The sequence below is a fragment of the Meriones unguiculatus genome, chromosome 10, assembly GCF_030254825.1.
Source record: "Meriones unguiculatus strain TT.TT164.6M chromosome 10, Bangor_MerUng_6.1, whole genome shotgun sequence".
In the NCBI taxonomy this organism is placed as follows: domain Eukaryota; kingdom Metazoa; phylum Chordata; class Mammalia; order Rodentia; family Muridae; genus Meriones; species Meriones unguiculatus.
Window position 1 is genome coordinate 100,743,323 of NC_083358.1, and position 67,713 is coordinate 100,811,035.

At 44.1% G+C, this 67,713-nt stretch overlaps 1 protein-coding gene, 1 long non-coding RNA gene and 1 other non-coding gene across 5 annotated transcripts in view; 2 read left to right on the plus strand and 1 right to left on the minus strand.

Moving 5' to 3' along the window:
* Nucleotides 1-17,601, minus strand: part of Slc16a1 (solute carrier family 16 member 1) — a 22,609-nt gene extending 5,008 nt beyond the window's left edge. Inside the window, exons 1-3 of one of the 2 annotated variants that reach the window (XM_060392942.1) lie at nucleotides 17,363-17,601; nucleotides 4,453-4,719; nucleotides 1,256-1,399 (exon numbers count right to left, since the gene is read on the minus strand). In XM_060392942.1, the coding sequence (XP_060248925.1) occupies nucleotides 1,256-1,399; nucleotides 4,453-4,669 (361 nt within the window). In that variant the 5' untranslated portion in view covers nucleotides 4,670-4,719; nucleotides 17,363-17,601. The remainder of the gene's footprint in view (nucleotides 1-1,255; nucleotides 1,400-4,452; nucleotides 4,720-17,362) is intronic. The other variant, XM_021634209.2, reaches the window with a different exon arrangement.
* A 30,856-nt stretch (nucleotides 17,602-48,457) lies between these two features.
* Nucleotides 48,458-48,567, plus strand: LOC132646130 (U6 spliceosomal RNA). Its single transcript, XR_009584261.1, has one exon. It is a non-coding gene; the product is annotated as a U6 spliceosomal RNA (small nuclear RNA).
* Nucleotides 48,568-55,842: 7,275 nt separating this feature from the next.
* LOC132656940 (uncharacterized) lies at nucleotides 55,843-60,644 on the plus strand. 2 transcript variants are annotated; one of them, XR_009594771.1, is made up of 3 exons: nucleotides 55,843-56,172; nucleotides 56,444-56,887; nucleotides 57,198-60,644. It is a non-coding gene; the product is annotated as an uncharacterized LOC132656940 (long non-coding RNA). The 2 variants fall into 2 exon arrangements; XR_009594770.1 differs by lacking the exon at nucleotides 55,843-56,172 and having other exon boundaries at nucleotides 56,179-56,887.
* The last annotated feature ends 7,069 nt before the right edge of the window (nucleotides 60,645-67,713 follow it).

Genomic DNA, 67,713 nt, shown 5'->3' on the forward strand with positions numbered 1-67,713 from the left:
GTCCCTTGTTCCAGCTATATAGCATAAGCCCTGTCTTTATTCAGCTATGTATAATTAACCCTGCCTTATTCAACTGCATAGAGTAACCATGCTGAGCTTCCTAGAGTTGTCTATCTGACCTCAGCTTTGCTCTGTATATAATTGTCCCCTCTTCATTCCCTCACTGCCCCAATCAGATCAATCCCTGGAGCAGGGCTGGACATTACAAGCTTTGTTCTGTCTCAAATACTGGATGGCATTAAAAGCTGTTCATATGATTAACTGAAAGAAAATAATGACAAAATATACAAAATCCTTTTTGGTCTAAACAAGCAAACATTAAAGGGTTAGGCTTGTTCATTGGCCATGTTATAATATTCAACAGGTCATTTTCTTAATTTGATGACTAAATTGAAAAATGAGAAGGCTTATCAAGAGTACCCTTAAGAGCTGGGTGTGGTGATACACATCCTTATCCCTAGCACTCAGGAGGCAAAAGAAGGTGGCAAATTCTTGAGTTTGAGCCCAGCCTCATCTACACAGAAAAACTCTGTTCGGAAAAAACAGAGTACCCTTAACTTTCAGACATGTTATCTGGGTAGCACACTGTCCTATTCCTTGTAGGGAAAAGAGAAGGACAGAACAGCCAGTGACTAACCTTCCACAAATCACTGCGTAACTTTTATCTCACCTTGTCTATTCCTTTAACTGGTCTTCTCTGTGTAGTCCTGGCTGCCCTGGAACTCTGTAGACCAGGCTGGCCTCAAACTCCCAGAGAGCTGCCTGCCTCTGCCTCCCTACTGCCGGGATTAAAGGCGTGCACCACCTGCCTTGCTATCACTGTCTACTCTTAAAAGGAGGCAATCCTCTCTTCATTAAGCTAGGTTAGCAACGACTACGTGTTGTATGGCAGCACTTTATCCCCTTAACTCCAGCATGGGGAGGGCACACAGAGGCAGGGATGCTGAGCTTGAGGCCAGCCTGCTTTACACAGCAACTTTCAGGCCAGCCAAGGGTACACAGTCAACCCTATCCTGTAAATAAAACAATTTTGTGTGTGAGTGTGCACACAGACCATGGTGTGGAGGCTGCCCCTACTGGAGCCGTCTCCTTCCTTATACCACGTGGGTCCAGGGGAAGACTCCGGCTATCGCTTTAACCACTGAGCCATCTCACTAGTACTCACTAGCAGCTCCCTAAAATGACAAGGGCATCATCAAACAGCGACAATAAATAAATAAATAAATAAATAAGAAACGAGCCTGTAGCCACTCACCTCCAATAACACCAATGCACAAGTAAAGTTCCTGCACTGTGTTACAGAAAGAAGCTGCGATCAAACCACAACCAGACAAGCAGCCACCAGCAATCATTACTGGGCGGCTGCCATATTTATTCACCAGGATACTGCTGATAGGACCTAGGAGAGAATAAAAATGTGGTATAAATTCCCGTATCCATACAAGAAGAAACAAATGTGAAGGCAGGTCATTTCAACTAGAGGACTAACGGTGTCCATCACCCAGGGTTCGTAAGCCTGACAGTGCATACTGTTGGCCGCTGGGTGAGGCACGGTGCCCTCAAACTTTGCCTTGCTGGCTATGCTTTGCTTATCTTATGTAAACAATAACAAAAAGAAGAAAACTAACTCCTGTTGATTACAAAACCACATATTAAATTTCATTTATTTGTAATTATAATAAAACACCTGAGTTTCACACTTCATAGATATGGACTTAAGGAAAGAATGACAGTTTACCAGACATTGTAACCTGCCTGGTTACAGTAGATGACTGGAAATAAGCAAGGCTCTGGGTTTCATCTTCACATAGTAGGGTAAAATCAGGTAAAAATTCAACCCAAAAGCAAGAGCATTTACAAAGTGAATAAATTATAACTAATAAAAAATAAATTAAAAAAAAAAAAAGCAAGAGTATTGAGAGACAGGACCTGTAGGAAGTAACTGCTCAGAGCCTCATAAGTCTATCAGGTGTCTTTAAGAAAGAAGCCTAAGGGAGCAGATCTTTCCTTCTGCCACGTGAGGTGGCCTGGAAGGCTATAAAGAGCAGGCCCTCGCCAGAGGCCTAATGAACAAAAACCACCACTTCATAGGGTCACAGATCATTTGAAAACTTAAGTTTGGAGTCTGCATGGTGTCAAAGAACTGAACACTGACAGAATATCTGTACAATACTTTCATATGAATTATTCATGACATTTGATATAGCCAAAGTCCTAAAATAAATATTGCCCTGCTATTGTTCCATGAAGTTTAAGTTAGTTATCAATTTCATAATATCTGAAGTTCCCCCAAAAGGATAAAAACTAATCAAAAGCAACTAAAATCTTTCTTTGGCCACATGTGGTGCCTCACACCTTTAATTCCAGCCTTTAGAAGGCAGAGGCAGGAGGACTTCCATGACTCTGAGTTACAGGACAGCCAGGGCTTCATAGAGACCCTGCTTCAACGAGCAAACAAATAGGAAACAAGAGTGCCCAGGTTAAAGGACTGATAGTTGTAAACATGATGAAAATTCTTAGGGGTGTATTATTTAGAAAGAATGGTCCTGATTAACTATCATTAAAACAGAAAGGGGTAGTTAACAGGCCCACTGTCACATGAACTTAGAGATAACGTGCAGGTTAACTCATTAACTGGGTGAGAACAAAGGAGGAACCATCCCCAAAAGAAAGCACCATGTGCAGTGACTGCAACTGACTCTCCCCCAAGCTCTGGCAGCTAAATGAATGACACTCTGGCTTGCAGTCTACGTGAGCATGCAGAACACTGGTGTGGTTCTGGGTGTTTATACCGATTTCTTTTGGCTACCATAGTCAAAACCTGTTTACAGACATTCTGGCAAAATAAGAGTCCAAACCCTAAAGATTACTAGCCCTTGAAAACTGTAATGTCTGTGACTAGAGATGGCTCAGTGGTTATGAGCACTTGCTCCTCTTTTTAGAGGACCTCAGTTTGGTTCCTAGCACCCAAAATGAGCAGCTTACAACTGTCTACATCTCCAACTTCAAAAGGCCCATTGCCGTCTTCTGGCCTCTGTGCCACTACACTCACATCACAAAACCACAGAGAAAGTGACATATAATTTAGCCCTGAAAATTTATTTTAAAACATATTTATATAACCCAGAGACCTATGTTTAAAAATGTTAAAGACAATAGTGACACATGTCTTTAATCCCCAAGGCAGAGGCAAGCAGAAGTCTGAATTCCAAGATATCCAGGCCTACATAGTGAGAACTGTGCTTTTAAAAAACGAGGGAGAGACCAGGTGGTGGTGGCACATGCCTTTAATCCTAGCACTTGGGAGGCAGAGGCAGGTGGCTCTCTGTGAATGAGGCTAGTCTGTCTATTGAGCTAGTTCTAGGACAGTCAGGGAAACACAAAGAAACCCTGTCTCAAAAAAACCAGCCCCCGCCTCAGTTATGACTTCAAGTACACAGTGCTGTCCGTGGGCTTACATCAAAAAGAACAGCAGAATTAGTGTTCTCCCCCACAACAAGCAGCTCAGAGCTGCACGCGCTCCGGAGACCTCGTAAGGACTGCTGCTGGATCTGCCACCAGTTTAGCAGCCTAAGGCTAAGTTATTCACCATTGACAAGTAGGATCTTTCCTGTTAAACAGCTACACGTGAGTATAATCTGACAGTGAATTCCTAGCAAAAACTATCTTGTTAGATGTCCCACAAGACAGCATGGAACCCTGCCAACCCAGCTAAACAAAAACGATCTGCCCCAGAACTCCTACTAAACAACCGCAAGTTTTATGGCAGGTTTAACTTTCATGTTTAATTGTGGTTTGATGTCTCCAGGTAAAACAAACAGTGTTTTAAATAGGCAACTTATTTTCTACATAGCCTCCACACCATGCCAAAGAAAACAAAGGGGTCGGAGGAGACGGAATTCAAGTTTAAGTACAGCTGAAATGCTTTTAGAACCCATAACATCACAGGAACAAGGGAAGATCTTATTCAGCTTTTGTCGTTGGGTGTGTGTGCGTGCTTGTGCGGGCACTGGCCAAAGAGGTGCCAGCTGCCTTCACCGCTTCATGACTGAGGCACAAGCCCAGTCCCTAAAATTACAGATTTTACTTTGAACTATACATTATTCCAGACATTTGAATAGCTTTATAAAATCTTGTAACTCAGTTATTTTAAAATGTTTACTTTTCAAGCATTTGGCAGAGGGCAAGAAAAACCAGGTTTGCACACATCATTTTACAAGAGCTTTTAAAACACAGCTAATAAATCCTTGAGAGCTCCTCACACTTTCATTTCTGTTCCAAAAACCACAATGGAATGAAGGGAGTACGAGCTGCCAGTGTTATCAGGGACGACAAGCATGCTGCAATAGAAAACTTCAGGAAGTAACACTTCAAAGCGCCTCATTGAGGAAGACATTAAAATGCCCAGACTCTGGCTGCTCAGTGTAAGTTAAGAGAGTGGTGGGTACTTACCTCCAGCATACATGACGGCCAGCATGATGGATGAGATCCACGACACCTCACTGGTAGTTGCACTGAATATAACTTCAATTTCTTTAAAGAAGACAGTGATGGATTTGGGAAATGCGTAAGAGAAGCCGATGGAAATGAAAGCTCCAACCACCACTGCCCATCCCCAGCCTCCATCTGGCGGGGTATATCCGACCGGTCCTCCAATTGCAGGTGGCATTTTAAGTGTAGATGTATTCCAAAATGCAGTGCAAATCTGGTAACTGAAGGATATGAAATGGGAAAAAAATGTCAACAGAACAGCCCCCACAAATTCCTTTTCTGTAATAACATACATATTTGCTTGGCTTGATACGTGTCCATACTGAATGCCTTTTAACAATCAGAGTGACAAAGGAAATCTCTTGTTGGGGTATGTTTACTCAGGCCAGGGAAGGGTACATAGTAAGACCCTGTCTCCTAAAGGGAGGGGGAAAAGGTTTCTTTGAATTTTATTCTGTGATTTTTTTTTTTAAATGGTTCTCTGGTTATCAGTGTCGGGCAGTGACTCTTTGTGGAAAATAAGCACCAGTTACTCTAAAAATGGCCAGTTCTCGCAAGCACGTAAAACCGATTTCTGTCAATAAAATCCCAGCCAATTGAAAGCGATGTGCAGATACCTACTGTGTGACAACCATCCCAATTCTAACTTGGAAAACAGAAAAGAAAGAGTTTAACTGTACAGATGGGATAAGGTTAGTGACCGTTCCAAGAACTTTTTAAAACACTGGTTGTCCTGAGAATCTCATGCAGTCCAGGCTGCCTTCAAATTCTTATGTGGCTGAGGTTGTCCTCGAACTCCTGATTTTCCTTCTACAAGTGCTGGAAGTATATTTTTTTCTACACACCCAGTTTTGTTAATACTGTGTAAAATAATGAGTTTCACTGACATTTTCACATAATTTGCCCCATCGTCTTATCATCAGTCTGTCCCATTCTTCCCAAATCTCCATTCTGCCCTAAGATCTTATGACATATACAGGCGTGTTTAGAGTTCACCTAAGGCAGAAGGCACGACATCTCCCTTTTCTCACTTCGGTGTTCTACCCTAACCTCTTTTGATTTCTGGCACAAGGCTCTCCCTAGATCTACGCAGTCACAGGAAACATTTCTCTTCCTTTGAGAACCCAGATTTTTACTGTAAGGGACAGAGAACCAGTGAGACCCAGGATGAGTAAACCAAACCTTTCTTCAGTAATGTACGTGGGTCAAAATGACCCCGGGGACCTTTTCTTAAAAAAATACAGTTTTTACTTAAAAGTTCTTTCTAAATATAAGGATCTGGATGGTTCTTTTAAAAACATAGCCTGTGTGTGTGTGTGTGTAAATCTGTTGTAGAGACCAGATAAAAACATTTTTACAAGCTAAAGTTTCTTAAAAGTTGAACCTGACTGAATAATAAAAAGCTTAACACAGCCATGCTATTGGATTTAAATCTTTGAAGTACAAGTGCTCCAGGCACTGACTTTCTCTTCCCTTTATCTAACCATAAAGAGACTACTTAAAAATTTCCAGAACTACTGAAGAACTCAGGAGTATTTACATATACAGAATAACCCCTGCACACAGACAGTGCTGTCTAACACATCAAGCCCTGACTAGAACAGCAATACGTGCGGGACGTGATTAAACTCCGTGCTTAGCTGCCAGCTAGGATTTGTCCCAATTAAAAGACAGTTCTAATTTTTAGTCATGAAGACTTGCCTCATCAAGTTAAAGAACACCTTTTCTACAGAATCCAGATTTTCAACTTAAGTAACTTTAGAAAGATTCACAAGTAAGAGTTTCCAAAATATTTTGGGGGGCGGAGGGGAGGGGAAACAAACATTCAAAAACCCAGAAACAGATTCAATATAATTCTACCATCTGACAAATAATTGTTACAATTAACATAAAAATTCTAATTAGAAATCTCCATTTACCACCTCCCCCTGATGGGGGAGCAGCCTTACCAGGCCACAGAGGAAGACAATGCAGCTAGTCCTGATGAGACCTGATAGGCTAGGGTCAGATGGAAGGAGAGGAGGACCTCGCCTATCAGTGGACTGGGAGAAGAGCATGGAGGAGGTAAGGGAGGGATGGTGGGATTGGGAGGGGATGAGGAAGGTGGCTTCAGTGGAGATAAAGTGAATAAACTGTAAATAATAAAAGAAAGAAAGAGAAAAAAAGAAAAATCTCCATTTACACCAGTAGTTCTCTAATTTACACAGAAGGCCTCACCCCAAAAGTAAATCACAGGACTAGACTTCTGTCTGTAGTCCAGGAAAAGGGAACACATACAAACTTCACGTTAAAACTCAGGCTAAATGAACAGAAGTTTTAAAGGTTTTGATCTTACACTGTGCAGCAGTATTATTGCCTTAAAGTAACAGAGGGATTAAGCTAAGGGATGGAATGATGAGAAAATGTGCCTTCTAAGAAGCCAAGCATGGTGGGGCATGCCAGAAATGCCAGCACTCAGGGCAGGAGACTTAGCTTAGGCAGGTACATGACTATAAAGCAACACCACAAGGGAGTAGGGCAGGAAACAGACGCTAGGAAATAAGCTCCACATCACTCTTTCACTGGAAATGACAGTAGAAACAAAAGCTTTTGTTTGTTTTGTTTTGTAGCTTTGGCTGTCCTGGAACTCACTCTGTAGACCAGGCTAACCTGGAACTCACCTGCCTCCTGAGTGCTGGGATTAAAGGTGTGCACCACCACAGTCCAGCATCTTATTGTTTATATTTTTGTTGTTTTTATTTTTCCTCAAACTCACTATGTAGCCCTGACTGTCCAGGAAGGAGCTCATTATGTACGCCAGACTGGTCCTGAACTCTGAGATTCAGCTGCCTAACTGTTTGGGAATTGTTTCAAACCATTAATCCCAGCACTTGGGAGGCAGAGGCAGGAGGATCTCTGTGAGTTATGAGGCCAGTTTGGTCTGCATGGTGAGTTCCAAAACAGCCAGATCTACATAGTGGGACCCTGTCCTCCCAACTTCCCCATCCCCCAAAAAAGCTCCCCCCCATTATACTAGTGGGTTGGAGACATGGCTCAGAGGTTAAGAACACATACTGCTCTTGCAAAGGGCCTGAGTTCAGTTGCCAACAGTCACGGTGGGTGCTTCATGTAAGCCCCAGGCTATCCAACCCTGAGGCACACACAACCACATGATCATTCTCCCACAGATGGGGGGGGGGGGGTTAGAGGATATGAATGCAAACAAACCCAACCACCATTTTCTAAGGGGAAAACAGCCAACTTGTGAATATAAAAGATATAGAATGTATCTAAAGCTCCTTATACATTACTAAGCATAAACTACTAGTGTTAGGCTTCAAAGTCTGACAATCAGGTCCATAAGGCTTATTTAACTTCCCATTTAACTGTTTTGACCTAGCTCTCTGTCCTCTAGAATAGCTCCAAGTTAACTTTACTAGGAAGTCTGTTCTTTTGTCTTTTTTTGTACATTAAATTGAATACAATCACACACACACACACACACACACACAGAGAGAGAGAGAGAGAGAGAGAGAGAGAGAGAAGAGAGAGAGAGGAGGGAAGGAGAGATTATGAAGGAATTAGGAAGTGTATCTCAGTGGCAGAATGTATACATAACATGAACAGGCCCCTAGGTTTAGTCCCCAGCAGTTAGTTACTGCCTCCCCTAACCTCCACCCCCACCCCAAAGAGGAAAAAAAAAAGAAAAAGCATCTATGAAAAAGCAGAATTCTGAATACTGGATCTGACTCACAAAACACTCGTCAATTATAGCATGTTTAGTTTCTCATCATACTATATAAAGACACAAAGTGTAATCTTGCCTCTACAAACTTCTTGCCTTTGCCTTCAAAATATCGCAATTAAAAACATGCACCATCTTGCTCAGCTGACACTGTTGATAAGACACCACACTATTTGGCTAGTATAAAAAACAAACTCCAAAGCTGCCCTCTCTTCCACATAAATGCTGTGGCACATAGGCTAGCATATACACAGCATGAACACAGCCATCCAAATAATTTAAAAATGTCATCAGTCAAGACATAAAAGCAGCGCCTGGAGAGATGGCTCAGTGGTTAAGAGCACTGTCTGCTCTTCCAAAGGAGAGGGGTTCAATTCCCAGCACCCATATGGGAGCTCACAACCGTCTGCAATGCCCAGTCCAAGGATCTCACACCTTCACATTAATGCACATAAAAAATAAATTATAAAAAAAGACAAAAGCAACCTTGTCCATCAATGGTACCCCATGCAATGGAGTATTAAAAAGCCCAAATTAAAAAAAAAAAATCATTTGTGACAACATGGATGGACCCCAAGAACATTTGCTGAATAAAAGAAACCAGATTCAGAAAGATAAATACTGTAGTTTTGTGTCAGTTCAAGTGTGATACTCTTCTACCTTATGAGTGGCTTTTCATAAAAGACTTACTGCTAAATACACTGAACACCAACCAGGCAAGCATCCAACCACTGAACCATATACCCAGCCTTTAAACAGCCTTCCAATTGCTGATGACACAAACCTTACACTATGTTGTCATTAAAATAATTACTAGGTTTTTATGAGAAATATACAATTTCCAAATGAGTATTTGATTTTTCTCATTAGAGTAATTATTAAATGACTTGCTTCCCTTCTACTCATCTGAGATTTCTAGGTGACAGAGTGCTAATAAAGTACTAATATAATCACAAGAGGCTGTTTCTAATCTGTGTTCTAATCTGCAAGGATTTCAAACCTGAGGTTCAATGACCTCTTTAGAGTCTTCCAACTGAGCTGTTGAAGAGAAGGTTTGAATGAATTTGAAATATATTTGCTGATGTAAACCTACTGGAAACAGGGCCAGAAAACCCAAGTCAAATTAAGATACCCAAATTAAGATAATTGGTGGCACATACACTTTCTAATTAAAGTACTCTGTCTGCATTTGTGAAAAATCACTCTACGTGGCCAAAGAATCTACTTATTAACCTGTGACATCATGATTACACAATCCTATGAGGACAAGATCTCTGCTGTGTAGCACCACGATAGGCTCTGCTAGCCTCACTCTCACGCAGGAACAGCAATAACCCTTTCCCTAAGGGCTGTCAGGTTCCTGTGGCAGTTGCGGTAAAAACTGCACACTTTTAAGCTGGGAATGGCAGGGCACACCTGTAATCCCAGGAGGCTGAAGGAGGAGGAAGGTAGCCACAAGTCTGAGGTCGGTGTAATCTGCAAAGTGAATTTAAGACCAGCCTATGCTACAAAGTGAGCCCTGTCCTTAAAATATAAAGAAAAACAAACCCCCCCCCCAAAAAAAAACAAGAACAAAACAGATGCATAAAGTAAAACTCAAAAGTAGAACTAAGAACATTTTTTAATTGGACATTGTAAAGTACTAGTATAATAACCACGCAATGTTGAAATGGTGACAAGTCTAACAACTGATAAAGCTAACACAAGAAGCCTACAACCACAGTTGAAACTCCAACAAATGTACAAACTCTTATGAACTCCACACATCTTGGAGATTATCCTGAAGACTGTGAGTTTAAAAACCTATGATAGGACAGGGGGTAGAGACCCCCTCCTACAGGAAAACAGAAAAGAAAATTAGGTAAAAACATTGCTTTGGTCCTCAAATCTCAGTAACTGGGCTGATAAGATGACTCAGCAGGTAAGGCACCTGCCATTAAGCCTTACAATCTTAGTCTGATCCCAGGGACACACATGGTTAGGAATCAACTCTTGCAAGTTGTCCTGTCCTCCATAGGAACTACCCAAAACACACACACAGTCGCTCTCAAGAAATGTAACATTAAAAGAAAACAAAAGCCTAGCAGGGTGGTGGTGGGGTTGGGGAGAAGCAGGGGCAGACAGATCTTTGAGTTGAGGACAGCCTAGTCTGTAGAATGAGATTCAGGACAGCCTGGGGTACACAAAGAAACCTTGTCTCAATAAATCAATGAATAGATGAATGGATGGATGAATGAGAGAGAGAGAGAGAGAGAGAGAGAGCTAACTCCAATAACCAAGTTAAAAAACCCTACTCCTCCAGACAGTTTACAAACACAAGTGTGATTATGCTTTCTTTTTAAATCTTTAATTTATTTAAAAAGAAAGAATGTACCTGTGCGAAGGTATGGACACCACTCCCTCGGAGGTCAGAGGAAAACTGTCCAGGGTTGGGCTCTCTCCTGCCACCTTGTGGACTCAGGAGTCTGACTCAAGGGGTCAGGCCTGCAAAGAACTGCCTAGCAGCTGCCCCAAGTTTCCACTCATTCAGCCACATACTGGCTTCTATCCTGTCATGGTTTGGAAGCAAATGTTCCCCGCAGGTTCATGTAGTTGAATACTTAGTCATCAGCTAAGTGTTTGGGAAGTTGAGGAAGCTTTAGGAGATAAAACCTAGCTGGAAGAAGTGGGTCTAGGGGCAGGCCTGGAGGTTTTACAACTCTGCTCTGCTTCCTCCGTGGCCCAGGTGTGAGCAAGCAGCCTCGTTGCTGCCACCAGTTTCCTGCTGCCTTGCCTTCCTCACCCTGAAATAAAACCTTCCTCCCTGAAGTTGCTTCTTGCCAGGTGGAAACTATGAGGAAAGTAACCAATACACATCGCCAGTATCCAAACCTCCCCCGACAAACACTGCCAGAGAAGTTATATGGGGAATAACAGAATCATGGGAAAGATGTATTTTCAACCAATGATCAGTTACGCAACTTACAATACTAGAATATTTTAAAGTTATTTTTTTCTGCAAAGGCTAAATCTGCCAAATCAAATTGAACGCTATTATGGGTTGTAATTAGCAACAGGATAATAGTGTGACAATAAACAGAACTGAATCCTGCTTGTCTATTTATGGTCAGTGATACCACTTCAAAGGCACAGCCTTCGAAGCCCTTCTCATTACTGTGGAGGTGAGCTCACGCTGTGACCCTGTGAGTTGAGCTTTGAAACTCTTAGAATGATATTAGGTTTCATTCTTTACCATAAAGATCTACTATAAGCTCTGACTCTCCACCATGCCCCCCAAAAACAAAACAAAACTAAATTAAAGGGAGAAAATGCTACCTTATTAAGACAAATAAATTAAAGAGCATATAGAATTTTAAAAGATTAGGTATAGCAATATGCTTAAGATGATTTAATTTGCCAAGCATGATGGTACATACCTTTGATCCCAGCCCTCAGGATGAAGAGGCAGGTGGGCATTCAGGTGCCAGACTGCTGCACAGCGAGACCCTGACTCAAAAAGACCTGATTTTATCCCAACAAATTAATTTCTGGAAAGTGGGAAACCATGAAGAGTGTGTGTGTGTATACAAGGAGGCCACAGGTCTGCGTGGGTTTTGTTGACACAAGGTCTCTATTTTTGCCTGGAGCTTGTTCAGGTTAGGCAGGCTGGGATTGCAAGTGTGCACCACCATATTGGTTTTGCTTTGCTTTTGGAGACAGGGTCTCTATATATAGCTCTGGCTGTCCTGGAACTCACTATGAAGGGCATGAGGTCTACCTGCTGCCACCTCCAGAGCGCTGCCATTAAAGCCATGTACTCAGCAGTGCATGCAGAACGTGGAAGGGGAGGAGGGCCTTCCCTACCAGTGGACTTGGGGAGGGGCATGGGAGAAGAGGGAGTGAGGGTGGGGTTGGGAGGGAATGGGGGGGAGCTATAGCTAGGATACAAAGTGAATAAACTGTAATTAATATAAATTTTTTTTTAAATAAAAACTTAAAAAGCTGTGTACTACCACACTCAGCTCTTTCACATGGGGAATTGAACTCAGGTCCTCATGCTTGTGAAACAATCAACTTATCCCTAAGTGGTTTTAATTAGGGAGATGACCAGAAACTGGCAGAACACTAAAGGGCGGAAGAGGATGACATTAGATAATAGAAAGCTGTAGCTTAGGCAGTAGAATGTTTGCTTGCGGCCCTGGGTTTGGCCTTAGGAACATACAAACCAGGTATGGTGGCTTAGACAATCCTTCCAGTATACAGGGTGTTTAAATCCAGCCCAGGCTACATGACATCCTGTCTCAACAACAACAGCAATAATACAAGGTAAAAAGACCACTGCATTAATCACAAAGCAATGTAAACTGGGCAACAACAGAAATGGAGGAGAGGCAGGTACACACAAAGGCAAAGAGGATGTGGCAACTACCTAGGCCTACTAGGGGAAGTACCAAGATGACTTAAGAGGATATAAGTCTGGTTGCCTGGAAAGATGGCTGAGTCACAGAAGAGAGTTAAGTATTACATTAAACTTAAATGCCTTGGAGGTAAGTGGAAGAGTAGATCACAGATGAGGCGGTTACCCCATCTCATTTAGGTTCTGGAGTCTGGGGCCTCTGCAGCTTAAAAACAAACACCCCAAACAACTTGAAGTGAATCTGAGGACCTGAGCTCAATCCTTGGAACCAACATAAGATGGAAGGAGAGAACCAATTCCATCCATAGTTGTTCCTGGGTCACATGCATATCATAGATCATGGCACATGTAAACCTCCCCCCCCCCACACACACACAATCACGTACACAGCGTTAAATAACACTTAAAATCTAAAGAAATAAAGTCTGGAACCTATCACAGCCACAAACTGAGACTTGATCATGATTTTTTTCTACCAGGATCCTTTAAAAGCAGTAAAACAGATAAGCCATCAAGAGCACCACACTAAGAGAACCCATCAGCTTCAGAGACTAACTTCAAAATATGTCAAGTACTTACTGAATGACTGAGGAAATGTTAACACCAAGTGCTAAAACCTTTTTAGTAACTCACTCTTCTTCCAGTGCAAGGGAATCAAGCCAAAGTCCTCCATGTGCTAGGCAAGCCTTCTACCACTGAGCTATATTGTCAGCCCCAAAGAGCAGCTTTTAAAAGATGTGTCTTGATATATCTGAGTATTTCTCTTAAAAACCTAGTTTCTCAATCATACACCATACCATATGAAATAAAAACAGGATTATAATTGGGCACAGTGGCTCATGCCGGTGGTCTTACCATTTGGGAAGTGTAGACAGGAGGATCATGAGTTCAAGCCATCTTGATACACAGAAAGTATGAGGCAAGCCTAGGCTAAATGAGAGGGTCTCAAACTCAAATGCACACAAATAAAACTGTGAGTTCAAGACTAGCCTAAGCTGCACAGTGGAACCCTACTTCATTGTGCTTTAATGTTCCCTCCTTCAAATTATACCTTTAATAAAGGTGTTCTGGTTAATAAATTAAGGGGGAATGGTTAAAATTAAAGTGCAATTAAACTACTGCCTTTTCAAACCACAGGGAAATGACAGAGTAGGCTGGGAATACAGCAGAAAGGAAAAATGTCTCCAAGGTCTCCAAATAGAAGCAGCAAACATAAAACATACTTGATCTCTCCTCCTAAACTTTTATTCAGAAATAAGAAGCTGACTGCTCTGCTTGGTCTTTAAGTGAGCTTCCAACTAGAGAAAACACAAAGGACAGCAGGCTAAACTAGGACATGTTAAAACTATGCCATGAGGACAAATTCAAAACCCCAGACGGGAAAAAACAGAAAAAAAGGGTCCGTCTCCTTCAAATAAATTACATAGATGAAAAACATCAGATTTCAGAGACATCAGCCACATACAGCATAGGACCTTATTTGTATCCTTCATCAAGGGCACAACAACAAAACAAAACAAAAAAACCTCAATACATAAATATAAACACCACTTCGGAAAACCTGGATACTGATGGGTTTTCAGTGACATTAATTTTTAAAGGTAGAATAATGTGATTATGGATTTTTCTGAAGACTTCTATTTTTAATAGAAAGAGGTGAAAGAGGTGGAGGCAGGAGGATCAGGAGTTCGAGATCACCCCTTGGATCCATATTGAGATCCAGACCAGCATGGGATACATGAGACCCTAGGTCTCAAAAAATTAATTAAAAAACTTTTAGGTCAGGCAGTGGGGATGCACACCTTTAATCCCAGCACTCTGGAAACAGAGGTAGCTGGATCTCGTGAGTTCGAGGCCAGCCTGGTCTACACAGAGAAACCTGTCTCAAAAACAAAAAACAAAACAAAACAAAAATTATAATAATACACTCTCTTTTAGAACTACATACCAAAATATTTAGAGAGGAAATAATTTCATCTAGGATTTGCTTTATAACAATCCAGCAGAAGCTGAGGAATGTAGGAAGGGACAGCAATGAGACACTAGTGGCTCAACCATTGTCAATTAACATTTTCCATTCTACTAAGAATGTAGAGCGGAGTAAAGAGGAAACAAAAAAATTTCAGCTTCACCAATAAAAACAAGAGAACAGAAATGGCTTTGAATTTATCTACAGTCATAAGCTGGGCGGTTCTGGTGTATGCAGTCACACTACCTCAGGATTCCTACTGGTTAAAATGGAGATAATAAACTTGTGTTGGCTCCTGCTCAGAACCTGCGCCACATCCTTAACTCCAACTGGGCTCCTATGCTCTAACCTACCTAAAACCTATCTGCTTTCCTTTCTCAAGGATTCCCACTAGGTATTCCCATTCGGTCCCGCTCTAAGAACCTCTCTACCCTGCTTTTTCCCTGTATCCTGCTCAGCCACTTAAACAGCTTTCAACCAACTTCAAAAGTTCACTTGACTGTTTTAGTCTTTTCCTGTGTCATTAAAATGACTACAGGCCCTCCATTAGCTGACACTTCTTTTCCCTCATTATTTTTGACCTCTCTATGATCAGTTTCTGGTGAAAGTCTGTCAGTGCCTGCATGGCCCCAGCACCATCTTCAACGGCCTTTCAACCTATCACCTATGCCTACCTAGCTCCCACTGTCAAACCTCAGATTAAATGTTATTTCCTCAAAGAGGCATCCCTGTGTTCAAATTCCATATTCCTAGTCCTCACAGGCAATTAAAGCACTAAGCAGGCATTATTCAGGAATCCGGACCTTGCACGGAATGCATTCTAGGAATTGAAGCACAATGGGAATGAAGGGCTTAAGAAGTTGGGGAAATATTAATCTAACACTATTTTTTGCCTGAGTTTATAGGTATCCATGTTTACTCTCCTTATGCCCTGCCATCCTTAATCTGTTTAGGATTATGTAAATCTTAAAGCTAAATCTTTAAAACGCTCAAAATACTCCTCAAACTAAGAACCTGCATATTTAACAAGGTCACCCAATCTGTGAAAAACTAAAAGGACCTACTTAAACCCACAACGAAATTACTGAAATACACTCAATTAAAAAAATTAATCCTACCCTGGGCATGGTAACAGACTGCCTTTAATCCCAGCACCGGGACGCAGAGGCAGGCCTATCTCTGCATTCTACAGTTCCAGGACAGCAGGGCTACCAGAGAAACCCTTTCTCAACCGCCCCCCAAGCCCCAATACTACAATTACGGCCTAAAATCTTATTGGTCATTTCTTATGGTACTTGGAAGGCAAAGTCGTAAAACGTGGATATTTTTACTTTGTTTTTGAGAAAGGTCTCACTCTGTAAACCTATATACCTCCTGCCTTTACACCTTGGATTTAATTCATGAAAGGCTAAGGGACCGTCGCAAAACAAGACCTTATCTCACACACACACACATCCCCAAAGACTTGCATTTGGAAGCCTCAGTTATCAATTAAAATAAATGAACGAGTGAATGAATGAATGAATGCGAGATGCAGTCTCTCTTACCTTATTCAGCGGGCATGGGGGGGGGCAAATCACGCTGCTTGACTTAGTTCCTCCCCACCATTTCCCAAACTCTCATACAATTACTAATCTCACACGTCAGTATATACTCATTTTGTTTCAAAACTAGAATGACTTTTTTTTTTCCAATGCGGTCGATCAAACTTTGGGGCCTCAGGCATGGTAGGCCAAGGCAGGTACTCTTAACCACTGAGCTACACACACACACACACACACACACACACACACACACACACCAGCCTAAATCTAACAACGCCTTAAGATTTCAAAATTAATTATGATTTAAAAAAAAAAGTAGCACGTCACTGAGTAACTACCAGCAGTAGAGGGCCGGTTTATAATGAGCTACTGGAAGACGGGAAAAGGCTGAAGTTAGTAACACGTGCGTTTCCTGGTTGAGCGATCAGAAACTAGTTTTTGCAACTGCTGGTTGCACCAAATACGCCAACCTAAAAAAAGGCTAAAATGCACTCGGGAAAAGGGATGCATCTGGCAGAGAAAGCGTGCTCTGACCAAATGTAACGCTCTTTAAGTCTTCTCTGCGGGGATGCCCCGAGACCCCGTGCCCGGGGCGGACGCGCCTAAGCCACAGGTTGGACCACAAAGAGCCCCTATCCCAAACCTCCCGCCCCTTCCTCAAAGTTCACTCAGACCCGTGATCTTTTAAGGCGGTCGGCAATGCGGTCCTCACACCACCCCAGCAAGGCACCAGGTGGGACACCGATTGGCAGGCGGGGGAGGCTGGGCGGGCATGCCACGAGTCCCAAGTAACTCCCGCCCCAGTCCCGTCCCTCCGAGCAGAAGGCGGCAGGAGAGCACCACGTGAACCGGCCTCGGCTCGTCCCTCTTCCCGATCCAAGCATCTCTCCAGTCGCCTACCGTAGCCTGGACTGGAAGCGTCTCCCCCAAGGTCACCGGGCACCGTGACCTGACTCCCGCAGCCCGGTGGCCGCCCCATGACTACGGGGCCCGCGGCTCGGCCGGGAGGGACGGCGTACCCATCGCCTCAAGGTCCCCTTCACCCACGCCACGTTCCGGGGCCATGCGGCGCCGCGCGCCCACGATGCCCTCTGTCGGGACGTGCCCTCCAGCCCCCCACCCCCACCCTGCCACGGGGACGAGAGTCTCCGGGTGCCTACCGGGCTCCGCGACCCCTCGGGGCACCAAGGGCACCGCAGAGTCCATGCGGCGCGCTGCCGGGCTCAGCCCGCACTGACCGTTATGTGTGCCTCGCGGCGCCCGGAGTATCGCGGGCCGCGGCGCCTCGGAGCTGGGGGTCCCGCTCGTGTCCCTCGCCGCCGCCGGCTTCGTCGGCTGCGGCACCCGAACGGCGGACTGGTCACGTCGCAGCTCGCCACTTTGTCTGGCGGGGCAGGCGCGGCTGCCTTATAACCCGCGGGGGCCGGAGCATGCGCACAGGGGGAGGAGCCAGCCTCCCCGGCCGCCGCCCCCTCCCTGCCATACATCCAACCCTGCTCCGCATCGCGCGCCTCCACGCGCTGCCGGCCGCGCGCGCCCGCCCGCTCGGCCGCGCGCGCCGGCGGCCCCCTCCCCGCCACGTGACCCGGGCGCCGCGGCCCCGGGGACCCCCCTCCCGCCCCGCCCCGCCCCGGGAGCGCTCCGTGGGGCGGATTGCGTTTCTCGCGTGCCCGGGACGCCATCGCGGGCCTCAGCCCTCAGGCTCCGGAGGAGGAAGGGGAAAGGCCGCCCCGAGGTGCCGGGGACGCTGGACGGGCGGAGTCGAGGGACCGCGCAGCGTTTGAATGGACGCGGTGCAGCTCCGACGCCGGTAGACTCCGGTACGGGCCCGGAACCCCGGCTCCGGGACCTGGGGAAATTGCTGGAACCCTCCGGGCCTGTTTCCTCTCTCTAAGTCAGCCCCTGTGGAGTCGTTAGGAGGTTTAATGGGCAGTTTTACGCCAGGATCTCGTCCGAGAGCCTGACCTGTGTGGCATTTGATGGGCGCAGAGTTTAAGGACGAGTCGTTCAGGGGGGACTGGCCCCGGGCCCGAGGGTGTGCCCGTCGGAAACGCCAGGTTTTTATGGACACTCGATTTTAGGGACGGGGTGGAATTATAGCTAGTGGGTTTGGGACAGATGCAGCTGCACCAGAATGATCTTGTATGATCTTCACAGCCTTGTGAGGTAGGTGCTAACCGAGAGGATTTTGTAAATAAGGAACCTCGGACTTCACGAGGTTAACTGGCAGAAGTCACCAAGCTAGGAAGTGGCCAGCGTTTAAAGGCAAAACTACAGAGCCTGATGTGTCACGAGCCGTTTTCGGTTCTTGACTAAAGATACTCAGATAACCAAAATTTATTGAAATGGTAAACTAGTGAGTATTCTTAATGACTAGGACCCTTGATACATTTTCTTTTGTGGGGGGGAGGATGGGTTTTTGTTTGGTTGCTCTCTATTTATTTATTTATTTATTTATTTATTTATTTATCTATTTATTTATTTATTTGAAAGAGCCTCATGTAGGTCGCTCAACCTGGCCTGGAGCTCACCAGGTAGACCAAGCTAGCTTCCAATTCAGATAACAACCTGCCTCTGCCTCCCAACCGCTGAGATTAAAGGCATTCGCCACCACAACCGAAGAGGATTGTTTAATTTTGTGTTTTGAGACATGGTCTCACTAAGCAGCCTTGGCTGGCCTGGAACTTATAATATAGACTAGGCTACCCTTGAACTCAACAGGTCCTCCTGCTTCTGCCTCCTGAGTGCAGGTATTAAAGGCCTGTACTCGACCACACCCGGTGAGAATATTTTTTTAAAAGAGGTCAGGCCTCCAGTCTTCCAAGACTGCATATCAGGACCCTGCCCTCCCCATTTGTTCTCCAGCCTCCGGTCACCTACACTAGTTTTCCTGATATTCCGAAACAGGCCCTGATGTTTCGGTTTTCTGGGTGAAGAAGCAGAGATTGAAAGGAGGCCCTGTGTGCTGTCACCCACCCTCCGGCTCCTTTCAGCAACGATTCTGCATGTTAGTGGGAGCCAATCTGCAATCCGCTGCCAGGTGCTGCTTAGGAGCAATGATAAATGCATAGAAGGGAAAACTCTTCAGATCATTGGGGCGCCTGGAACTTAAAACAGCAGTGGTTTAGGATGTTCGGTAGCACAGCATTTAGTTTGCAGGAGTCCAGCCCAGGTTAGATCTTAAGCACCCCCCCAAAAAAACAAAAGTACTTGGGGTGTTCCCGTGATAACAGTGTTCAGGAAGATGGTTTGAAAAGATGAGCTAGAGAGGTGGGAAGAATCTGTAGGGTTTTTTTTTGTTTTGTTTTGTTTTTCCTTGAGGCAGAGTCTCATTCATCCTGGGCTGGCCTCAAACCCTCCCTGTGTGGCTGAGAATGCTCATCAGCTTGTGAATCTCACTACCTCCCCACATTGGGATTGCAGGCATGAACCTGATTTCAGATGTGAGTTTATGAAGGTGTGCACCATGGATCGTAGTGGGGAACTGATAAATTCACAATAGAAACCTGGGAGCCAGGGCTCCTGAGTCCACCCTTTGATACTTGACAACTTACTACACCTTAGCAAGTCAAGCTTCATGCTCTACTCTGTACAAGAAAGGTAATACCTACCTCATAGGGTTACTATGACAGTAGAGTTAGACAGTTCATATTTACTTCAGACCTCCTCCCCCACCCCCAGCACTTTCCCCACTGCATCTTCAGCCCATTATTTTACTTATGGTTTTCTTCATATAAGAATAGTCTTTTGGAAAATCTGGTTTTTTGGGGCTGTGAATGAAGCTTGTCTAAGGTACAAAAGGGTTAAGAGAGGTTAATGGTCTGGGTGGTGGCGGTGCATACCTTTAGTCACTTGGATCTCTATGAGTTCGAGGCCAGCTTGGTTTACAGAGCAAGTTTCAGGACTGCCAAGGCTATGTAGAGAAGCCCCGTCTCAAAAAACCAGAGGGGGGGGGTTCATGGAGGAGAAATATGATAAGAAGCACATTATATATGGCATTATGAAAGAATAAATATTTTTCCATAATACTTGTTTTGTTTTGTTTTGTTGGAGACAGGGATTGTCTGTGTAGCCTTGGCTGTTCTGGCCTTGCTTTGTGGACCAGGTTGGCCTCGAACTCACAGAGAACCACCTGTGTCCACCTCCCAGTGCTGCGATTAAAGGTGTGTGCCACCACACCTGGGTCATAAAGCTCTTAAGCTACTAGCCCCCATTTTAAAGGCACCGAGCAGGATTATCTCTTGTTATAGGTGATAATGTTGGTGTTTTGAGAGAGCTATCAGAATGTTGCAGGCGCAGACCCTACAAAACCGGGATGGGGACTTAGTACTGTGATTGGTACACAGGCTTTGGAATCAGAAGACCTAGCCCCATAACTGCTGTCTAGGCAATTACTTAACTGAACTCTGCCTTCAAGTCCCTCCCCAAAGTAAGTTAAAGATAGTATTGAGAAGCCTGAGCTGTTAGTGATAATCAGTAAGAGGGTATTTGTAAAAGTGGAAGTCCTCCATAAGCTTTATGAATTATTATTTTTACCTTTAATTGTATTTATTTAGTGTGTGTGAAAGTTAGGAAGCCACTTTTGGGAATCAGTCCTCTCTACCATGTGAGACCTGAGGATTGAACTCAGGTTGTCAGGCTTGGCCGTCTTGCTGGCCCATGAATTAATGTTACCGTTATTTTTACAATATGCATAAGAGAACAGATCCAAAGAACTACGGGAGGCTCAGTGGCACTTTTTTTTTTATCATGTATGAGGACTTTTATGGACTTTATCTAGCACTCCAGACAACAAACCAAAACCAAACAGCAGTGCAGGTGATTTGGAGAAAACGGTGGGATAGCACCAAGCCCATGTTCTGGTTTAAACCATAACATACTGAGGAAATAAACTAAAACATTTGGAGAACACTACTCATTTCCTCCGAGCACAGGTGGGTAGCCGGCTGCGTCTCCACTTTGCCAGGAAACCGCTACAGCTCCTGTGGGATCAAAGTTGATAAGAACATGATGGATGGAGAGGACAAAACACATGGTAGCTGTGGAGGCCCTGACAGCCTGTCTGACAAATTAATACTGTCTGATAGTCGTGTGTTTATTATAAAAAAAAAAAGAAAAGATACTCTTACATCAGGAACAGTAAAGGCCATGCTGAGGGAACCACGTTAGTTTGCTGAGAATGCAACCAATGAGGTCAGTTTTAGAGAGGTTCCCTTCACACGTGCTCTCTAAAGTACCCATGTATTTTACTTATAATGTCTACCACATTAGCAGCACTGAGATTACAGAATCCCAGCTGCACCGGAACTGCTTGTACCGTGAACTTCTTAGATTGTTAAATAAATTATAATAAACTTCATTTTTTTTTCAGTATTATTTTTTTTTAACTTGCCTAGCATGGTAGTTCACATCTTTAATTTCATTTGGGAAACAGGCGGATAGAGTCTTAGGCCAACTTGGGCTACATAATGAGACCTTGTCTCACAAAAGAAAGGAAGGAAGGAGGGCGGGAAGAAGAAAAAAAATTAAACCTGAGAAAAGGGAAATGATAACATATCTCTACAGACATTTAACGTGTACGGAAATTGAGGAGCTTTGCACCATGACATACTTTTATTATCTTATTACTGGGAAAGCTGAGGCAGGAGGATGCATGAGTTCAAGATAGGCCTAGGTTCGATGCTGCCAGATTGATCTGGTTACATAGCAAGACCCTGTCTCAAAAAGAAAATAAAACGGGGCCAGAGACACTAAAAGTTTATTTTCTGGGGCTGGAAAGATGGCTCAGCTGTTAACAAAATTGGTTGTTCTTCCAGAGGACTCAGGTTCAATTCCCAGCACCCACATGACCGCTTACAACTTTCTGTAACTCCAGTTCCATGAAATATGACACCTGCACATACATATTGTATCATACAGACACTTGGGTAAACACAATAAACACAAAATAAAATTTTTTTTAAATTATTTTCTGAGGGCACCCATCTAATGAACGGCATGATCAGAACGAACAAAATATCCAAGCAGCGACTATGTTCTTAATTTATCAAGTGCGCTCTAAGCTCAAAGAATTTTGCTGTAGGGACTTGCAAAATCATTACACTGAAGCAGAGAAAGAGTTATGCTCTCTATAACTTGTTGCTTTATAGCAAGTTTCTCAGAATCCCCATCTATTTTAAAATCTGGTAAACTGGGTGAGGATTTGGCATCTGCCTCAGGGAATCTGTACTGTTGTTTACAAACTTGTTGAAGTGAGGAAAAAAAATAAAGGTGAGAGTTAGAAAATTGAAAAATACTGATAATATACTTTTATCTGGAAAGGAAAAAAAATCACAGCATGTTTCCTCTGGAAATTTGGAACTACTTACATTCTCTCAATTCTATCACTTTTTGTTGTATAGAAAACAGGAAGCTGCTAGTATCCTCATTTTACTAACAACACAAGAAAGGATTCTTTTAAACTGCCTATTCAGCCAAGAACACACCCCACACAATTTATAATTAATACAAAATATGGAAAATGAAGTTTGCAAAAGCCAAATAAACAACCCAGTGGCCCATATTTATAAACGTGATTGGTGATTCTTGAAAACATCTACAAGTGTTTGTGAATAAACACTGTTGGAGTTCGTTGTTGTGAAGTACATAAGAGAGAAAGCTGGGGAGGGGCCGAGCGTATAGTTGGATGGAGCTGAACCATGTATGAAGCAGGCACCGGCTAAGCAAACACTGAAAGTGCTAATTCTGAAGACTGTCTTTCAGGTTGAGAACACTCATTCCAAGCATCTTTATCTATTCACATCCTAAGTCGCTGGTCCTGCTGCTTCCCTAAGCCTTTGTCTGGCTCTCCAAAGTGTTCTGAAGGGTAACTCAGTAACAGCAAGGGGCCCTCGAGGCCCTGGCTGAACTCTGTCTCCTCAGCTCTTGCTATTTTGAACCTTTTATCACCTCCCTGCTCCAGTTTAGCGTCCTGATCTGCTGCTTTCCTGGCTTCCTACTCAGAGGAGATAATTTGGTCAAAATGGTTTGACAGGAGACAAGTCACCTGCGATAAAAATTTCTTCTTTGGAGTGACAAAGTAGTAAACAGTTACTTACCACTTTTTAGTTTGTGTACCTGGGCAAGAATGTTTTTTTATTTGTCCCTGGAGGAAGGTTGTGCCCATACACTGACACTTTTCTTTCTTTTTTTTTTTTTTTTTACATTCAGGCAAAACACCCATACACATACAAAAATAAATTTATAAAAAATGCAGGAGTATAAGTTGCCATATGTAGCTATTAATGCCGCAGGAGAAAGTGCAGAGTTTGGGGTCATCTTAATAAGCTTGGTAGAGCCAAGCAACCATTATGAAGACTGTTAACCACAAAGCCTGCCTTTGACACCAGAAAGTCCCTATTAGCAAGTGCCTCTTCCCCATCTGAATTAGGAGTAGTGTGAGTCTGGGGAAGCAGAGGTGTTGAACATAAACTCTTAACCTGATTCTAAGATCCCCTGTACAACCGGAGGTAAGACAGTAATTGAACATTTGCCTAGAATGTATGATACCCCGTGTCCCATCCCCGGAACCACAGCTCCATGAGGTCTGGCATAGCACCTGTAACACCTGTCTCCAGGTGAGGCCCCGAAGCTGTCAGACCTACAGTGGAGCCTTGTCTCTACATTTTGTACAAGCCCCGGGTTGTAGCCGAACATGAAGTGCACAGCTGTGCTGCCAGCAGTGAGACCCTGTCTATAAATACCTTCAGCAGGCGTGCCCTTATTTACTCGGACAAGGTTGTGTTTTTATGGTCTCAGGGTGCCATCCCTCTTTGGGCAAAAATGTAAAGGTTTCCCCGTTGTGGTAGAAGTTCTCATTCATAGAGCAATCTTCACAAAGAAGAGCTCGGTACATGGAAGGTGGCACTTTATGGTGCTGATTTAAAAGAGCTAGGAACGTGGGGCTAGGTCCAGCCAGAAGGCTCAGTGAAAGTGACCACCCAGGTTCAGTCCTCAAAAACCATGTAAAGATAGAAGGAGAGAATCCTCTCTGCAAAGTTGTACTCTGGCCTCCAAATTTGTGGCACAGCACACCCCCACTTCACCCCCACACACTGTACACAGACTCTACATTTTTAAGAAAGCTGGGTGTGTGGGCTACGTTGGTAAAGTGCAGGTAGAGGACCTAAGCTTGGTTCCCCACCACCTGCGTATGGAATATGGTTTTGGACATACTTGTAATCTCAGCACTGGAGAGGAAGAGGCAGCCTGATCTCTGAAACTTTTGGCTACTGAGTCTTGCTCAGTCAGTGATCTCTGGGTCCAAGCCTGTCTCAAAACAAGGTAGAGAGCAGCAGGAAAGCCAGTCAAAATCGTCCTCTGGCTTTAGCATGCGCTAACATGTACATACATATACATGCACACTGCACACACAGAAAACTCCGGGCCCTCCTTACTGACAGGACAAGGGCCTCTGCCACAGTACTGCCCACCTTTTCCTGGAGAAGAAAATGAAGATAAACATCTACGTTTGGTGTGTATCAGTACATTGCTTATCCCTGAAGTCTAAATTAAGTGTTCAAACTGAAAAGTGTGAAGGGATTAGGAAAAAAAGTTCTTAGTCTAGTATAAGATAATGATTAATGAGTGAGGAGAGGCCGTATCCCTCTAGGCATCCAAATTTCAGTATTTAAAAGGTACTACATGAAGCACATGTGTTATTAAAAAATTGATTGAATAAAATTAAAAGATAGTACTTGAGAGGTAGAGACTGAGATTACAGAGGTGAGAGTGAGGGGGGTGAGATGTCTCAGAGGTAAAGAGCTTGCTGCCAAGTCTGACAGCCTGGTTTTCATTTTCAGAAACCCACATGGCGGAAGCAAGAACCCACTCCTGTAAATTGTGCTATGACATCTACATGCTAAATTTTAAAACGTTTTGTTTTTCAAAATGAAGAAACCATAAGTCTTGTAAGACTTTGTTTTGGGAGTGTTGTGTTTGGTTTTTGTTTCGCTGTGCAGCCCTGGCTGTGCTGGAACTCACTGTATAGACCAGGCTGAACTCAGAGATCCCCCTGCCTCTGCCTCCTAAGTGCTGAGATTAAATTGTGCACCACCTGGCCTAGCACTTGTTTATAATCAGTATAAAGGAGGAACAAGCAATGCAGGATGTCAGGGTGTGTGTGGCAGGGGTAGGGGTAGAATGAGAAATGAATAAGCAAGTTCAGAGAGTATGCCAAATAGCATTGCAGTAGGCTGATTTATCCAGCACAGTCTTTGATTTGTTTATAAGGCAGCCAAAAAGATGCTTCCTTTCCAACACATTGTCATGGTACCTGTGCTGACTTGAGAGGTCTCCAAGGAGAAGCCTAATCTTAGAATAGGGATCATAGTAACAAGATTTGGCAATCCCTCCCTCCTGACATGGAGAGCTTTTCATTGTCACATTTGGCAGAGCAGGACTCAAATAAGAATAGTTCTTTAATAGCTTCATGCACAGTTTTCCCCTTAAAAAGACTCTTGCTTTTTTTTGGTCACCATGGCTACACTGAGCCAACCCACTTCATCTTTTGCACTAGAATGACCTTTAATCCCAGACTCCATACCAAAGGGACCTTTTCCCCCCACTTTGGTGTCTTAGAACACATGGTCTCGGGCTGAAAGCTTAAGGAGAGCTGTTTAATGTCCTGTAGAAGTACACATTCTTCCTGTTGTCTACTTTTTAAAATTCTTCTTAAATAGAGTCTTATGTATCCCAGGCTGGCCTCAAGATCACTATGTTGCCAGATTTTACCTGGAACAGCACTTTTCAACCTGTGGGTTTCGACCCCTTTTGGGGGGATTGAAAGACCCTTTCATAAGAGTTAGCTAAGGCTATCAGAAAACGCAGATGTTTACATTAGAATTCATAACAATAGAAAAGTTACACAAAGTAGCAGCGAAAATAATTTTATGGTTGGGTCATCACAACATGAAGAACTATATTAAAGGGTCATAGCATTAGGAGGGTTGAGAATCACCACTCTGGAAGCTGATTGCCCTGCCTCTATCTCCTAAATGCTTGGATTACAGGCATGCACCACCATGTCCAGTTTTTATCCCTCCCTCCCTCCCTCCCTTCCTTCCTTCTTTTTTTTTTTTCCTTTCTCTACCTCTAATTTGACATCAAGAAGCTAGATTGTAGTAGTAAAATACCCTTTGTTCTGTGTGCTATCTACAGTTTATCTACTCTAAGCCTAAAGTACGGTCTCCAAGTTTAGAACGCTTTGCCTAGAGTTACTGTTTTCATCACTCCCAAATTCCACCCGTGTGCACACACACCTCATGCCTTAGTACACTACCCACAGCTGGTGCTAGAATCTGGAGAAGTTTCATGCCGTACCAGAGGCCAACGAGAGGTACACAACCATCAACTGCAGACAAGCAACGCATCTGTGTGGCGAGGTAGAGCACCAGGCATGACCATCTCAGGCTGCTCCAGGCTCAGACAGGTTAGATGATGGGTTTTATTTTTGTTTCCAATGAAAAGATTAGTCAAGTAGAACTGTTTAACGCTATCATATGTATCTGTTCTGTTTGACTAGTCGTTTGATCAGCTCAGACAAGACCACACCATGACACAGCCAAATCTGTTTTAACTACAACACAATAGCACATAATTCAGGCAGTGATAGCTACCAAAACAACCAGTGCCAGTCAATGGAATGAAGTATGGATATTAGGGAATTCCTAGTCCCTGAAGCCATAATGCTAAAGAAAGGCTTTCTACAGAGACTCTGGGACAATCCTGTCCTCCAGGAATCACAGGTGTTATCACCAAATACTCTTATGCTTAATCATAAGTTAAATAAATTTTCAAATAAAATGCTATAGAGGGGGGATTTAAATATAGGTCTGCTTAACACAGTTTATACTGGGCTTTTATTTTATTTTGAAACAGGCTTGCCCTGTAGACCAACCTGTTCTTGAACTCTTATCTCCTGCCTCAGCCTCCTGAGTGGGATTACAATTATGTACCAACACAAAGTTTTTTTGTTTTTGTTTTGTTTTTTTGTTTTTTTTTTTTGAAAAATGCTGTTGCTGGGTGTGGTAGCACACAGCTTTAATTCCAGCACTTGGAAGGCAGAAGCAGGTAGATTTCTGTGACTTTGAGGCCAGTCTGGTCTACATAGCAAGTGTGAGCTAGGACTTAAAAAAAAGACCAATAACCGGGCACAATGCTGCATGCCTGTAATTCTGGCACTCTGGGAGGCAGAGGCAGGTAGATCATTGTGAGTTGGAGGTCAGCCTGGTCTACACAGAGAAACCCTATCTCAAAAAATAAAAAATAGCAGAAGACTGATAGTAATGATAAATACATAAATAAATGCACAGTGTTGCTATGTAGCTGCTCTGAAAATAGCTGCTTATTGTCCAGACTCCTCCTGCCTCGCCTCCCCAGTGCTGGGATTATAGGTCTCTACCACCACATTTGGCCATTTTTACTCGTTTGTTTTGTTCAAATTCCTTGTCCCAGGAAGAAACGGAGATTCAGGAAAATGCAGGGGGATTTCATAGCTCCGGTCCTCAGCCTTTTGGCTTTCATGGGTTCTGTTTCTTTGCCAAAGCTCTTCCTCCTAATTGTACAGCTCAGTGGTTGTGGTTGTCGTGATCTGGATTCACCTTGGATTCACAAAGAGCGATTGTCACATCAGGTTGGCTTGTGGTGGCTCACCTTGACTGTGCTAGCTGAGGTGGGAAGGCCCACCCACTGTGGGTGGCACTGTTGCTGGGAGAGTAGAAAAGTGAGCTGAACACCAGCATGCATGCATTGGTTCACTGTTCCCTGCTCTGTGGGTGTGATGTGTCCAGCTCTTCAAGTTCCGGCCACCTTGGCCTCCCACAGTGATGGACTGTTACCTGGAACTGTGCGTCAGACAACCCCTTTCTCCCTTAAGCTGTTCTATCACAGCAACAGGCAATGAAATGAAGACAGTGGTAGCGCCCCTAGCTAGCCTGTGTGAGGCTGTGAGTTCAATTCTCAGCAGAGGGGTGGAGTACCTCTTCCTTCTACCTGGTAAACTGAAAGACGGAAGAGAGGTAGGTAGATTAACATGGGAAGTTTAGTGATTTTGTTATATAATTCAAAGCTCTTATTTCAATCTAGCTTTCTTACTGATTATTGCAATTAATAGGATTTCATGGTTTTTGTATTTGCAAATGAGGTTCTTCTACATAATTGCTTTTTATCCTCTAATAAAAAGGGTAGGGAGGCCACCCCCAAAACTGAGCTATTTTCAATGTCTCATTTCCTACTTCCTTAGCCGGAGCAGATAATTATTTTAGAAAAAGTGTTAGTTTGCAAATTAAGGTCCATTCTATCCTTTCTCCTGTAGAAGACATGTATTACTTTCTTCTGGGCCTTGTTGGTTTCTTTGTTTTTGAGATAGTCCTATATCCTACCCAGATCTGTCTCAGTCTCCTGAATGCTGAGTTTGTAGACCACCAGACCTATTTGTTTTTGGTTTTTTGTTGTTCCTTTGTGCGTGTGTGTGCACTCATGTGTGCGCGTGTGTGCGCATGTGTGTGCATGTGTATCTGTGTGTTGTTGCAGTAATTTAAAAAAAGGGTGTTGGGCTATGTATTATTTTTTATTAGCCCTAAGATTTTCACAGAAGTATTGTTTAACCCAAAAACACAAATAATGAGACACAGACACCTGTTAGATTTATAATTGCCTTATTTACCTTGGGCTGGGCAGATATTTCACTCACACTGTCTCAATATCCTCACCTCCATCTCTCAGCCCCCATCCAATGCCATCCACCTTAATCCTCCTAAATGGGAGGGACTCCCTTTCATCCATAATCCTATAGTACTTACTCAGATCCCTCCGAGGAGGACACCAGGGTGGGTTAACCTGGAGAAAACACCACGTGGGCCAAGGAAGGACTCTGATGATGGTGTGGAAAGGCCCACTACATCAGTGTGTGTATTCACAAATGGATAAAGAGATGCAGGTGCCTGTGGGTACCAGAAGAGGATCCCCAACAACTAGAGTTACAGGTAGCTCTGAGTCACATAGTGTGGATGTTGGGAATGGAACTCTGATCCTTTGCAAGAGCAGCAAGTGCAGCAAGTGCTCTGAGACATTGCTCAGTCCCCTGCCTGGTTTTGTTTTGTGCTTTAGCATTACATACCTGTTGTCGATTATTAAAGTTTAATATTGATTTATCTTTTAGTTAAACAGTGATTATTCTTAAATTAGCTGTATACCCAAATCACCACACAGAGACTAGGATTTATTTAATTAACCTAGAGCACAATGCTCCAAGCCCGTATAGTTTCCTCCCATTCAGATTTCCCACATTATACTTGCTTTTAGTCATATCTCAGGTCCAGTTCATCTCTCCTCCTGGTTCCAAGTCCTCTTCTGCCCAATCTCTCTTCCAACCGCCCCCTCACTTCTTTCTCCTGCCCTCTGGACTAGGATGTCCCACCTATCCTCTCCATTACACAGCATTGGCTGGTTGTTTTATTGACAGTTTAGAGAACAAGTGGTGGCATGTTTGCACAGACTTGAGACAGGTGATGCTTAGAATAACCACCACAATGCAATGTCCGAATTGAAACCAGATAGTGGGGTGGAGAAATCAGCATTTGAACGAACAAGGGTAAGTTGTATACATTCTACAAGAACATTATACCAACATATACCCGTAAGGTTTACCAGTCTGCAAAAACGTCAGCAAATCTGCTGAACTAGGATAACACATAAAGGCAGAAGGAGAGAACTGAGTCCTGCAAGTCGTTCTCTGATTTTCACACACACACACACACACACACACACTCACACACACACACACACCCTCCCCCATAAAAAAAAAAGCTGGTAGTAGTAGCACATGCCTTTAATCCCCGCACGTGGGAGGCAGTGGCCGGTAGATCTCTGTGAATTCAAAATCAGCCTAGTCTACAGAGTGAGTTTCAGGACAACCAGGGCTACACAGAAACCCCATCTCAAAACGAAAACAAAAGATTTATTGTATTATTTTATGTGTATAAATCTTTTCCCTCCAAAGATGTATGGGTACCATGTATGTGCCTGATGCCTGCCAAGGTCTGAAGATGTCATTGAATCACCTGAGACTGGAAATAAAGATGGTTGTAACCCACCATGTGGTTGCTGGGAATCAAACCAGGGTCCTCTGTAAGAAGCAGCAGGTGCTCTTAACCACTGAGCCAACTCACCAGCCTTTTTTTTTTTTAATTATTTTAAGATAATGTATATGTATGGGAGGGGCCGGGGTACATGGGTGCAGGCTGCTCACTGAGGCCAGAGGTGTCAGATCCCCAGGAGTTAGTGTTTGTTCGCTGATAACATGAGTGCTGGCATGGAGCGCAAAAGTAGAGAACCTGCCTTGTGGCTCGGGGGCCCTGGCTTTGGCTGTAATACCACAAAAAGAAAGGAGAGTGCGCACAGGTAGGAAGGCCTTGTGTGGTAGTGGCCCATGCCTAGAATTCCAGACTCTTGGGAGGCAGAATACAGTTTGGAATTCAGAGTAAAATCCTGTTTCAAAAGAAAAAAAAAAAAAAGCCTCATGTTCCAGGAACCAGGAACACTATTAATATATTTTAGCAGGAAATTTAAATTTTATGTCAGTGTTAAGTGTGATTTCCTGCCAATTTGGAAAGCTGGTTTTTCTAAAATAACATCAACGAGAAATTTATTATTCTTTGTTTTGTTTTTTGAGACAGGGTTTCTCTGGGTAGCGTTGGCTGTCCTGGACTTTGTAGACCAGGCTGACCTCAAATTCCCAGAGATCCGCCTCCCGGAGTGCGGAGTGCGGAGATCACAGGCTTGTGCCATTGCACCTGGCTTGATTATTTTCTAAAAGAGTTTTCTTTACTCCTTTTTAAGGAGATTTCAGGACAGTTTTATTCCACTAAAGAACACTTTCTACTTCTTGGTTATCCAGTAAAACTGTAGTACAATTCCATTTTCTTCTCCTTTGTGACTACAGACTAAAACTATCCAAGGAATAAAGACATTCCAATATGGAAGAAGGTTGGGATGAAGGCCTAAGGACATTCCCAGGAAGGGAGGCCATTAAGTGGTTGGGTTACAGCCTGTGACCATTCCTCAACCTTTGATTCAGGACTCTAGCTGAACTAATGAAGGACATTATCTCAAAAAAAAAAAAAAAGTTCTCTTTGACAACTTAATGCACTTTTCTCTCCCAAAGCATATCTCTGTAAATTTCTTGCATACAAGACTGTTTCATCTATTGCTGTCATGCAAATTGACAGCTGGACAGTTATTAAATATCCACTGGTTATTTCCAAGCGTTGGGTGTCGGTGCAGTGATGTGAGCATGTACAGCAGTCAGCGCTCAGTGTGTTCTGTACCAGGCACTGTTGGATGCAGTTTACGAAGAATTGCTCAGCGTTACAGCACTTTCCTCTGGTTGGCTTCCGCTTCCACCCCCACGCCTGACAAAGTCTAGAAGCAATAGTTCCTGCAATTGAATCTTCACCTGCCCATCCAGAATAATTGGAATTCCAGTGTTTCTCTTTACTGTTTTGACACCAAGGAGATAGCAACTTAGTAGATTCATCCTAGCTCCCAGGCCTGATCTGCATACACAACAGGCAGGTGCTTTGCTTAGAACGCACAAGCTGTAAAGAAAATATGAAGTCATTATTTGTAGAAGCCTTGATTTTTGGCTTCGTGGTAGCACACACATGCCTTTAATCTCAGCACTGGAGGGGAAAAGAAGGCAGATGGATCTCCTGGAATTCAAGTCCGGCCTGTTCTAAATACTGAGTTCTGGAACAGCCAGAGCTACTTAAAGAAAACCTGCCTTTAAAAGACAACCACCACCCCCCCCCCAAAAAAAGACAAACCAAAACAAAAAATGGGGACAATGGTGGCATGGTGGCACATGCCTTTAATCCCAGCACTCAAAAAGCAGAGGCATGTGGATCACTGTGAGTTCGAACCCAGTCTGTTTACAGAGGGAGTCCAGGACAACCAGGGCTATACAGAGAAACCCTGTCTCAAAAAACAAAACGGAAAAAAAAAAAAAAGAAGTTTTAAGCCTGTGTGATCACTGCTGCTTATGTAATCCCAGTGTTTGAGACGCTATCAGACTGGGGCTGCATAGAGTTCCAGGCCATCGTAGGCTGCAGAAGAAGATCTTGTCTCAAAAACAGAAGTTCGACAAAGTGACAGTGGGTATACTTTGTTTACTTCCCAATTCTGAATTTACCACCACTGCCACCACATATTGAAAATAAATTGGGGAGCAATTGCTGGAGAAATGTCGGCAGTTAAGAGCACTGGCTGCTTTTCCAGAAGACTTGGTTTCAGTTCCCACCACCCCACGGGGGCTAACAACCATTTGTAAAACTAGTTCCAGGGAATCCAATGCCTTCTTGCCTCTAATGTACAAGGCAAACAGTGGTTCGCAGATAAACATGTAAACAAGGGCTGGAGAGATGGCTTGGAGGTTAAGAGCACTAGCCTTTCTCCCAACGGTCCTGAGTTCAATTCCCACCAACCACATGGTGGCTCACAACCATCTATGATGAGATCTGGTGTCTTCTTGTCTGCAAGTGCAGGCAGAATACTGTATAAATAATGAATAAATCCTTTTTTTTAAAAAAGCATGTAAACAAAACATCAATACACATAAAGTTAAAAATATTTAATTTTTTTTTCAAAAATACTTTTATTGTGTTGTTATATTGAAATTTCCTCCAAGATAAAACTAAGAGAAAAGCTTAGCAAGGCTTATAATATTCTAAGGCAGTAATTTTCAACCTTCCTAATGCTGTAGCCCTCTAATACAGTTCCTCATATTGTGGTGACCTCAACCATAAAATTACTTTTGCTGCTACTTCATAACTGTAAATTCAGTACTGCTGTGAATCATTATGTAAATCTGATATGCGACCCCTGCGAAAGGGTCATTCAACATCCCACCCCCAAAGAGGCTTCAAACCACTGGTTGAGAACTGCTGTTCCGAGGTGAAATGAAACATTCCATCTTGCAGGGAAGCTCCTTAAAACTCAGGAACTAGGTGGGCAATAGTGGTGCATGCCTTTAGGCCTAGCAGGGAGGCAGAGACGGGCAGATCTCTGTGAGTTTGGGTCAGGCCTGGTCTACAGAGTAAAAAACTCAGTAAGTAAACATAAACAATTCTGTAGATTCGGGAACTCTCTGAAACTGACCAGATTTACCAGTCCCTCCTTCCCCACGCTTATAGAAACAGTGAGAGGACTACTAAAAAACAGACAAGTTGGATTGCCTAGAATAGGTTCTAGTTAAGATGGCTAAAAGAGAGTCAGACCACCTAAGCTGTCTACAAGACATTCTCCAAACCACTGAGCTGCCTGCAAGTTGTGCCTTGAGCCTTAGTTACCAGCTTTCATGAGCTGTCACCCATGCTAGGTAAGCTTTGGTGATCTGTTTATGAGTTATTTTTGCCTACAGTAGTAAGTTACCCCTCACCCACACTCCTGTAAATAATCCAATAAAACTCCTTGGTTCACCAAGTTGGACTTTGGTAATAGTCTTTGGTTCCCTATCTGGGGTGAGTATATGTTTGTTTACATCTTCAGGAATAGTATCACACAATAGTGTGTGTGAGAGAGAGAGGTGTGCATGTGTGTGGAGGTCAGAAGTTGACTTCCAAGAGCTGAGCTTGTCTTTCCATCTGTTCTTGCTTGCTTCCTTCCTTTCTTTCTTTTACAAGGTTTATGTCTTTTTAATCTGTTTGTTTATTTTGGCTTTTTTTTTGAGACAAGTTTTCTCTTTGCAGTCCTGTCTATCCTAGAACTCACTCTGTAGACCAGGCTGGCCTCAAAATGAGATCTGCCTGCCTCTGCCTCCCAGCTGCTGGAATTAGAGGTGTGCACCACTGCACCTCACTGGATCTTTTTTTTTTCTTTTACAGTAACTGAATTCAAGTCATCAGTCTTAGCAATGAGTGTGCTCATGTCTTAAGCCATCTTGCTGGCTCAATAAGTGAATCTAAGATGACAACAACAGAACTAGACTCAGTTCAGAATTATTATTAAGAAAAGACTACAAATAATATAAATATGAATTAATGGAGGAGTAAATATGTGTATTTCCAAATGCTGGATTATAAGTGAAGCCATGGAAACAGTCACGCAGACTAGACACAGAGATACATACCTGTCATCCCAATGCTTGAGAGATAGAGACAGGCAGATCAGGAGTTTAGGGTCTCCTGGGCTACAGAAGAGAGAAATGACTCTCACAGGTTGTTCCCTGGCCTCCTCGTGAGGCCATGAATATGCGTGCCTGCATATAGTATACACAGAGAGAATAAGTGCTAAAAATAAAAAGGTAATGAACATCGTGGTTTGTGTCTTTTTTTTTTATATGTAGATTTATCCATTTGACCAGTATTTGTTTATTGAGCTCCTGCCATGAAACTGACTCTGTGCTGTCTACTGCGCGATTCTCAGCTCAGTGGTTCTTCAAAGGGCTGAATTCATGTTTTATCAGTTCAGCATGCGTAGTAGGTTTTCTCTGAGCACGTGTAGACAAAGTGAGTTCTGCCAGGGCTTGCTTTACCGTGAACTACGTAGTTACTACTTCAGACATACATTTGGGAGATTGAGAAGGCCCTGTGTGACCGTTCTCTTAATTTTCACATACTCCTTCCAATTCAGTCTGTGATCCAAATAACCTAGAGATAGGTCTAATGTCTGGCTAGGAAACAATCCCTGACTACCGAGCTAACTGCCTCAGCTCTCAGATGCTGCTGTCATTTAAATGTGAGCAGATTGTCATCATGGTTGCCATTTTGCTCTTTAGAAGGGAGCTTTGGAATTTACTATAGTTACCATAGTTTGTGTGAGGTAATTTGGGGATATAATCAGATGATATGACTGAGCAGTTTTGGAAGTTCCAGATTCCAACACCAATACCTAACAGAAGTCATAAGATTGCATATATACACTTGTATTATAATATTATAGGCATGTTTTTGCAATGCTGAGAATTGGCCTTAGAGCCTCATGCGTGCTAGGCAAGCATTCTGCCATTGAGATATATTCCAGCCCAGTTGTGTATGTGTGTGTGTACTTTTAAAGAGTATTTTATGTGTATGAATATTTTATCAGCACATATGTATGTGCGTCATGTGTGTGTATGTTGACGTCTGAAGCCAGAAGAGGGTGTTGGATCCCCTAGAACTGGAGATACAGATGGCTGTGAGCCACTATGTCTGTGCTGGGAACTGAACTTGGGTCCTTTGCAAGAGCAGCAAGTGCCGTTCACTGCTGAGCCATCTCTTCAGCCCAAGTAATGCGTTTTTCAGTGACCAGAAGTACTAGGAGCTTTAACAGATACGGAGATCAAGTGATATTCAGCCATGGCTCTTCATTTACACCACAGTGAAATTAGATGAAAGAAGTCAAATCTTGTAGGTGTTTTCCTATGTTTTCTTCCCCTAGCAATTATAGGTTCTAATGCTTCAATTCGTCTGGAGAAGTAACATTGAAGGGCAAAGATATGGCCCTCTCTATGTCTGGTCCTATAAGAGATAACGAAGCTCTACTTTGGCCCTCCCAAGTGTCAGCTTTTTCTTCTCTCTTTTTTTTTTTTTTTATTTTAAGATGGGGCTTTTCTGTGTAGCCCTGGCTGGCCTGGAACTCCCTCTGTAGACCAGGCTGGCCTCGAACTTTCTTAGATCCACCTGCCTCTGCCTTCTGAGTGCTGGGACTAAAGGCACAGCCACCATCTCCCCAGCCGCTACCACCGCTGGCCAGCCAAGTCTTATTTTCTAATACATCTTCCAAAAGAAAGGGAAGACTGTCCTCCCTCCCAGGAAGCACAGTCAGAGTGGTGTGCTTATACTTTGACAGGTTTCTGGCATCAGTGTGAGGTTGTTGTTGTTGTTTGTTTGTTTGTTGAGGGGGTTAGTTTATACTTTTTAATTTTTTTTGTTTGTTTGTTTTTAGCAAATACATAAAGTAGGCACCTCATTTCCGAATCTACAGGTTTCCTAACCTTGAGGGCAGGAAAAAAAAAGGGGGGGTCTCAATATCGTCACTTTTAGATGGACCTTAGATCTCAATTAATGAGCAAGCAGCCGTTAGTGGAAGAGCTACATGAGCTTGGGTCTCAAAGGGTAGACACTCTGAAGATGAAACCATAAACCAGAAGAACGTCAGATGGGCGTCTCACACACAATGAGCAAGGGAAGGCTGCTGACGGAAATGCCATCTGCAGCTGCTTTTAGAGCTTGGCTCTCCCTGGTGACGACTCCCTCTTTGCCGCTACGCCCCACCCTCTTCCTGCCGCGAGTCATTCGGGGGCTCTCTGTTCTCATCCTGCGTGCTTTGAAGCAGGCTGCAAACTGGTATCTGTTACATCAGCCTCTTTCATGGTTGGTTGATGTGCCTGATGGGGCTGTAAGGCTCAGCCACGGTTTGAGTCATGAAAGAAGACTTACCTTTAAGAGAGCCCCTGCCTGCAGTGCCCTGAACAGTTAAAAGTGTGCCCTTCCCATGCGTGTACCCAGAACACGCTGCTCTCTTCCACAGCCTCCCCGGTTGTCCAATTAAACCTGTAAAACCTGTGAATTAGTGGACAGAGGAACATGCTGCTTCCTCCAACCTTGAGTTCTCTTCCTTTCACTTTTTCATCACCCAGTCTCTTTTTTTTTTAAGTCCAGAAACATAATTATTTTGAAGATATCTTTCCTGACCCCACTTCTCAAAATGAGGATGGTTCCCCCGTTTATTGTTACGTAGCACCTAGCATCTTGGTTTTTACAATGAATATTATGCTTATTTCATAAGAATTATTCAATGTTTATCTTCCCTATCAGATTGTGAGTTCCGTGAGGGGTGAAATTGTGCCTGTCTTCTGCACCTTATCTCTCCATCACCAAGTACCATGCCTCACAAAATTCATTTGGTGCATAAATAAATGATAAATTGTATTTCATAATCACTTTGAGTCTCCTTTGTTGAAAAAAACCCACTCCTGAACACTTTGTGCTCTACTGATTGTTCAGGTAAAATTGAGAACAGGTATTGAACAAGAGCCAAAATGAATACTATTTGCTGAGTAGCTCTCTTTGACTTGACTACTTTTTAACCTTTCTATATCAATACAATCTAAATTCTTCTGTCATGGGAACTGTTCCTCTCTAAGCAGTCATGTCTTGGAAGACTGTGGTTTATTTTCATATAAAAACAGAAATTCCTGGGTACCTCACTTGCACAGTCTCACTGGGATCAGCCATTAAGTAGTCTTAGGGGTTGGAATAAGGGTGCCTATGTCTCACAGGCCAGTGTGATGCTTTGGTGGCTCTACAGTCTTGGAGTCTTGAAACATTACCTCTTTAACAGCTCTCTGCAGTGAGCTTTGCTTTTAAGATTGAGTGTTATAATCCTTTGGATTTTAATCAATTTAGAAAATGCAGGAGAATAGGTATCATGGCTCATGCCTGTAATTCTAGCACTTAAGAGGTAGGAACATAATGATGAGGAATTCAAGATCATTCTCAAGTTGAAGGCCAATATGATCTCTATGAGACCCTGTTTGAAAGAGAAGAAAAAGAAACCCAACAACAATAATGGAAAAAAAAAATCAGTGTTGGGCATAGTGGTTCATGCCTGTACTCCCAGCACTGGAGAGGCTGAGTTCAAGGCCAGCCTGGACTATGTAGTAAGGCTGTCCCAAAGAGTAAAGGAGGTGGATGAGTGGAAGAAGAAGGAAGGACACAGTAGAAACAACACCCCCTCCATGCTACTGGAGAAATTATTTCATATAATCTGTGGTTATAGTTGAGAATGAGTTCTCTGACTTCAATAAACTTTTCCTGAAATAAATTAGTAACTCTAGGTGTTTCTGACATCTTAACCTGAGCTAAGTCAACCTTTGTTTCATTGTTGTTGCACTAGTGTCTTACTCTGGGGCCCAGGCTGACCTGAGACCCACTGTGTAGTCCAAGCTGCCTCTGCGCTCCCAACTGTCATTCTGCCTCAGTGTCTTGAGTGCTGTGATTACAGGCATAAGACACCGCTGTACTCTCTATCTTGTTCTATTTAGAAATTTCCTGGAGTAGACTCATAACTGAAAGGAAAAAATTCATTAATTCATTGACTATAGGCTGAACAGTTTGAACAGTTATTAGTGAGCCCCATAGGTCAAGCACTTTCCCAGGTGTTTGGAAATGTCAGTAAGCCCAGGCGTGGTGGAGCATGCCTTTAATGGCAGCAGAAACAGGCCAGTCTTTGTGCGTTCCAGGCTAGCCAGAGCTTCGTAGTAAATTCTCTGTCTCCTTGCTTTACATAACCTCTCTTGCACTTAGGTTAACGTCATGTGACTATAGCTGGCTTATGGCCCATGAAAGAAGTGCCATGTGTAATTTTCAGGCAGAGGAAAGGATCAGTTCACGAGCTTTCCCTATGACACAACATCCTCGGTGCTCATGTGTTTCAAGAGAGCCTGAGTTTCTATGGTTACAGAGTCTCTTTGTCTGCTCGTGCTGGGTAGTAAAACGCTTGAGGCAAGAGTTGGATACAGTGGCATATACCTGTGATTGTAGCACCTTAGAAGTGGTGGCAGGATGATTCCAAGTTAGAAGCCAGCCTGGGTTATTTAGTGAGAACCTGTTTCAGAAAAGAGAAAACTTGAGGCTGGGTAACTTACAAATTATATAAATGTATTTCTTTAAGTGCCCACAGCTGTCAAGTTCAAGGCAAGATAAAGGAGGTCTGGCATCCAGTGAGGGCTATATCTTCCTGAGAGATGAAGACTGTGTCTTCACATATAAAAAGGCTCCAGAGGAATGCATTTACTTCCCCAAGCCCTTTTATGAGGCCCTAATCTATTCATGATTGGTAATTCACAGCCTCAAGGCCTCAAGGCCCCACCACTTAATATTGTAATGGGATTAAGTTAAAACATGAAGTTTGGAGGAAACACAAACATTTAAACTAATATTATTCCATCCTGCTCCTCCATACTCTGTGGCCTTCTCACATATGAGATTCACTCATTCCACCCCAACAGCCCCCAGAACCTTAACTTGCACCCATCACCTTGAAGCCAAGTCCAAAGTCTCATCCAAACGCAGCATATGGCAGACGGCACTCAAGGTACAATTCCTCTTAAGGCTCTGTCCGTGAGCCTGAGAAACAGTGATTGCGTACTTCCAAAAGACAGCTAGAGAGCAGACACATCCAGAAATCAGCAATAGGCCAGACGGACTAGCTAACAGCTCTTAAGTAGATCTAGAACCCAGTAAGAAAATGGCCTTAAAGCTTGAGACTGAGACTCAAGTCAAATGATCCTTGACTGTCTGACCCACTTTCCAGACACACTGGGGCAGAGGTTAGGCCCTGGGCAACCCCACCTCCACAGCTTCTCAGGGAGAGGCTGCTGCTCACTGTGCTTGGAATGGAGCCCCTGTGTCTCTCCCAGCCTCTCTTGCCCTGTGAAGCCTGTCTGTACGGCCCTCGCCTCCCTGCTCTACTGAGTGCCTTAACCTTACGGAAGCTCTCTGCATGGACCTCAATGCTCTCTAGGGACAGCTTTTGAAATGTAGGTGAAACAGCATCTCCACACCTCTTGCTCCGTGCATACCTAGAGAGCTGGCCCTACAGGAACACTGCCTACGTGCTTCCCAAGGGGTCATGACAAGCCACTCCTGGACCCATCTGAGTCTCAGCTTCGGTGGCCAAGGAGTGCTGTGTTGGAATGTGAGAAAAGACGAGGCAGTGCTGGGCAGTGACCCTTGAGAACCACATTGGTCTACAAGCCTTCTCAGTGATTCTGCCCTCAAGGCCCTAGCTCTCTGTGCCTGTGCTGGGACTAGTATCCTGGAAGGCCTCTGAAATGCCTCACCATAGTTCTTCCTCTGGCCTCATGCTAGCCGTTGTACCCTGCTTATCAGATAATTGCTTGGGCCATAACCATCGTATCCTCTACCAACTTTTGAAAGACAGTGAGGGAACAGACACATTCCCATTCCAAAATGTAGCAATAGGCCAGACAGAGTAGCTAACAGCTCTTAAGTAGATCTAGAACCCAGTAAAAAAAAATAACCTTAAAGCTTGGGACTGACACTCAAGTCAAATGATCCTTGACTGTCTGAACTACTGCTAGCCAGCTTTTATAACCTAGTCAGCTTAAGGATTTTCCATATCTTTAGTTCTGTTCCCTTTTAAATTATAAAGTCCATCTTTAATTTGTTTCTATCTTGTCACATCTTACACAGAAGTCATCAAAAGAAGCCATGTAGGCTGGTATTATCGTGCGTGCCTTTAATCCCAGCACTCGGGAGGCAGAGGGAGGAAGATCTCTTGCTTTTGAGGGCAGCCTGGGCTACATAGTGAGTTCAAAACAGCCAGGGCTGTCTACATAGAGAGACTCTCTCAAAAAGCAAACCAAAACCAAAACCAAAAACGAAGCCATGCAACCCCCCCCTCAGTTCTTCACTTAGCTATTCCTTCCGTCAAATATGCTAGTTCAGGCTGGCAAGACGGCTTGTGGGTGAAGGGGCTGGCCACCAAGCCTGACAACAGGAGTTTGATCCCTAGGACCCACATAGTGGAAAGAGAAGTCTGACTGCCACGAGTCCTCTGACCTCTGCACACGTGCAGTGACACACATGTGCCTTCGCACACAATCACACACACACACACACACACACACACACACACACACCATGCAAACCACACCTGTGTATACGTGTAAAAAAAATTCTACTTGATCACTTTTAAGTTCTGCCTTACACGAGGCATTAGGACAATTCAGTCAAGTTCTTTGTCACTTTACAACAAAATGCTCTTTGCTCCAGTCTCCAGTACCTTGCTCTTCATTTCCATCTGAGACCTCATCAAAATACCTTTTCCTGCCAACTTTGTAACCAGCATTCCGATTACAACCACTTAAGCAACATGGAAAGCCTAGGCTGCCACTCTGGCTCCTGTGGGCCTCAGCAGAATTGCCCTTTACCCTCTGTTCCCAGCATGTTAGGACTTTTCTAGTGTGTGCCTCTCAGCGCTTCAGCCTCTACCCACCTCTGCAGCTGCGTCCCCATTTTCAGATGTTAGAAACATTTCACTCTCAATGCCAACCTACCTCTAAGTGTATTTGTGCTGTTGTTTATTTTATTTTGTGTTTATTTTTGTGTGTGTGAATGAATATTTTGCCCGCACACACATGAATGCCTATTGGAGCCCCTGAAATTGGGGTTACAGATGATTGTAAGCTACTATGTGGGTCCTAGGAATCAATCCACATTCCCTGCAAGAACAAAAAGTGCTCTTGATCATTGAGCCATCTCCCAGCCCTTGGGAGGCAGAGGCAAGAGAATGAATGCCCCGGGAGTTTAAGGTCAGCCTGGACTATAGGGTGAAACCTTGTCTCGAAAAGGCAAAAGAAACAGGAGCCATTGAGATGAGTTGGTAGTAAAGGTGCTAGCTGCCCAAGCCTGATTATCCCCCGCCCTACACACGTGTTGTAACACCTGCACACATCATGCACACAATTTTCATTAAAACAAGTAAATAAAGCAGCCGGGACTGAGTAATTTATAAATGATGTAAATGACTCGTCACCACTGTGGAGGCTGAAAAGTTCAAGAACGAGGTTCCTGAAAGCTTGTTGTATGATGCTTCCAAGATGGCTTCTTGTGCTCACAAAGCAGAAAGGGCTTACATGCAAAGGAAGAAATCTGTGTGAAGCCTCTTTAGTAAGGTATTAAATCCTGTCCGCAAAGGCATAGTCTTCCATCCTCACGATCTGACCACCTCCTACAAGCAAGCCTGTTTTTGTTTTTATTTTGTTTTATTTTTGTTTTCTTTTCAGTACAGGGTTTCTCTGTCTAACAGCCCTGACTGTCCTGGAACTCACTTTATAGACCAGGCTGGCCTCTAACTCACAGAGATCTGCCTGGCTCTGCCTCCTGAGTGCTGGGAGTAAAGCCATGAACCACAATGCCTGGCTACACGCCCAGCTCTTAATATTACAGCTCTTGCTGCAGATTAAGTTCTGTTATGATTTCGGAGGGACACAGATGGTCGAATCATATGACTCAGAGTCATGGAGCCGTACTCGCCCTGCTCTGATTGCCAGCCTGGGCTAGATTAGTGACATGTGTGAAGTATGTGTGACATGTGTGACAATGCTTCTGTGGTTGAAGATGCTGAGAATTACGGTGTGGCCCCTTAGCACTGAGTACAGCCCTGCTATTTATTGAGTATCTTTTCATGTGCTAGGCACAGTGCTAAGCTATTTGTACTAGTGATTTATTATTGTTAAAGCCCTGAAAATCACTTTCCTCGCCAAAGGGAGACACATTCAATATTCATTATGAACTATTACACCCAGTTTTGCCAGATACTCTTCTTTCTGTTTTCTTTTAATAATAGTTCTGAAATTGATGCAAGTTTTGACATTTTAAAGAGAAAAAGAAAAATTTGAGGGTTTATTCTAAAAGGCCGATGCGTGAGTCATTCAGAGCATCCTCGGGTGCTGAGTCTGTGGTGTTAGAGAAGATTACTTCATTTGCCATTTTCTTTTTCCTATAAGTAGAACTGGATAATGTTGCCACTGATGCAGGTTTATTATTGTAAAGTAAGTGGGCTAACTGAATAAACCGCAGCGCTGACTCTAAGACGCTTTTAAAGCACTGCTACACACTACTAAACCTGACAACTGCAGGCTGACAGGTGACGTGATGCTTTCTTGTCACCCAGCCTTTACCGATGGGGCTTGTTGGGACTGATGCATACATGTTCACCCTGCAGAAGCTCAAGCACACTAATTACACACTCTCTGAACGATAGCTTTAGTCCGATGAACGTGGGCTTTTAACATACATCATGCTTCTGCATTAATGCAAGTAAAATACGAAAGAAAGAACTCAGTTGAGGTCATTCAAAATGCCTTCCTAGCCAGCTTGTCTCCTGAGTCACTTTTGTCTCTGAGTCACTCACTGATAACTATATTTCAGCCCAGTGATGCCCACGCCATCAACAAGACCCTGAATGCAGCCTTCCTCAGGTGGGTCTCCACTGCTTTTGTTTTGGTGTTATTTTGGTGGGTGTTGTTATTGTTGTTGTTTCCTGAGGTGTGTGTGTGTGTGTGTGTGAGAGAGAGAGAGAGAGAGAGAGAGAGAGAGAGAGAGAGAGAGAGAGAGACTATAGCCTTACAATGTAGCACTGGATGGCCTGGAACTCACCACGCCCAGGCTTCACTTAACTTAGGCTGCACTTAAATTCAGGGAGATCTGCCTGTTTCTGCCTCTAGAGTGCTAGATTAAAGGCACGAGTCACAACACCTAACCCTTTCTGAACGATAGCTTTAGGAAACTTTAGAAACTTTCTGAAGTTTCCTTCAAACCTCGTGCACCCATTCTTTGCTTCTGAGATTTTATTTTCATCATTTTATGTGTGCATTTTGTTGCATGTCTCATGTTTCTGTAGGACCATAAGAGGGTGTCAGATTCCCTGGGACTGGAATTACAGAAAGTGGTTAGCTGCCATGTAGGAGCTGGGAACTGAACCCAGGTCCTCCAGAAGAACAGTCAGTGCTCTTAACTTCTGAGCTCTCTCTCCAGCCCTGGTTCTTCAAGCTTCAATGCTGATGTTTTCTTGAGCTTACTAGGTTGTGTCTATGGGAGATGTTCAAGCAATAAATAGGATTTGTATTCTTTATACGAAAGGTTGAATCAACACACTTAAATATTCATGGGTTTCATTTCCTGGTCATGTCTGAGTGAGTCTGTGCACGAACAAGCAATGGCAGTCATGGTGGAACGGCTGAGTGGCAGAAACATTACAAAACATCTTCCATGATAAGATAAGCCTGAACTTCAAAGGCATTAAATATGACAATATGTGTCCTAGAGTCTGTAAAGTGCAGCACTGTTGTTTTGCAAACAAGGCTCTACAGTGATACAGTTCCAATACATCAGATACCCAACAGCTTGCAGATAATTCTTTCATTTATTTACATTTCACCCTTGTCCCTCTAACATAGATTATAAGGATCAAGGACAAGGCTATGGAAGGATCTGGTGGATGGGGGAAAGAACTGGCTTTGGTATTGAAGATGTAAGCATGACCCTCAGTATGACGGGTCTTCATATGTGTTAAAATGGGGAGTCAAGTTACTATTCTAGCAAAAATTTCTGGCTTAGAAGGTTGTTGTGTAGGGAGAACAATGTTTGAAAAGTACATTGTGAAATCTGAGTACAGGTGAATCAAAGGTCACGTGCCAAGAACCGTGTAGGGTGTCTGGCGCTCAGTGTCTCACATGAGATGCCATGAAGGTGCCCGATGCCTAGATTGTCACCTTGGTATTTAACTAATCACAGACTCTGCCCCAGGAGATCCAGCACCTTCTTCCAGGCTCCAAAGCTACCTGAACACATGTGTACATATATACATACACGCAAATGAAAAACAAACATTAAATTTAACTTGTTATATTTTCCCCACAGGTAAAATAAGGGATGATATTTTTCTCCTAGTATCATAAGGTTATCGTGATAATTAAATTAATTGTGTAAGCTATGAAGCATTAAGAACACTCACACTGAATTTGAATCCAAGATGTTCCTGCTTGTAAGGCACTGTTACACAGTACCAAAACTAAAAGGAAGATCAATAATTAATAACAGCAACAATGAACTAATGAAAGAGAAAAGGAGAATGTCCCCCCCCCCGCCCCTTTTATTTTTGGTTTTTCGAGACAAAGTTTTTCTGTGTAGCCTTGGCTTTCCTGGAACTCACTCTGTAGACCAGGCTGGCCTCAAACTCAGAGACTGCCTGCCTGCCTGTGCTTCCTGAGTGCTGGAATTAAAGGCATGCACTACCATCACCTGTCTTGAAAGAGAACCCCTTGTGTCTGAGCTGTCACTCGGGAACAAGTCAGAGATTTCTAACTTGTTTCTGAGACAGGGCCTTGAGCAGCCCAGGCTGCCCTCAGACTTGGCATGTAACCAAGGAGGACCTTGAATTTCTGATCATCCTATCTCTGCCTCCCAGGTGCTGAGATAAACATGTGTACCGCTACACCCAGTTTCGTTTTTTGGAGCCTTGGGAATTGAAGCCAGGGCTTTGTACGTGCTGGGCAGGAAATCTACCAACTAAGCCGAAACTTCAATGAAGAAAGGCTATACGCTTATGGAACAAACCAACAAACCAACAAACCCTACAATGAATCCGTGATTCAGGGTTCTGACCTAAGGAGCTTTAGACAATTTGTAAAAAGACTCATGGACACGAAAAGTGGGTGACCATAATATACTGGCCACAGAGCAAGGCACAGTGGCGCATGCATTTAGTCTCATCGCTTAGGAGGCAGAGGCAGGAGAATCTCTGTGACTTTGAGGCCAGCCTGGTCTACACAGTGAGTTCCAAGACAGAGCTACATATGAGACCCTGTCTTAAAACAACACACACACACAGAGTTGCACACACACATGCGCACACACAGAATCCATAGAAACCAGAGATACTGACAAAGAGACAGTTAGTTGTCAGCGGTAGTGACACTACCTTTAATCCTGTTTAGTCCCAGCACTTTAATCCCACTTAGTCCGAGCAGAGGCAGGGACTATCTTCTTATATTTGCTGTTGTGTGGCATTTTCCACCATGATTAAAACCTTTTGTTTTAAACTGGGCTGAGGTGATGCATGCCTTTAATCCCAGTACTTGGGAGGTAGAGGCAGGTGGATCTCTGAGGCCAGCTAGTTTCAGATCATCTAGAGTTACATAGAGAAACCATGTTTCAAAATAAAATAAGTGAAGCTCATTAAGATACAGGATATTAAAACGGAGGTCAAACACTCTGTCAGGCCAGAAACTCTTTAAGTTCAGGAAGTAACCCAATGGCTTCAGAAAGTCCCTGAAAGTTTATCCTTACTTTGTTCTGTCCTCCGTTCCCTATCTGGGGGTCAGTGAACATTTATTTGCTCATGTTACTCCAGAAATGGTGTCACACAACAATTCTTTAAAATCCTTAAAGTGGAATGACACTTAATATTCAAATTACAGTTATAGACGCAAACTAAGAGGCTAGAGAGACAAAAGGCACATACGTGGTTATACTGCAAATGCAAAGCCATCTTGATTTAATAGAGGGTGAGGTGGAGGGAGAGGGAGGGATAGACTCTTTAATGTTTCAAATGCCCATAGGATTGAAGAGCAAAGCTCCAAGGAATCGGAGGACTTCCAGAGACCCATCTTAAGGCTGTCTTCTTTAGGACATTCTCTTGCCGCACATTTAATCTCTGTGACAAATACCTGAGCAAAACAGTTAAAGGTAGGGTTTACTGTGGCTAACAGTTTCAGTGGTTCCAGTCTGTGGTCAGCTAACCTTCAGACCCAAGGCAAGATGCGCCATGCTGGAAGGGGCAGCAAGGAGGCAGAGCAGAGATGATCACTCTCATCTCTGAATGTGAGAAAGCAAGTCAGGGTGAGGCCTGGGGAAATGTCCTCCTTTCTAGGGTATGACCCTAGTAATCACTTCCTCTAACCAGATCCCACTGCTAGCATTTCCTCCATGGGTGATGCCATTGTGCTATGAACCCCTAATATACTACTGCATGGACTAGGTCAGAACCCTCATGATCCAATCTCTCATGAATGCTTAGGTTCACTAGCTGGCTTCCAAACCTTTAGCACATGAGTCTTTTAGGATATACAGACATCTGCAACAGCAATACTGTAATATTTAATTTGCAACTGACTTCAAATTTCTGATTACTTTATTTCTCTGCATATTGACTCCCCATTGAGGTTTTTATGTGTGTTTGCCCACGCTCACACATGTATGTGCAAAAGTGTGTTCACCTGTATGTGGTATGCATGTATATGAAGCCAGAAATCAACACTGAGTGTGTTTGGTTGTTTTTGTTTGTTTGTTTTTGTTTTGTTTTGAGACAGGGTTTCTCTGTCCTGGAACTCACTCTGTAGACCAGGCTGAACTTGAACTCAGAAATCCAACTGCCTCTGCCTCCTGAGTGTTGGGACTAAAGGTGTGTACTACGACCCCCTGTCGACACTCAGTATCTTTTACTCTTTACCTTGTCTTTTGACAGAAAGCCTCCCTGAATGTGGGGGTGCTCACTAACTGTCTACACTAGCTGGCCACTGAGTTCTGGGGATCTGTTGGTCTCCATTCCCCCAACCCCATAGACCACCTCTAAGTCTAGCCATACCCAGATTTTGCATGGCTTCTGGAGATCTGAACTCTCCAGTCCACATGCCCTTGCAGCAAGCACTGTCCAGCCGAGCCATCTCTCCAGCCCCTCAGTGAGATTAAACATCTCTTTCCTATGGGCACAGCACGTAGCATAATGCCCCGTAACAGAAAACTAACTGTGCCTCTTCCTAGCTAAACCTGGAAGAGATACATGCGCGTGATATCTGTGAAGGTGACGTCTTCCGTTGCTTTTCAAAGAACTGAGCCACTCCAGAAAATCCATTTTATTTGCAGAACTGTTTCATAACCCATCCCTCCTGTACTTCAGTGGAATGCCCCTGTCATTGCCAAATGTTGCTTGCCTGGTGGAAGTTCTTGGCCAGACCCATGGGTTGCCAGACGGTGCAGCTGTTTGCCCTCAAAGTCCAAATCTTCTATAACATCAAATCAAACAACATTTCCTAATGACCGAACAAGCGTGGTCTCTGAGCTTCTTGCCAGAGAGGATAGGACATCACTGTGGCTACCCTCAAGTGGTACAGGATGGATACAAAAACAAGCATATGAATATTAAAATAGTAATTGCAGACTGAAGGGACAGCTAGGAGATTAGAAGAGACAGCAAATGTATACTATGGGGGGAAAGGCTTCCTGTGTTCTCAGCACATGCTCTATGCTCCTAGGATGGTAGGGGTATTATTTTGGGGCATCCTTGTCTTTCTGCCTAAAATAGGGCCTTTGCAGGGTCACCTTTTTCTCTAAGATTCTCAGAGATTCTAAGAGGAAGAGGCTTGGTTTTGCCTAAAACAGTATGATAAGTATAGTTGAGAATGGTGGCGTGTATCTGTAGTTCCAATATTCAAAAAGAAGAGACAAGAGGATGAAGAGTTCAGGGCCAGCTCTGTTGCATAGTGAAATCTCGTCTCAAAAATACAAAAACCAGGGGCTGGAGAGATGGCTCAGAGGTTTAAGAGCACTGACTGTTCTTCCAGAGGTTCTGAGTTCAATTCCCAGCAACCACATGGTGGCTCACAACCATCTATAATGAGATCTAGAGCTCTCTTCTGGAGTGCAGGCATACATGCAGACAAAACATTGTATATATAATAAATAAATATTTAAAAATAACTCATTAATTAATTAAAAATGCAAAAACCTTCACTCCCTTTGGCAGCACCTATACTAAAATCAGAATGATACAGAGAAGATTAGCATGGCAGTCCCTGCACAAGGATGACACACAAATTTGTGAAACATTCCATATTTTTTAAAAAATGCAAAAATCAAAACCAAACCACACAGAGAACAGTACGGTAGTCACTGCCTCCTCTTCATCTCCTGCTTTCTGCTAACCTCTTGCCTTTGGCCACTTCATTCATTTCCTTATGAGAATGAGTATCATCCCATTCCAAGTCTTCAGTCAATGTGTTCTAAAAGGAGAGAAAGCCCGAGAGTATGAGTCAACTTTATTCCTGGTACTGAACCCTGTTTGTTCTTGTATTAGTTGCCCCGAGGAACAGGGAAGAGCAATGCAACCTTGGTTTCTCTGGCTATTAAAAGGAAGTGATTGGCAGTCAACCCATTTTACTAAGTGAGAATAAAGAGCTTGCACACTGCGCCCCTGTTAGGTGCACACAGAGGCTTTTGAACTATTTCCTTTATAATGCTCACTGCGTGCTCCACTTGCCTTTATTAATCTTGGTGCTGGCCTCCCAGGTACAAAGAGAACTAGGCTGTCCCCAAGAAATCTCCAAGCATCTGCCTGGTGGCCTGGTAAGTGGAAATGCCCTTCTTCACCTTTGCCAGGTAGAGGGACTCCTACTGACCTGTCCTCCTGTCCTCCCTCTGTAATGCAGTGATTCGTGTGGGCACTTACTCGTCCTAGTTAAGACTGTCGCCTTGTAGAGAATGGGGTGTAGCTCAGTGGTGGGAGCACTTGCCCCGCAAATGCGAGGTCCTGGGTAGGATTTCCTAGCACTGGAAAAACAAAAACACACTCTTAGGGTCAAGAATTCTTTTTTTTTTTTTTAATGTTTCTTCATTTCCTGTTCATATCAAATTGTGCAATATGCATACCAGTGCTCAACAAAAGTTTTTTTTTTTTATGCTTTTAATCAGTCAATTGATGAATTGGTCATACTTCAATAGAATAAGTCTGTTAGGGTTGCCTGCCTTTATTAAAGGGTATCATTTCTATACAGCAATTCATTAAGAGTTAAAACATGCTGACAAGGACCTTCGAGGTGACTCAGTGGGTAAAGGTGCTTGCTGCAAGGCCTGGTGAGTTTGATTTGCTCCCAGGAACTGATGTGGGAGAGGGAGCGATCAGACCCCTGCACGTTGTTCTCTGACCTCCACTTCCGCAGGTGTGCCGAGCTCCACTCCACTTCCCCCACAAAAGAAACAAAAAAGTGGCAATAGTAGTTTCTTGTAGTGAATCATTAACAACCCTCCTGATAGCCAAAGACAAGCGGAGAAAGGGTGAGAGCCTAGTCATCAGAGCCTAGCGCAGACTGACCCAGCGCGAGGAGCCTGCGCAGAACACCCACAGGATCGCTCGGAGTTCTCAGCAGTCAGCAGCCTCCGGAGGACCTCGTTCTGCAACCCCCACCCCACTACACACACACCTCCCGTTCCCACACTGTGAATGAAGAAGCAGAGACACTATGGCCCAGCCTGCAACTCTGAGAGGCTCACTGACAAGGCTGCTGAGAGACTGAGCAGATGCCATAGGAATGAGTGGCTGCGCTCTTCTGACTGCCTATTTTGGCCATCTCCCTGCTTTGAAACGATGCTATGGAGGGGTCAGAGGCCCGAGCCAAGTAAAAATATAGGAGAAAGATCTGGAATCGACCTCAATGGGTAGGGCCCATTAAGAGGAAAGGGGGTGCACTGTAGAGAATGCTCAGAAACAAACAAACAAACAAACAAACAAACAAACAAACAAACAGACACCTAGTGGAAGGATCACAAAGGGCCCAGACCTTCCCATTTAGTTAGGAATTCCTATTCCTAGCTAGGAATGTCATGCATTTCAGTGTGTGAGTGTTGAATGGAGGCAGGGAATGGTAATAAACCTTCCTATTTTGAATAAGTGGACTGGACAGCCTAGAACCCCGCTTGGTTTCAGTGAAGAGGATAGTCTGAATGCTTCCCCCAGCAAAATCTAGAGATCTCTCCAAGAGGAGGCCGGAGATCACCAAATTTATTCAGTGTGCTGTGGCCTGGTGCTCTGAGTGAATCTCAGAAGGCAGGATCTTGACCGGGAGCCACAGGGCTGTAAGGCCAGCACTCTGCCAGAGGACTGAGTTGGAGGCCCACCCTGGGCTGTAGAGTGAGGCCACACCATAACTAAACAAACCAGAGCGAAACAGAACAAGCACTGAAAGGCCCCTTCTCTGCGTGGGAGCCCAGGAGTGTAGGGAAAAACTTCCCTCTGGGCTCAGGAGGCCCTGTCTCTCCCTGAGGGACTATTGGCAGTTAATGGTTGCTAGAGAAGGAAGTCATTTTCTTCAGTTGTGTGACCACTGATCAATTGCCCAGGCTCTGGAACACAAACCCCCACCTATGCTCATCTAAGCACCCCTACCTAAACCGAGACTTCCTCCCCTGCCCCAGACAACTCAAAAGTAGGAGAGAAGAATGGAAGAGAGATAAATGAAAGTAATGGTGCAGCATGGGCTTCCATTTCTTTAATTACTGCATTTGGGAGGCAGAGGCAACAGATTTCTGTCAGTTTGGTGCTAGTCTGGTCTGCATAGTGAATTCCTGGCCACCATCTCGGAGCATGCAAGGCCTCCCTGCCGCCTGGTCTACAAAGCAAGTCCAGGGCAGAGAGAAACCCTGTCAAAGAAGAGGAGGAGTTGTTTTGCCAGGCCTGGTGGCCCATGCCTGTAATCCCAGCACTCAGGGAGGCAGAGGCAGACAGATACCTATGAGTTTGAGGCCGGCCTGGTCTACAAAGTGAGTCCAGGATAGCCAAGGCTACATAGAGAAACCCAGTCTCAAAAAAAAAAAAAAAAAAAAAAAAAAAAAAACTTAAAAAAGAAAGAAGTGGGAAGAAGGGAGAGGAGGTAATATTTGGTCTGGGCGGCTCTGCAGATGACAGTGCAAGAGTACTTGCTGCTCTTGTAGACAATCTGAGTTTGGTTCCCAGCACCCACATCAGGCAGCTCCCAACTGCCTGTAGCTTCAGTCCCCGGGCCTCCATCACCCTCAGCTGGCTTCTGAGGAGGCCTGTACTCATGTGCACATACCCATATGCACAGTTGGATGTGTGCACACACACAAACACGCACAGGTGATTTTAAAAAAGAATTGAAATAAAAAAGGTGTAGTGTTTCCAGGCCCCTGTCTCCACGTTCCTGCCCTGACTTCAACCTTCTGTGAAGGACCAGAACGTGTTCCTTTCGGCTGCAGTGTTTCATCACAGGGGTATAAACCCTAAGACAAGACCAGCATAGTCTACACAATAAGTTTCAGGGAATGCAGGACTACAGGGTAAGGCCCTGTTTCAAAATTAAGTACATTACTATGATTAGTTAATTAAATAAAAATAAATATTTCAGAAAACAGTGGGTAATGGGATATGAAATTGACCAAAAGTCATTGTGAACATATATATGAAATTGTCAAAGAATAAAAAAATAAAATAGAAAGCAGTCTGTTCCCGTGTACTCTGAGAGTTCAGGAGAGGTGAGGGGTTTGTCTATACTATTTCCCTCCTCCGGGCAAAGTGTTATATAACACACCTAGGCAGGGGGTCATCCTTTCCTTGTGATTAGGCTCTGACGTGAGCTGGTTCCAGGGATCTGGCCGCAGCCATTCTCCTTTAAGTCCTGGCAGCCTTAGCTGGTAGGACTTGGAGCCTTGTCTTTCAGAGCTTGTCAGCAGGAGACTCCCAGCATGCTGGAAGCTCTGTGTGAGAGTGGGAGCTGCTGCTTTTGCTGGAGCTGCAGGAACTGTGGCCAAGAGCCAGGAACCAAGAGCTGCCTCTTGCTGCGTGCAGCGACTCCCCCAGTGCTGGCACAGCCAGGGAGTCTGCCGAGCCGTGTAAATCTTTCTCCAAGCAGTCTGTCTCTTCGGTAGCTACAGAAACACTGTTTATTATTCTTTGGTTTTAAGGAGACAGGCAAAAATCCGATGGCAACGGTCTCTGTCCCTGAAGCTTGCAAGCCCACCAGCAAAAACTTTAGAAATGAAGGAGCAGTGTCCAACAGCCGGCCCCGTCTCTTAGGCTGCTGTCGGGATTTGGAGCCTCGAGAACTTGGCACTAACTTGCCCTTTCAAGCTCAGAAAACTGAAAGTCAGTGCAGAATAGTATAGTATTCAAAGTTTTATTTAGTGAAGGAGAAGCATAGACCCCTGGCCAGCAAGATGGTACTGTGATGTGGACAATAACTGACCTCAAATTTAAGAAAGAATACAGCATTTGGACCAGAGCTGGTGAGCCCTGGAGGCTTAAGAACAAAAGGGGTCTTGGAGCAAATATTGGGGGGAGGGTTGCTTATCCAAGGGCTGGCAAGTAAGAGATTACCTTATTCTGTTCAGTTCTTAAGGCAAGTAAGTTGATGCCTTGGGGCTAATGAGCCTGATTCTGTCAAGACCTCCATAACACAAAATACACTTCCTAGAAACAGAAGAGAAAAGAGACCCCATGCTTCTGACTCCTGGCTCTGCAAGCAACTCACTCTGGCCACCCGGCTTCCTGAGTACCGAATGTGGGATATCAGTGTTTTGGTCCTCAGCCTTCATGTTTCTTTCCATATCTAATCATAATTTTATGAATAAACTGCTATCGTGACCTTAACTACCAGCCTCTGGGATTTTGAATCAGCTTTAGGAAACAAACTCACAATTCTCGCGTTAACAGATTGGATGTTGTTCTGCCTTTTGAAAGCCCGCTCTGTAGACCCAGGCTGGCCTCAGATGTTCAGCAGTCCTCCTGCTTCAGTTCCCCACCTGCTCCAATTACAGGTGTAAACTGCAGTACCCAGTAAGGCAGATTGGCTTTCTAAACACACATGGCTGAGAATCAAGAACCTTCCTGTGGTGAAGCCATGCCACACAGGGCTTGTTGGACAGTCTTTGCCTAGGTGGTGGGGCCAGGATGACTCCTATTTGACTTCTAAAGTCCCAGGCACAGGGAGGGTCCCCCAGTGCTCAAGGACGAACAGCACATCATTTCCTCTATTTTTCCTTTTAGCACCCCACCATCTTCCTCCGCCTCTGTCTTCTCACCTGTGAACTGGGGATGACGGAGTGACTTCTTGGAGGGATCCGACAGCCCGCTAACTATGGCGTGTGGTAGCTAGCACACTGGAAGCTCAGCATGTGCTAGCTTCTCCATTTCCCTTTCTTTCTGAGATAGGCTCTCTCTCTACAGAGTCCCGCCTGTCCTGGAACTCACTCTGTAGTTCAGGCCGGCCTTGAACTCACAGAGATCTTCCTGTCTCTGCCTCCAGGGTGCTGGGATTAAAGACGAGCACCACCACACCTGGCCTCCATTTAATGTTTAAATTCAGTTTGATTTTGGAGACAGGCCTAAACTCACCCCGCACTCTGGAGCTCAAGTGATACTACTGCCTCAGCCTCCCAAGTAGCAGCGACCGCATCCAGTTATTTCTCCTTTTTACTCTCATGAGATGCTACCGCTGTGCTCAATGACATGCTATTATTAACTACTAATAAACTTGTCTGAGGTTGAACTCTTGGCAAGAAATAGAACCAGAACTGAGAGTTAATCAGGCCACAGCTTATGTGTTTGACCAGCCAGTTACACTGTCTGACAGTTGGATAAACACACAAGGATGTGTTGTTGCCTTTAAAGGAATAGGTCTGGAAGGCTCTATATCATTTCCATGTGGAAACTCGGGTGGGGCCTACTTACGAAATCCGTGACACATAGCAGGGTTTGTTGTTGTTGTCTTGTTTTTTGAGACTATCTCATGTAGCCCAGGCTGGCCTCAGATTCACTGCGGAGCTGAGGATGACCATGAACTCCTTGCCTCTACCTCCCAATGGCAGGGTTACAGGCATGTCCCACCAAGCCTGGGGTTTTAGGTGCTGGGGATTGCACTGCTCCAACTGAGCTATATCCCCAGCCCCTTTGAGCTGACAACTCTCTCTCTCTCTCTCTCTCTCTCTCTCTCTCTCTCTCACACACACACACACACACACACACACACACACACCTCTTACAGTGGCCTGCCTGGCTTTAACTAACTATGTAAAAGAGAGTTGCCCATAACTCACAGAGATCTGCCTGGCCTCTGTTTCCTAGTGCTGGCATGAAAGGTGTGTGCCACCACAGCTGGAATTTTACATCTAGGAATGTAAAAATTGACATCTTAGGTTCTAGGAATAATCATCAGGCCTGCTTTTATCCACTTTTATCCTGTGCCTGTTTTGTTTTTTTTTTTTTTAATTGAGGCAAGGTTTCACTTCGTAGCCCAGGCTGGTCTTTAATTTATCATGTAGGCCAGGCTGACCTCAAGATAGCAGGGATCCACCTGCCTAGGCCTAGGCCTTACATTTTTGGGCTACCATGCTCAGCTTGAAACTTACTTTAAAAAAAAAATTTTTTTTTTTGTATTTAAATTTATTTTTATTGGTGTTTTGTTTGTGTGAGGTTGTTGGATCCTGGAGTTATAGACAGTTGTGAGCTGCCATGTGTATGCAGGGACTTGAACCCAGGTCCTCTGAAGAGCAGCCAGTGCTCTTAACTGCCGAGCCATCCCTCCAGCCCCTCTCTTTCTTCCTTAGTATCATTGCACTTATTTATTTCGGTTGGTGGTAGCATGCATTGTGGTGCATGAGCACAAGTCAGGACAGCCTGGTGGGATGGCACAGGCCTTTATTCAGTATCAGGCAAGTGGATCCTGAATTTGAGGCCAGACTAGCTTATATGAGAAGATCTAGGCCAGCCAGGGCTACAAAACAGTAAGCAAAAAAGAAGTCAGATGACATCATGTGGGGGTCCGTTCTCCCCACCACAGGGTCTCTGGGCTCCAGCTCAGGTAGCCAGCCTTGGCAGCGTGCACCTTTTCCGCTAAGTCACCTGGCTGGCTCTTGAAACTCACTTTTGTTTTGAGACCAGGTCTCATGTTTTGAGACCAGACCTCTGGCTGGTCTGGAACTTGCTAAGCAGACCAGCAGACTGGCCTAAAATTCACAGAAATCAGTCTGTCTCCTGCTTCCCAAGTGCTGGGATTAAGGGTATGTACTACCCACAGCAAACTCTCAAGATGTCAATAAATTCATGCAAATATTAGATTTCACATGTCCTAGAACATGCTATGTAGTTTCCAATGCCATTTATGAAACAGCATGAAATGGAATTAGCCTTCTTGATAATAAATGAAGAAATAATTTGAGATTAGAATATAAGGAAATAAGGCAGAATAATAAAGAGTTAAGTTTTGAAGTCGAAAGATAAGTTTGATTTTGCTTCTGTTAGTTATCGAGTTTGTGGACTTTGACAAGTTTCTTAGCCAGTGACTCATTCTTGAATGAAAAAAAGAAATAAAAGGAGGACATGATGGCTCCTAGGTATGGTAGAGGAAAAGGTTTATTGTGGGTATGAGGGAGAGCATAGCCAGAGGCAGGGACATCTAAGAGAGTCCAGAGTGGACAGACATGACCCTAAGCCAAGCCATGTAAAGGGGGGGGGATGAAAAGGGGGAGAGAGAGGAACCAGGAGCAGTGGCCAAGAGGGCAAAAGATCAAAAAGGTGAAAAAGGACTGATGTAATCAGAATGACCGGGTTACATAGGAATTGAAAAGCTGGGGGAAGGGAAAACCCAGTCCAGTTCCTGGACTGGTGAGTTCTGGATAGGGGGTGAGGTATGCCAGCCAGGAGGACTCCATAACAGGTAGGAACTGAGGGATTCTGGGAGAACCTGGATATCAGCATTCATTTTGATATGTTACTAGGCACCTCGGCCGTTTGTCCTGGGTTTAAGACCCAACAATTCTGAGCTGTAAATTGGGGATAATTTGTACCTACTACACAGGATAGTGACTCACTAATATTGAGTTAATTAAGTGTAAGAGATATCTAGGAAACTAGGAAAGGGCACGTCTGTGAATGTATTTCCAGAGACAATTGACTGACGGGGAAAAGTCTGTCCTAAATGTGCCCAGCTCTGTTCAGCAGGCTGGAGTCTGAGTGGAACAAAGTTGGAAGAAGAGGAAGCCAGCCCATGTGTGCAAGTTCAGCTGTTCCCCGAACCAGTGTGTCTACTCCCTCTGCCGTCACCACCGCCAACCAGATCAAATTTGGTCTCTTCATCCTAACAACGTGGACCCGCGCCAGCGACTCTCCAGGGGAGCATTGCTTCAACCTCACGCTGGGCTTTCTCCCTGTTTTCCTTGTTCTGAGGCCTCTGGCTTCTGGGACTGAGAAGCGCCGGGATTCGTGGCGCTCCAGCATACAGACAGCCATTGTTAAACCACCCAGCCAATCATGAAGTTCAGTTAACAAGTCACTGTTCGCATTCTGTTGGTTCTCTTCTTCTGGAGAACTCTGACTAATGGAGCAAGTGTGTTATCATCTTGTTGAGGGCCTGAAGTATTATCAATAGGTAAGTAGCTCCATGCCTGCCCTGTGTGCTATTCTCTGAGTCATCTGGATGACTTCTCCTCTGCCTCCTTCCCCTCTTCCTCCTCCTTTAGTTTTGCTTTTTTTTTGGGGGGGGGTAGGGTTCAAGAGAGGGGTTTTCTGTGTAGCCCTGGCTGTCCTGGAACTCACTAGACCAGACTGGCCTTGAACTCACAGGGATCCACCTGCCTCTGCCTCCTGAGTACTGGGATTAAAGGCTTTAGCTACCATGCTGGGCTCTACTTGTTGTTTATTTTTATTTTAAATTCTTTTTCTTTTTTTTTTTTTTATGGGGAGCACAAGTGTCATCATACAAAGTACAGAAGTCAGAGAAGAGCTTGTGGAAATCAATTCTTCCATCATGAGGGATCTGAGGATAAACCTCAGGCAGTCAGGCCTGTCACCTTTGACCTGTTGAGACATCTTTCAGGCTTGTTCTGTATTTTTCAAACAGGGTTTGTGTAAACCAGGATCATCTTGAACCCCTAATCCTCCTGCTTCAGGATCTCAAACACTGAGATTACAAGCATGTACCTTGTTTGTGTGAATGGGTCCCATGTAACTAAGGATGACCTTGAACATCAGACCTCTCGCCTCTACTCTGTGTTTTGGTTTGCACGATGCTGGGGATTGAACCTGAGTCTTTGTAATGCAAGACCCTTATCAACTGAGCTGTATCAAACAGCCCAAATTGATATGCTTAGACAATAAAAAAGCATATTAAGTATACTGAAGCTAGGTGGCGGTGGTACATACTTTTAATCCTAGCACCCAGGAGGAAGAGGCAGGCCAATCTCTGAGTTCGAGGCTAGCCTGGTCTAAGAGTGAGTTCCAGGACAGCCAGAGCTATGTAGAGACTCTGTCTCAAGAAACAAAACAGAACAAACAAAACATTGAAAGTTAGGTGTGAAAAAAATAGATATATATGCTAGTTGCTGGCATTCAGGAGAAACCAAAAAAGAAAATACTTCTTATTATTTTTATTATTAAAATAAATATTTGTTGTGAAAATTAGAGTTTATATATAAGCAAGGGCATAAAAAACAGAACTATAGGCCAAGCATGGTGGTGCATACCTATAATCTCTGCACTTGAAAGAGAAGCAGAGGCAGAATGAACAGGGATTCAAGGCTAGCCTTAGTTACATACAAGTTTGAGGCCAGCATGGGATATAAAAGACCCAGTATCAAACAAACAAATAGAAAACCCAAAAGAAACAAACAAGCAAAGAACACACACACACACACACACACACACACACACACACACACTGCAATTTTTTTTTTAATTGGTTAATTGGTTGAGGTGGGTTTGTCTCTAACCCAGTGTGGCCCAGAACTCAGTAGGTAGTACAGGCTGGCCTCGGATTTTTTGATTTTTTATGAGTCCTGCTTCAGCCTCCTCAGTGCTGGGATTACTGGCTCGCACCCTGACATCTGGGTTTACTTCCAGGTCACACCCACCATCCTTTATATATTCACACATTCATTCCACGTAAGGATGAGCCTTTCAGGAAGCGCAGCCAGAGGAAAGGGCTCTGGCAAGAGCTGTCCAGCAATAGACGTCTGCCTGGAGCCACAGGCAGTGCCTGGTCACAACAGGTCCCGAAGCTTTAGCTGCAACCACTTGTCGGTAGAGCTACGGAAGCCTTCCTACAAGAAAGAGAAGTCACGCTGAATGTTCCCTAACGCCCCTCCTGCCCCTGACATTTTAGCATCATGAATTATTCATTGGAAGTGTGTACAGAGGTATGAGATTCCTAGCCCACACGGGCGATTGGTGTGGTTCTTCAAATCTTGGCCAGTGAGGACAGCTCCAAGTTCATGCCCGTGAAATTTATAGGAAATTCCTTGCATAGTTCAGGTGGAGGATCTGCTCTGCTTTGTCCAAAATCCAGGACGTGCAAGCCTGCCAGCGAATCCTGGTCAAATGGAGAAGAAAACAGAGGGCGGGTGCGCCTGCAGAGACTTCATCTGATCCTCAGACGCTGTTTGTCTGCATTTTTTAAAAATTATTATTATTACTACTATCTGAGGTTTGTTTGTGAGAAAAATTCCTGACCTGGCAAAAATTCATAGTAATTACTCAGGAGAAAGGAATGAGAAGAAACAAGCAGACCGAAAAAAAATAAAACAATAAAAATACAAAGCATTGATAAGGTGGGGGAACCTGGGCATGGGGCTTCAGTGGGAGAGAAGAGGTCTGCAGAAGGCCCACCCAAATGCTTTTGATGTTTGACCAATTATTATCTTATTATTCTTCCTGCTATAGATGCAGCTGCAATTTATGTAACAGGATGTTTAAAAAGATGAAAGAGAAGGTGTAGTGGAGCTTTGAGGTGATAAGAGCTCCTAGAATATGTATTTATGGACGTTTAGAGTATAAGTTCCCGTACATTCTTATAATAAAACACCTATTTGTTTTTCTTTTCTTAAGAGCAACAACTAAAAATTGGGCTTCAATATGGCAGCTTCCTGCGGGCGAGCGATATAGGAACCACAGCAAAGAAAGCGAACAAAGAGTCATTGCCGAAGGGGTTGGAGGTGGTTCAATCTGTGGCCCCCGCTGGCTCTTAATTAGCTTTGAGCTTTGGGTCCAGAATGTTTTATCTTTGTATTATACAAGTGTTGGAATTTATTTGGTTTCAACCTGTTTATCATAAAATGGATTCTTCTATTGTTCGAGGAGGAGGGCCCTGTGGAATTCGTGACTGAAATCACCCCGTGTGAAGATGAAAGCGAAAAATAGTTTTTGCCGGACGGTTTGTGGGACCAAAGTTGAAACGAGTTGAACGGTGTGCCAGAAGGCTCTGTATGTGCTGGGCACAGCGGCACATACACTTTTACCTCTTCATCTCAGGCAGAGGCAGAAGAGGTGGACCTCTACGCATCTCCGTCTGATCTACATAGGCCAGCCAGGGCTATATTGTAAGACCCTGTCTCAAAACAAACAAACAAAATTTTCTATAGGTATCTTAACCAGGGTTACTCACAGGGACTGGAGACCCCTGCTGGGCGTGCTGTCCTGTCTCACAACAAACCGGTGCTGGACACCCCATAAAAAGGTCTTTGGACATGTTCTAACTTAGAAGTGCTATCATTACTCATGGTTTATTTGCTAATTTCAGTTATTTCTCCTAGCAACCCAGGCAAGTGGAATACCCCTCTCCTACATGTTCATAATTTTACTCATATGTGTATATAGGTACAGTATATGTCCAGCTTCTTTCTCTTTGAAATTAAGCTTTTTAAAAGTAATGTCTCTTTCTCCTAGGTCCCTCAGGATGCATTCCTTAAAAACAAGGGATTCTCTTTCATAACCACAATACAAATATGAAAACTTAAGAAGTCAATTACAACTAAATAAAAATTTGTGATCTATAAGCCTCATTAAAATATGGTTCCACTGTCCCAATAACATCACTGTAGTAAAGTTCATTGCAGATCATTTATCACATCTGGTTGTCCAGCCTCTTAGGTGGTATGGTGAGTTGAACCCAGAGCCTTCAGCTTCCTAGGCAAGCGCTCACCCACACCTTTACTTTCTAATCTGGAATAGATCTTCTGTACCTAGGACCATGACATATTGAAGACATATTGTAGAGTGTCATCGGTTGGTGTTTCATCCTTTAGACTCAAGTTATGTCTTCTTAGCAGGAATACAAGGAGTGATGACACTTCCATATATATAGTATATCCTCTGCCCCCAAATGTATGCTCTGTAATAAACTCTGTGTCTATACTACTCTCTGTGTGTATCACTTCAAGTCTTTCAACACAGATCACAAGGCCTAGGGGAGACAAGGGGAGTTTAGACCAAGACCGCAGTGGCCATTTTGAAGCCAACCTATACACACACTGATTCTAGGCCACAGGCATCTGATGTCAGTTATATATAGCCGGTGTTCTCCAGATCCAGTGCTTCTCTGCTTCTTTGGGACCACGATGCCGGCTGCTTCGGCCCATGATGTCTTCCATAGACATTCAAACTGTCAAAATCACCTTCACCTCAGCTTTGTTCTACTCAGAGGCATGGCGGCTCTGAAGTGGATGCTTGGAATCCAAATGCTTCACAGGACTGTGTAGGATGGACAGAAACACACACACACACACACACACACACACACACACACACACACACATGCATGTACATGCTTCCTAAGGCAGGTCTTGCACCCACAAACGCAGACACGCAGAGATGCAGACACACAGACACGCACACACACACATGCACATGCTTCATAAAACTGTTCTCACATAGCCCAGGCTAGATTTGAACTTCTTTGTAGCTGAAGATGATCTTGGGCACCTGACCCTTCTGCTCTCACCTCCCAGGTGCTGGCTGAGGTTGTGGGAGAGCACTACCACACTGAGCTCACATGTCCCTGTTGGTTTGAACTCCCACAGACCTTGATCACACAGGAATCTGGTTTGGGTCCAGGGTCTCTTCTCTCTTCCAGCCCAGGCTAGCAGGCTTTTCTTCCCATAGGATGAGCTTTCCTTCCCATTGTATGAGCTGCCAGAGTATATCAGCTTAAACTCTCTAAACACTGCCATCACTTTTGCTCTGAAATTACATGCATCAGTAGTGAATTTGGAAACCATCTGGAAGACAGAAGACTGTACCACAGCTGCAGCGGTCCCCTCCCAAAATTTTGATCCAAGGAAAAGAATTCCTTTTTGAGCCTAAAGATTTGATCCAAAGTAAAGAATTCCTTTGCTAGGTGAGGTGATGCACATGCCTGAAATCCCAGCACCCGGGAGGTGAGGCTGGAGTTACCTGGAGTTCAAGGCTAGTCTGGCTACACAGACCTAAAACCCCACCCCACCCCTCCCCCCAAAAAGAAAGCAAAAGGGAAGAAAGAGAGGGAAGGAGGAAGAGGAGAGAAGAAAGGGAGGGAGGCAGGTGGGACAAAGGAGGGAAGAAGGAAAGAAAGGGGGGAAAAAGGCTTCCTTATGAACCTGCTGACTGAGGGAAGGAAGGGTCTGGAGAGCCCTGAGCCCCAGGCAGTCAGGACACCACTGGTCATTCACACTCATTAAAAACCATCAAAATGTAAATGTTATTTTCTTTTATCAACAACACTAATCTTTCCCTCATAGATCATTTTCTCTCTTCTCTCCTTTCCAAGTGAGTGCATCTGAAGGAGAGCTGGCTGGGGTCCGCCATGTAGTCTGTGGGAGGAGACCGACAGCTTATTTGTGCATGGAATAAGGCCAGCACTTGCTAACCTTGATGCCATTAACATTCCTCTCCAGCTCTTGAGCCAATTACCCATAGACTAGTTAACAGGTGAACATTTATTGCTAGGTATTATTTAACATTATTTAATTACTTTCACGAAGATAAACATCTCCCAATTACATTAAAGATACACGTGTAAGGTTACAAGACAGATAATTCTGAATGAGAGCCAGAATACATTAAACCTTCAGCATTCAGATATGAATAATTGGCTGTCCATTGTGGCTACTGAAATTATTTCCTGGCTAGTGTCTGTCTAGCATGCATGAGGCCTTAGGTTTGATCTAAACTAGCACTCGATAAGGTGTGGCTTATTATCCAGTACTTGAGAGGCAGAGAACAGAGGCTCCCTCAGGAGTTCAAGGTTATCGTTGGCTGCATAATAAGTTTCAGGCCAGCCTGGGCTACTTGAGACCCTGTCTTAAAAAATAGTAATAATAATAATAAGGTTTCTTATACTGGATTATACTTAGGCTTCATGAAGGATGGAGTTTTGTTTTATTATTCTGTTTCTAATAGCCAGTACATATGCCTGACACACAGTCAAGATTTAATAACTATTTGTTGAACAAATGAAAATAGTTTGAGGCGTAATAGAAGAAAATTAAAAATTACTAAACTAAAACCTGAAGGAATTATTGGGTATAATTTATATATAAATTTTGGATATAACTTTGGAATTATTAGATATTATTTATAATATAAAAATAAAGAGAGTTGGGGAACAGGGATGCTGAGGAGTCAGCCTCTCAGAAAGTGATTGCCACCTGAGGAGTCCTCTCCAGTCCTCTCCTGCCCTCTCCTGCCCTCCTTTCCCCTCCCCTCTCCTGCCCTCCCTCCCTGCACTTCAGTAGTTCAAAGGCTCACTAAGAAGATAAGCCTTTCTAAGAACTGACCTAGATCCTTAAATAGATATTTAAAATTTTCACGTGTTTTGGGAGTAGCTAAGGGGGTGGCCTGTGACTTGAAGTTTCAAGCTGCACATTTTAAAGGGAGAGTAAGAAGGTATTTTAAGGGGCTCCAGTGCGAGTAGAAGGGTTCAGGTTCAGGGGTCTCGAACGCAAATGCATCCAGAGGCCAAGCCAGCAGCATGACAGGGTGAAGCAGTTAGATACACCGCAGCAGAAGAGTGGAGTCTGGAGAAGCCAGTAACTGCATACACCGGCGCCTTCTGAAGACACTAAAGGGCCAGTGAGATTGGAGAGCGGGTAAAGGTGCTCGCTGTGGAAGCCTGATGACCCGAGTTTGATTCCTGGAACCCCTATAAATCGTGCATGCATACACTAAACCACCCCACCTTTGACTGCATCCAGTAGACCTATACTGTCTCAGACAGTGGATATGAGGAGAAGAGGATGAACCTTGTTATAAAGGGACGACATGTCATCTTGCTTCACATTTACTCTCCTGCTAGACACATCTCAGAGAACCAACCTTTTCAGAAGAGCTGTGCCCAGGCAGTTCGGTGACAGAGGGACCAAGCAGAGCTATTGCCTGGTGGGCAGCATGTGATGAAGAGGTGGTCTGGGGAAACCGAATAATTTCCAAGCAGTAGAGGGTAACTCAGAGTGGATGGTAGAACCCTGTACCCCTCCCCACTAAAATCTTGTAAGTTGAGTAGTGCTAGCACACACGTCTAATCTTAGCACTCAGGAGACAAAGGTAGATGGTTCTCTGAGTTCGAGGCCAGCCTGGTCTACAGAGTGAGTTCCAGAAAAAGACAGGGCTACACGGAGAAACCCTCTGTGTGTGTGCAGGAGGGGGCTTTTGTTGGGTATTTTGATACACAATGACATGCATGAAATGGTTTAAATGAGGCTAGCCCCTCTAGACTTGTATGTTTGCATACTTGGATCAAGTTGGTGAAGCAGTTTGGGAAAGATGAGGAGGTATGGCCTAGTTGAAAAAGATATCTAGCCGGGCTCACCTGTGATCCCAGCACTCATGGAGGCAGAGGCAGGGGGATCTCTGTGAGTTTGAGGTCAGCCTGGTCTACAAAGCGAGTCCAGGACAGCCACGACTACGCACAGAAACCCTGTCTCAAAAAACAGAAAAACAAAAAGAAAGGAAGAAAGGAAGGAAGGAAGGAAGGAAGGAAGGAAGGAAGGAAGGAAGGAAGGAAGGAAGGAAGGAAGCAGAGAAAGAGAGAAAGAGAAAGAAAGAAAGAAACAGAAATAAAGAGAGAACAAGAGAAAGAAAGAGAGAAGTGCCTGGGGTAAAAGTCACTGGGAGTAAGTTAGGATGTTTCCAAAGCCCACACCGTTTCTACTTATCTCCCTCCCTCCCTCCCCCACCACGCTCTCTTCTTACCTCATGCCTGTGGATCAGGATGTAAGCTCTCATTACTGTTTCAGCGCTATGCCTGCCTGCTGCCATGCACCCAATCATTATCGTCATGGACTCCAAACCCTCAGAAACTGTGAACCCCCCAATGTTCTTCCATAAGACGCCTTGGTCCTGGTGTCTCTTTAGGGCAATAAGGAAGTAACTAAGACAGCAGCTGGTACAAGGGGTGGGGTATTGTTGTGACAGGCCCGATCATGCTGTTTGGGGGAAGAATCGGAAAGACTTGGGGCTTCTTTGAACTAAGAAAATGGTTAAATGCTTTAAACAAGATTAAATGAACCATCCCTGTAGGAGCCTGGAAGACAGTCATGATGAGAGCAATGTGGACTGTGGAGGCCCAATTCAAGAGGTTCCAGAGGAGAATATGAGCAACTGGGCTAGAGGCTGTAGTTTTAATATCTTGGTAAAGAATATGGCTGGCCACTTTCTTCTCTCATCTTAAGAACTTTCCTGCTCTGGCTGTCCCGGAACTCACTCAGTAGACCAGGCTATCCTCAAACGCAGAGTTTTGTCTGCCTCTGCCTCCTGAGTGCTGCTGTGCCACCATGTCTCCTGACTTTAGTTTTTTTTTTTTTTTTGACACTGAAAGATACTGGGACTTTTGAAGCTGAACAACTACATCTTGCATTATGATATGGCCACGAGCCCGTGGGGCGCAGGGAGTGGAATGCGTTTGAACGAGAATGGCTCCCATAGGCTCGTATGTTTGAATGTTGGTCTCCAGTTGGTCAGTGCCTGTGGAAAGGGTTAGGGAGGTGTGTGTGTGTCACAGGTGGGGACAGGTTTTGAGGTTCAAAAGACTCCCCGTTCTCAGTGTGCTGTCTCTCTCTGCCTCTTCCTTGCAATGAGCTCTCAGCTTTCCTTACCACCACCACTTGCCACTGCCACCGTGGACACTCGTCCTCAGGAACTGTAAACGGAATTAAATGCTTCCTTTTGTAAGTCCCCTTGGTCGCAGGATTTTATCATAGCTGTAGAAAAGTCACTAAAAAGCGAGTAACTGATATAGAGGCTGTAGCTAAACGAACGTTTATTTATTTATTTTTCATTGTTTTGTTTTGTCTTGCAGACAGGGTTGGGTTCCTCTTTGTAGCCCTGGCTGTCCTGGAACTCGCTCTGTAGCCCAGGGCTGGCCTTGGCTCTGCCTCCTGAGTGCTGGGATTAAAGGCGTGTGCCAACATAATATTTTCTAAAATGAGAAACTTCTGAACTTCAAGACCAGCAAAATCCGGATGTTTCCAGATAGCTCAGGGCAATGATTGTCCCAAGTGACTCTCATCAGCAATCTCAAAGGCATGTAACTGCCTTCACGTGCTTGAAGCAATCATTAATTTGAGCTTCTCCTTTAGAAGCTCATTAATGAAGCTCATTTTTCTATCTTTTAGAGCAAAGGTTGAAAAGCAAGGTTGAAAAGGCCATGGATCCTACACCCTACACCCCAGAGACTGAAGTCAGTGAGGGTGACTTAGAGGCTAGCCTGGGCTACACAGAATGACCCTGTCTCAAAAGGTAATCAATCAGAGGCACTGAGGGGTTTTGATAGCAATCTGAAACAGCATGGATACAGAGTGTTGGGAACTGGGAAAGTTTTCCCCCATATTAGAACATTTTATTTTGAGACTGTGTCTCATAGCTTGTCTCAAACTTGTGATCCTCCTGCCTCAGCCTCCCAAGCATCTAGGATTACAGGAATATACCACCATGCCCAGATCTCCTTTTAAAAGAGATTTATTTTTGTTTCGTGTGTATGAATATTTGCCTGCAAGTATATATGTGTATCACATTTGTGCCTGGTGCCCATAGAGGCCAAAAGATGGGGTGAGAATCTCTGGAACTGGAGTTACAGGTTGTTCTTAGTCAACATGTGGATTCTGGGAGCTGAATCTGGATCCTCTGAGAAAGCAACCATTGCTATTAACCACTGAGCTGTCTCTCCAGCCACTCCATCTTGTTTTTTTTAATTAACTAGTTAGTTAATTAATTAGTTATTTTCGTTGTTACATGCATAGGTGTTTTGCTTGCATGTATGTCTGTGTGAGGGTGACAGATCTTGGAGTTACAGACAGTTGGGAACTGCCATGTGGGTGCTGGGAATTGAACCCAGGTCGTCTGGAAGAGCAGTCAGTGCTCTTAACCACTGAGCCATCCCTCCAGTCCCCCTTTCTTGTTTTTTAATCACAGAAGATGATTTGAGCTATTATTTTTCCAGGTGAAGACCAACCCAAGTGTTGGACATATCTTTTGGTTGGCTCTTCTAATATTAAAGATCAAGAGAACTGCTCAGAGAGGCTGCTCGGGCCATTCGTCCCATGAAGGAGACTAGCAAAGATGAACTAAGACATCGCATAAAAAGTGAATCAAGGCCATACTCTACACCCAAATATTTCTATTGTTTCAGCCTACTGAACTTTCACCCACTTAAGACCTTCTTTGAACAATCCGATCAAAAACAAGATCTTAAAATAAATTTTTTTTTCTAGATTGTTTGCTTACAGTTAAACCTTTAGACAGGAGGCCAACTCTCAGTAGTCAATTTCAAATAGGTGAACTTTGGTCTAAATAGATTAAAAAAAAAACACCCAAAAAAACTCTACAACCTTCAAACAGACATGTAAATGATGCCAGTATGCTGGCTTTATCAACTCCCCTGAAGTGTTTGCTCTCTCCCAGGGAACCTTACAGAAATTAGGAGGGCTTTCATGGTGAATCATCACCCAGTCCTGAAGCGAGAGTGCAATTGTTTGGTTCACGGTGACCCACAGATACAGGTTCATTGGGAGGCCTACACAGGGAAGGAGAGGCAAGGGAAAATCAGCTTGGTCATGTGAGGTGTACATTCCTGTTCCTGGCCTGACAGATGCTTTCTCTTGTCACTATGCTTGCCTATCTCCTGCCCTTTCAGTACAGGTCAAAGGTAAAGTTACACAGGAAAACACTTTCTTACAACTCTCAAATTTGCCAGGCACTGGTAGTACATGCTTTTAATCACAGCACCTAGAAGGCAGAGGCAGGCAGATCTCTAAGTTTAAAGCCAGTCTCGTCTATAGAGTGAGTCCCAGGATAGCCAGGACTACACAGAGAAACCCTGTCTTGAAACAGACAAACAAACAAAACCAACAAAAGAAGAAGAAAGAAAAAAAGAAAAAAGAAAAAGAAAAGAAAAGAAAAAAAATGTTCTCCTAGACCTCTAGGAGAAAATGAAGATTTTGGATATGGGACACGC